General features: G+C 37.1%; 1 protein-coding gene and 1 long non-coding RNA gene across 3 annotated transcripts in view; one reads left to right on the top strand and one right to left on the bottom strand.

Moving 5' to 3' along the window:
- Positions 1-24,922: 24,922 nt before the first annotated feature.
- Positions 24,923-52,171, bottom strand: LOC135623323 (uncharacterized). Of its 2 annotated transcripts, XR_010491338.1 has the most exons (3): positions 51,840-52,158; positions 36,840-37,381; positions 24,923-25,935 (listed from the first exon to the last, which is right to left on the bottom strand). It is a non-coding gene; the product is annotated as an uncharacterized LOC135623323 (long non-coding RNA). The 2 variants fall into 2 exon arrangements; XR_010491339.1 differs by lacking the exons at positions 24,923-25,935; positions 36,840-37,381 and adding an exon at positions 42,914-43,216 and having other exon boundaries at positions 51,840-52,171.
- Positions 52,172-58,553: 6,382 nt separating this feature from the next.
- Positions 58,554-72,089, top strand: part of LOC135623285 (uncharacterized) — a 14,180-nt gene continuing 644 nt past the window's right edge. Inside the window, exons 1-2 of the mRNA XM_065126075.1 lie at positions 58,554-59,129; positions 60,296-60,444. Of these exons, the coding sequence (XP_064982147.1) occupies positions 58,944-59,129; positions 60,296-60,444 (335 nt within the window). The 5' untranslated portion in view covers positions 58,554-58,943. The remainder of the gene's footprint in view (positions 59,130-60,295; positions 60,445-72,089) is intronic.

The raw sequence follows: 72,089 nt of genomic DNA, 5'->3' as shown, positions 1-72,089 counted from the left end.
ATCATGCGTTAAGATATCAAGAACTTGTATCGTAATTTTACGCATTGATATCTTACCATGTGATGAACTGCTATAATTGATAAACACTTGAAATGTTTGCATTATGATATCAAAAGCTTACATCGTAATTTTTTCATGTTGATATTTGATATTAGCAAACTTGCATGATGATAAAACTTGATATTATGATTTTCATGCAATGAGTTGAACCAATATCACAAACACTTGTTTGTAGTACTTCTCCTTTTTGTTGATGACAAAGGGGGAGAAGTATGTTGATGACATGACATGTGATGCATAAGTTTATGCATAAGTTCATGTTGACGTGTTGCAAGTATTCATGATGAATATTGCAATGACTTGAATTCAGTTTGAATTCAAGGTTCTATCAATATGGCATATTGATAGGGGGAGTTTGTTTAAACTCCGGGAGTTAAGTTTAACTCCGTCATCAAGTGGTTGTCATCATCAAAAAGGGGGAGATTGTTGAATCTCGTATTTTGATGATGAAACTACTTGATATATGTTTATGATTTAATCTGCGTTTTGAGTGACGCAGGATGCTTCGATCAGGATGAGACAATTAAAGCAGGAAAATCATGTTGTGCCGAAGGAACATGTCAGAAGATTGGACGTCGGGCCGGTGGATCGGTCGACGTATCGACAGAAGGCTTCGGGCCGTGAACTCGGGCATCGGGCCAAGAAGAGCGGGTATTGTGCCAAGGATATCGGAGTTGCGGAGTCAACTGGCCGATTGGGCAATAGGCTGCAGGAGAGGACGATGCGCCGAAGAATCGGACGAAGCGTCGAGGGACCAATGACATGTCGGACAACTTGGTTAATTGCTTAGGATTAATTGTCTCGATCGAAGTTTTGTTTTGTTGTGCAGGATTAACTATGATAACGATGAAGACATAAAGCGAAACAAAGTGTCGGAGTGAAGCGCGAAGGATTTGTTGCGAGTTCGAGAGTTCGACGGAAGTCCGAAGGTTCGTCGGGAATGCTACCGGAACTAGCCGAGAATGAGTTGGGAGCTTGCCGAAGGGTTTTTCGGAAGCTCGCCGGAAGGTTCGTTGGAAGTTCACGGAGCTCGCCGAGAAAGAGCAGAGCTTGCCGACGAAGCTCGTTGGAACTCGCTAAGATCAAATCGTGAAGTCTAGGAGCTTGCCGGGAGTCCGCAGAATGGTTTCCGAGAGTTCATCGGAAGACCGCCGGAAGTTTGCCGGAAGCTCGCTAGAAGAAGTCTTGACTTGCGGACTTTGTAATAGCTTAGAAAATGTCTTTAAATTCATAGTTAGCACGTTAATTAGGGTTAGGATTAGGTGTTAATCCTATAACCCAAGTAGGGGCCAATTAGGCCCAAGTTCGGGCTGGTTTGGACCAAGTTTGGAGCCAAACCAAGTGAGCTGGAATAGTGAAGAGGTGCCACCGCCAGGGTTGGAGGTAGCACCGCCCAGGCTATGTCTTGCTGTGAGGTTGGGAGGTGCAACCGCCCCAGCCAGGAGGTGCAACCGCCCCAGCTAGGAGGTGCAACCGCCAGGGCTGCGAGGCTGGGAGGTGCAACCGCCCCAGCCAAGAGGTGCAACCGCCCAGAGCTCAGTCTTCGAGCTAGACTGGGCGGTGCAACCTCCTCTGCCAAGAGGTAGCACCGCCAGAGCTCAAGTTTCGAGCTCTGCCAGGCGATGCAACCACCGAGCTCAGTCTTCGAGCTCTGGCAGAGAGGTGCATCAGCCTGAGCTCAGTCTCGAGCTCTGCCAGGTGATGCAATCACCGAGCTCAGTCTTCGAGCTCTGGCAGAGAGGTGCATCAGCCTGAGCTCAGTTTCGAGCTCTGGCAGGTGATGCAACCACCGAGCTCAGATTTCGAGCTCTGCCAGGTGATGCAACCACCAAGCTCAGTCTTCGAGCTCTGCCAGGTGATGCAACCATCGAGCTCAGTCGTCGAGCTCTGGCAGAGAGGAGCAATCGCCTGAGCTCAGTCTTCGAGCTCTGCCAGGCGGTGCCACCTCTCTAGTCAAGAGGTGCAACCGCCTGATCCCAGAATTCTGGGATTTGATCGATTTGATCGTTTTGAGCTCGAATTTTGAATTGGGTTGAGGCCTATAAATACCCCACCCATTCAGCACTGAAAAGATACAGACCTACACCGAAATCTTGATCTTTTCTGTGATTCTAAGAGCTCAAAAGTGTTGTAAATCCTTTAAGTCTCCTCCTTCTGTTCTTCAAGTTTTCAGTTGTAAAGTGAGGAGAGAAAGGTCTGTAAAGGTTGTCTCCTGAGCCTGTCAAAAGGAGAGAAATTGTAAAAGGGCAGTTTGGCCTTCGCCTATTGAAGGAAGGCCCCTAGTTGACGTCGGCAACCTCGTCGGTGGAGGAAGCCAAAAGTGGAGTAGGTCAAGGCTGACCGAACCACTCTAAATCTCTGGTTTGCGTTTATTTTCGAGCACCTTATCATTACTGCAAACCTCCTTCATTACTACTGCTCTCTGCGCTTTCACGAACAAGTTCTAAGTGCTGTTCTTCCGAATCTGCATTCAGACGTAAATTTGTATTTTCATACATTACAGTTTACGTTTACGTTTGATTCTGCAGAACTGTCTTCCGTGCTTTTACGAACGAGCTTCTTTGCAGTTTACACTTACATTTTGATCCTATTGATAACTACAATCTGTCCTCTACAATTTTACGAATGAGTTTCAACATTTAGACGTAAAACTGCATTCAGACGTAAATCGGCTTTCCTCGCTCAATCATCAGATCTCAGTTCACGTTTACGTCTTGATTTCAACTGCATACTGCCTTCTGCGAGTATACAAACAAGTTTCAAAGTTTAGACGTAAATCTGCGTCTAGACGTAAAACTGCGTTTAGACGTAAATCTGCGTTTAGACGTAAATCTGAGTTTAAGACGTAAATCTGAGTTTAGACGTAAATCTGCGTTTAGACGTAAAACTGCGTTTAGACGTAAATCTGCGTTTAGACGTAACTCTGCGTTTAGACGTAAATCTGCGTTTAGACGTAAAACTGCGTTTAGACGTAAATCTGAGTTTAGACGTAAACTGCGCTTAGACGCAAAACTGCGCTTAGACGCAATCTGCGCTTAGACGCAAACTGCACTTAGATACAAACTGAGAATTTGCTTTTGCATCATAATAGTTTTTGAACGAATGCAGTTTTTGGTTTTTAATCGCTGTAAGATTTCCGCTGCACTAATTCACCCCCCCCCCCCTCTTAGTGCTCTCGATCCTAACAAAATTAATTTTGGTTCCTAAAGGAACCATGATAAACTCTATGCAACATGATAAACAATATAGATCAGTTTTTTAGGCACCCAAAAGTAAATGGGTACCTAAAAATTATCCTTTCTTGTAGAGACATACACCATCACAAGCTAGGAGCAAGAGATGGTACCTTGATAGTGGATGCTCAAGGCATATGACCGGAGATCCATCTCAATTCTCTAAGCTCACTAGCATAAACGAAGGCTATGTCACCTTCGAAGACAACAACAAGGGTAAAATCATTGGCAAAGGAACCATAGGTAACAAATCTAACTTTTTTATTAAAGATGTTTTATTAGTTGATGGTTTAAAACATAACCTCTTGAGCATTAGTCAATTATGTGATAAAGGATATATTGTCAAATTCGAATCTAATGCTTGCATCATTGAAAAACCACACAAAAACACATCTATGATTGCATTAAAACAAAATAACATATACATCATTGACATCAATGATCTGTGTAATGAAATGTGTTTCTCGGTTTTAAATGAGGATGCTTGGCTATGGCATAGAAGATTAGGTCATGCTAGCATGAAACTAATCACTCAAATATCATCCAAAGAACTTGTAAGAGGAATTCCTCATATCAAGTTCATTAAAGATAATGTATGTGATGCTTGTCAATTAGGTAAACAAATTAAGGGTAGTTTCAAATCTAAGAATCAAATAAGCACCTCTAGACCCTTGCAATTGATCCATATGGGCCTGTTCGGACCAATCTCTACATCAAGCCTAGGAGGTAGCAAATACGTTTTCGTCATTGTAGATGACTATAGCAGATACACATGGACTTACTTCTTAAAACACAAAAATGAATGCTTTAGATATGTTAACAAGTTTTGTAAACTTGTTCAAAATGAAAAGGGTTCTATGATTTCATCAATTAGAAGTGATCACGGTGGTGAATTTCAAAACCGTGATTTTCAAGAATTTTGTGAACTTAATGGATACAACCACAACTTCTCTACTCCAAGAAATCCTCAATAAAATGGAGTAGTAGAAAGAAAAAATAGAAACTTACAAGAAATGGCAAGAACCATGTTGAATGAACATAGCCTACCCAAATATTTTTTGGTCGAAGCCGTAAACACTGCATGCTATATTTTGAATAGAGTTCTAGTAAGACCCCTACTCACCAAAACTCCCTATGAGTTGTGGAATAACAAAAAACCCAATGTTTCATATTTTAAAGTTTTTGAGTGTAAGTGTCTTTTTTTTTATAAGTAAAAATTATTTTTTGATAAGTTTGGGTGTAAGTGTTTCATCTTGAATGAAAAAGATGCCTTAGGAAAATTTGATGCTAAATTCGATGAAGGAATTTTTCTTGGTTATTCTTCAATTTCTAAAGCTTTTCGTATCTTCAATAAAAGAACTTTAATTATTGAAGAATCCATTCATGTTGTTTTCAATGAGATTTCCGAAATCAAGAAAAACGATTTTGATGATGATGTTAACTTCGATTCTTTAAATTTAAATGAAACCCCTTCTCCAACTAGCAACTTGGATGTATCCATTTCCGAAAAATCCTTACCCAAGGATTGGAAGTATGTATATGCTCATCCTAAGGAGCTAATCTTAGGAGACACATCAAAGGGGGTTTAGACACGTTCTTCTCTGAAAAAGTTTTGTGCCAACGTCGCTTTTTTCTCCCAAATTGAACCTAAATGTATTGACGAAGCCATGAAAGATGATTCATGGATTATTGCAATGCAAGATGAATTAAATCAATTTGAGAGAAATGAGGTATGGAAGCTTGTTCCTAGGCCAAATGACCATTTAGTTATTGGTACTAATTGGGTCTTTAGAAACAAGCAAGATGAATATGGTATCGTGGTTAGAAACAAGGCTAGATTAGTGGCCAAAGGTTTCAACCAAGAAGAAGGTATCGATTATGAAGAAACCTTCGCTCCTGTGGCTCGATTAGAAGCCATAAGGATGCTCCTTGCCTATGCTAGTAGTAATAATTTTAAGTTGTTTCAAATGGATGTTAAAAGCACTTTTCTTAACAGCTTTATTTCCGAAGAAGTTTATGTTGAATAACCTCCTGGATTTGAAAATAATAGCCTCCCTAATCATGTGTTTAAATTAACTAAAGCTCTCTATGGTTTAAAACAAGCCCCTAGGGCTTGGTATGAGAGACTTAGTTCTTTTCTTATTGAAAATAATTTTATAAAAGGCAAGGTTGATACTACATTATTTATCAAGAATTTTGAAATTAATTTTCTCATTGTTCAAATTTATGTTGATGATATTATCTTTGGTTCTACGAATGAATCTCTTTGTGAATCCTTTGCTAAAACCATGAGTCTCGAATTTGAAATGAGTTTGATGGGAGAATTAACATTTTTCTTAGGCTTACAAATTAAGCAACTAAGCAATGACATCTTTATTAGTCAAACTAAATATGCTTTAGATCTATTGAAAATATTTAATATGGATAGCTCAAAAGCTATTAACACCCCTATGAGCACCTCCACTAAGTTAGAAGTTGATGAGAGTGGAGAAAACTTCGATCAAAAAACTTATAGGGGTATGATAGGAAGTTTACTTTACCTCACTGTAACTAGACCAGATATCATGTTCAGTGTAGGACTTTGTGCTAGGTTTCAATCGAACCCTAAGATATCTCATCTCAAAGCGGTTAAAAGAATACTTAGATATCTTAAAGGTACCATAAATCTAAGATTATGGTATCCAAAATCCAAAAATTTTGAGTTAATTGCTTATGCTGATGCAGATTTTATTGGGTGTAGACTAGATAGAAAAAGCACATCAGGAACATGTCAATTTTTGGGACATTCCCTTGTTTCCTGGTCATCTAAGAAACAAAACTCGGTTGCACTATCAACAACCGAAGTAGAATATATTGTAGCTAGTGCATGCTGTGCATAAGTTGTGTGGATGAAAAACACCTTAGAAGATTATAAAGTCTATCTTAAAAACATTCTCATTAAATGTGATAACACAAGTGCAATATGTTTAACAAAGAATCTCATTCAACACTCAAGAACAAAACATATTGATATTAGACATCACTTTATACGAGATCATGTTACTAATCATGATGTAATCATAGAGTTCATAGATACTAAGCATCAACTAGCTAATATTTTTACAAAACCTCTAAGTGAAGAATAATTTGATTTCATAAAAAGAGAATTAGGAATGTTGATGTGTCCGAATGCATAAACGTGTTAAAATTATTATTAGGACTTTATTGATTGAATGATCAAATCACTTAATTGTCATTACATGCCTAAAATAATATGTTGGAAATTAATACAAAAATTTCCATAACAATGAGCATGTCTTCATGATTATATAGTCTTGTCCGATTGCATGAAAGTGTTAAATTAAATTTTCAGTTCCAATTGGATTTCATGAATACATTATTCTCTTTCGGACTTAATAAACATATGTCACATATAGTTTGATTCACATCATTAATTTTTGACAAATAGAATCATCTAGCAAATGCATATCTTTTAGACTTATCATGTGAAAAATATTCTCTTTGAGAAATAGATTCGATGATTCCTTCTTATAAAAGGAAGATATTTTTATGTGTAGGGATTTGATTCACATAAATATCCTAATCCTTGTAAAGCATGCCTTAATATCCTATCGATTTGAACTACACAAATAGCTTTCCTCCTTCATGCAAAAAGATAATAACAAATAAAAATGAAGAAGTTTTCACTCTATAATCTTCATGTCATGTTTTTCTTAAGATGCTTGTATAATTTATATCCTATCACTCTATATAGATAAATGACATGAACCTACTTATCGCATCACACGTATATTTAAAAGTTGTTTATATCGTTCTCCTTTTTGTTGATGACAAAGGGGGAGAAATATATGAATTGATGTTATAAATGCCATATTATGTTGAAAAAAGCAGACATATGAATTGATGCTATGATTATGCCATACTTGCATCATCGAAAATATATGAATTAATGATAACTATGATTCCCATATTAGCAATATGCCATGTTTGCATCATGTTATGATATCAAGAACTTGCATCGTAGTCCTACGTGTTGATATCTTACCATGTGATGAAATGCTATAATTGTTAAAATACTTAAAATGTGTGCATCATGTTAAGATATCAAAATCTTACTTCGAAATTTTACATGTTGATATCTTACCATATGATGAATTGATATCATTACCATCATTCACATTTGAAATTTGAAAATGGATGTCAAGCCTTGACATTAAACATCATTTTCAGAGAGATACATCATGATGGGAATCATGATGGGAGTATTGATAAGGTTAAATGATTTTAACTTATCAATATGTCTCTTGAATTCAAAGGCTTTGAATTCAAGAATGACTTATCTCAATTATGGCAGATAGATAGGGGGAGTTAAGGTTAACTCTGTTATCAATTGATTGTCATCATAAAAAAGGGGGAGATTGTTGAATCTCGGATTTTGATGATAACGTCAATTGTCATTTGTTATCTAATCCATATGTTGAGATAAGTGTGCAGGATTAACTATAATAAAAGTAAGACATGCAGTAGTAGTTGCGCCGGAGTCAAGACTATGATCACGTTGGGGGTTCGAGAATTCAACGGAAGTTCGGACGGTCGTCGGAGGTTCTATGGGAATAAATCTGAGAAGTCTAGGAGCTTGCCAAAGAAGCTCGTCGGAACTCGTCAAGTGGATCGTCGCAAGTCCAGGAGTTTGCCGGAAGTCCGCAGGAGCATCACCGAGGGTTCATCGGATGATCAACGAAAGTTCGTCGGAAGCTCGCCGGAAGAAGCGATTGACGCACCGAAACAAGTTACAATAAATGTCTTAAGAAATGTCATAGTTAGCATGTAGATTAAGTTAGGAATGGGAGGTGATCCCATTAACTTAATCTGGGGGCCCTTGACAGACCCTAATTGAGCCAAATGGATCAACCCATTCGGACTAAAATTCCTGTCAAGCGGTGGCACCGCTAGGGTCAGCGGTAGCACCGCCAAGGAAAGGGTCTTCCAGGAAAGCTGGGCGGTGCAACCGCCCCAGGCAAGCGGTGGCAACGCCTGGGCTCAGTCTCTGAGCGAGACTGGGCGGTGCAACCGCCCCTGACAAGCGGTGGCACCGCCAAGGCTTAGTCTCCGAGCGAGACTGGGCGGTGCAACCGCCCTGTCAAGCAATGGCACCGCCCAGAGGCTTAGTCTCCGAGCTCTGCCAAGTGGTGCAACCGCCCCTAACAAGCGGCGGCACCGCCTAGAGGCTCAGTCTCCGAGCTCTGCTAAGCGGTGCAACCGCCCCAGTCAAGCTGTGCAACCGCCCCAGTCAGGCGGTGCAACCGTCAGACCCCGAAATTCCAGGAATTGACAGTTTTGAGCTCGGAATTCAAACTGGGTTGGGGCTTATAAATACCCCACCCTTTCAGCAATGAAATAACAACCAAAAACCACCGAAATCCTGATCTTACTCTGTGATTTTTAGAGCTTAAAAGTGTTGTATGAGTTAAAAGTTCTCCTTCCTCTTTTCTTCCAAGTTTTGATCTGTCAAGAGAGGAAAGAAAAGTTTGTAAGGGTTGTCTCCTAAGCCCGTCAAAAGGAGTGAAACTGTAAAAGGGTGGTTGGCCTTCGCCTTTTGAAGGAAGGCCTCTAGTGGACGTCGGTGACCTCGTCGGTGGAGAAAGCCAGAAGTGGATGTAGGTCAAGATTGACCGAACCACTCTAAAATTACAGTGCTCTCTGGTTTGCATTTACTTTGAGCATATTATCTTTACTGCAAACCTCCTCAATAGCTTACTACCTTCTGCACATTTACGATCATGTTTCATAGTTCAGTATTTTCCGAATCGGTGTTTAGACGTAAATCAGTTTTATTGTACGAACATCATATTTCAGTTTATGCTTACATTCTAATTTTCATCATAACTGCAAACTGCCTTCATAGACTTGCTTTAACTACTTTTTGCTTGATCACAAGTTAAAGTGATTTACGAATCGGCTTTTCTACCGAAATCGCTCTTAGTGCTCTTGATCCTAACATGAAGGTCTTCAAGAGCCAACTCTTCAAACTGATCTAGCATACTTTGATGGGGATATAAATAGGAATAACCTTTGTATATGAACAAATACTAGAAGGCCATGATATGCAGCAGAATTAAATGAAATCACAATCAAATATAACACCAAGATATACATGGAAAACCCCTCCAATGTGAAGGGTAAAAACCACGGGGCAAACTAGAGGTAATCCACTATGAGAATAATGAATATACAAATCTCAATCTCTTGCCCTAAACCCAAGCAATAATCACAAAAGAACAATTGGGATACAAGGATCATGTCACTGTCCACGATATCTAAAACCTCCCCAAGTAATCATAGCAAGAGTCTATTGTAGATTTAATCTAACCTGAGATAGAACACTGCTAGATGATTGAGAACAGCCTCTCTGCGTTGTCCTTGTCTTCTTCCCTTTTTTTTCTTCCTTTTCTACCTTGTTTTCCTCCTTTTCTTTGGAATCTCATGGCTCATTTATTCTCCCATGTTGCTGCCCTATTTATGCCTTTTTTTGCCTCCAAAATGCAGCCACCACACCCCTCCTAATTTTAATTAGGGTTAGGTTAAGAGGGGGTGAGCTGTGGGTTGCCTAAGCCCACTATGGGCTGAATTTGTGGGATGTCAGCCCAACAACCTCCCCCTTCAGCCCATAAGGGAGGTTGTCCCATGACTCCTCAATGTGAAGCCATGCCGACTAGCTGTCGGCATATCTCTTGTCTTTATTTTGGTAAAGTTTTTGTCAACATGTCTGCTCAGTTGTCATCTATGTCAATTTTCTGAAGCTGCAACTGCTTCTCTTCAAATACATTTCGAATGCAGTGGTATCTGACATCTATATGCTTTGACTTGGAATGAAACATTGGGTTCTTACACAAATGGATGGCACTCTGGCTGTCACAATACACAACATAATTTTTCTGTTTTAGCCTCAATTCTTATAATATTCATTCATCAATAACATTTCTTTGCATACCTCTGTAGCATCAATATATTCTGCTTCTATGGTGGAGAGAGCAATACACCTTTGTAACCTAGATTGCCATGACACAGCTCCCCTTGCAAAAGTAAGTACATAGCTTGAAGTAGACTTTCTCGTATCTATATCTCTTGCCATATCTGCATCTGTATAACCTGTCAACACATGTGGTCCACCTCCAAAGCTTAAACAAACCTTAGAGCTCCCTCTGAGATATCTAAAAATCCACTTCACTATTGCCTAGTGCTCTTTGCCTGGATTTGCAAGAAATCTGCTAGTAACACCAACTACATATGCAATGTCTGGTCTCATACATACCATTGCATACATTAAACTTCTAACCGCTGAAGCATAAGAAACCTTTTGCATTTTCTCCTTCTCCTCATCACTTGACAGACTCTGTTCTGAGCACAACTTGAAGTGACCTGCAAGAGGAGAACCAACTGGTTTTGCATTGCTCATACTGAATCTTTCCAATATCTTCTCAATGTATTTCTCCTGTGACAACCAAATCTTCTTATTTTTCCTGTCACGGGAAATCTGCATACCTAGTATTTGCTTTGCTGGCCCCATGTCCTTTATTGCAAAAGACTCACTTAGCTCCTTCTTCAATCTGTCAATTTTAGACATATCTTTCCTAAGAATAAGCATGTCATCAACATAAAGTAAGAGAATAATAAAATCCTCACCAAACCATTTGATGTACACATAATGATCTGAAGCCGTTCTTTTGTATTCATTTTCTATCATAAATGAATCAAACTTTTATGTACCACTATCTTGGAGCTTGCTTTAGCCCATACAAGCTCTTCTTCAATTTGTAAACAAAGTTCTCTTTACCTTTAACTTTAAAGCCTTCTGGTTGCTTCATATAAATTTTCTCCTCCAAATCCCCATGAAGGAAAGTTGTCTTCACATCTAACTGCTCAACTTCCAAGTCCTGGCTAGCAACAATACTAAGAGCAACACGAATAGAAGACATTTTAACAATAGGAGAAAAAATCTCTTCAAAGTCAATATTTTTCTTTTGACCAAAGCCTTTCACAACCAATCTAGCTTTGTACTTTGGTTTAGAACAATATTCTTGAGTCTTCAACCTAAAAACCCACTTGTTCTTCAAGGCCTTTATTCCATTTGGTAGTAACACCAAATCATAAGTGTGGTTCTTCTGAAGAGCATCCATCTCTTCCTGCATAGCAACTAACAACTTCTCTTTCTGCTTACTTTCAACTACTTCCTAGTAACTCTCTGGTTTACCTCCATCAGTAAGCATCATATACTTATCTGTAGAGTATCTTTTGGAAGGTTGACGTTGTCTAGAAGATCTTCTCAATTGAGGTTCTGCTGGAACTTGCTCTCCTACTTCTTCTTGCTCAACATGTCCTGCAAGTAGATCAACATCAGGCTCTACACCATCTTCCTGCACATCTCCCCCATCACCCTGATATACTGGAGGAATAACTGGGTCACAATCTGTTAATTCTTCTACAGAAGTATTGGCTGGTGCCTTCTTCTTCAAATCTTCAAAAGTTTGATCCTCAAAGAAGACTACATCTCTGCTTCTAAACACCTTCTGCTTTTCTGGATCCCAAAGACTATAACCAAAATGATCATGTGAGTAGCCAAGAAAAATACATTGTTTAGACTTACCATCTAGCTTGGACCTCTCATTATCTGGAATATGTGCAAATGCACGACAACCAAACACTCTCAAATGCTTGTAGGAAACATCTTTCCCTAACCATACATACTTTACAACATCACCATCTAGGGTTGTACATGGTGATAAGTTGATCACATCAACTGTAGTCCTCAAAGCCTCGTCCCAAAATCTTTTGGGTAGCTTGGCCTGTGAAAGCATACATCTGATCTTTTCCATGATGGTGCAGTTCATCCTCTCTGCAATTGCATTATGCTGAGGTGTACTAGGAACTGTCATCTCATATTGGATCCCATGTGACCTGCAATAGTCATTAAACAATCTTGTATACTCAACACCATTATCTGATCTTATGCATTTCAATTTCCTTTCTTTCTCCCTTTCAACCCTAGCATTAAACTCTTTGAAGACATTAATTACCTGATCTTTAGTCTTCAAAGCATAGGCACAAACTTTCCTGAAAAAATCATCTATAAAAGTGACAAAATAAAGTGCACCACTTATACCAAGAACATCAACAAATCCATCATTAGTTTTTGTCATCAAAGGACCACATACATTTGTATAAACACAGTCTAAGGCATGCATTTTTCTAGACAAAGCAGGACTAGCAAATGAAACTCTATGTTGTTTACCTGCCAAACAATCAATACAAGGGTTCATATGTATACCTCTAAGGTCTAGTAATACCTCTCTCTTGGAAAGAGCTTGCAGCCCCTTCTCGCTTATATGTCCTAGTCGCCTATACCACAACTCCATGCTGAAGTCTTTTTCTGTAGCATTTAACTGCTAACCATAAGCTTTACCCTGCAACCTGTACAAAGTATGACATTTCTTTCCATTAGCTATAACAAGAGAACCCTTACTGAGTTTCCATTGCCCTCTGTGAAACCTGCTATCATAGTCTTCATCATCTAGCCTTCCAACTGAAATTAAATTCAGTCTTAAGTCAACCACATGCCTCACATCCTTAAGCACCAACTTGCAGCCAAGGTTGGTCTTTAAATGGATATCGCCCATGCCTATGATGTCTGTTGTGCCATAGTTGCCCATCTTAACAACACCAAAATTTTCAGACCTGTATGTAGCAAAAAACTCCCTCCGTGGTGTAGCATGATAAGAAGCACCTGTGTCAATCACCCACTCAAGATCCTGACACACACAAGAAAAAATATTATTAGAAGGAGATAAAATCAAAAAATCACCACCCTGCATTGTAGCTGTGATATTATCTTTTGACTCTATAGACTCCACTTCTTTTTCCGTTTTCTTGCTCTTCTTAGGTTGCTTACATTGGTTCTTGTAATGTCCTTTCTCACCACAATTATAGCAAACAATATCTTTTCTTGATCTTGACTTGCTTCTACCCATACATGAACTGCTTCTAGACTTTGACCTTCCTCTGTTCTCTGAGAGAAGTGCTTGTGAATCATTCTGAGATGTTGCTGAACTCTTTCTTCTCAACTCCTCATTCAATAAACTACTTGTTACTTGACTTATAGTGACAACATCATCTGGCGCAGAATTACTAAGAGAAACCACCAGTGTCTCCTAACTTTCTAGTAATGAACTGAGAAGTAACAATGCCTGCAATTTATCATCAAGAGACATTTTCATAGAGGATAACTAGTTAGTAATACTTTGCATTTCATTCAAATGTTCAGCAATAGAAGCACCTTCTCTATATTTTAGGTTCACAAGTTTTATGATCAAAAAAGCTTTATTGCTAGTTGTTTTTCTTTCATAGAGACTTTCCAACTTTTTCCAAAGAGAATATGTAGAAATTTCAATAGAAACATGGTGAAAGACACTATCATCAAGTCACTGTCGAATAAATCCAATTGTTTTTCGATCTAACCTCTTCCACTCATCATCTGTCATAGTTGTGGGTTTTGCACTATCCTCATATAAAGGTCCATACAAATCTTTGCAATACAAGAGATCTTCCATTCTTGGTTTCCATATCATCCAATTGTTTCCATTTAAACTAATCATGCGAGAAACATTACTGGCCTCCATATTCAAATACAAAATTTAAATCACCAAAACCCTTGCTCTGATACCCGTTGATGGGGATATAAACAGGAATAACCTTTGCATATGAACAAATACTAGAAGGCCATAATATGTAGTGGAATTAAATAAAATCACAATCAAATAGAACACCAAGATATACGTGGAAAACCCCTCCAATGTGAAGGGTAAAAATCACGGGGCAAACTAGAGATAATCCACTATGAGAATAATGAATATATAAATCTCAATCTCTTGCCCTAAACCCTAGCAACAATTACAAGAGAACAATTGAGATACAAGGATCATGTCACTGTCCACGATATCTAAAACCTCCCCTAGTAATCACAACAAGAGTCTACTGTAGATTTAATCTAACTTGAGATAGAACACTGCTAGATGATTGAGAACAACCTCTCTGCATTGTCCTTGTCTTCTTCCCTTTCTTTATCTTCCTTTTTCTGCATGTTTTCCTCCTTTTCTTTGGAATCTCGTGACTCTTTTATTCTCCCACGTTTTTGCCCAATTTATGCATTTTTCTGCCTCCAAAACGTAGTCACCACACCCCCTAATGTTAATTAGGATTAGATTAAGAGAGGGGGTGAGCTGTGGGCTGCCCAAGCCTACTATGGGCTAAATTTGTGGGTTGTAAGCCCAACATACTTTTCACTTCTTATGGAATCTCCTTGACTCTCTCTTGATCATCTCCCATAGCCACCAATATATAGGCAACATTCTCTTCCTTGTAACTACTCAAACTCCTTTTAAATCATCAAACTATCTAAAATTTTATATTGTATAGTGGTAGGAGCTTTTTTTAATAACGGCAAAAGAAACTTCACCCCATCTCTAATTAAAGAATAAGGGTTCTTTCTCCTATCATGGTGAGCATTTTGATTAAATTGTCATGGCCTATCAAGTAGTAGCAAGTGACATGCATCGATAGGAAGTATATCAAAATAAAATTCATCTTTGTACTTCCTAATAGAATATTTGATCTTGCATCTTTGAGATGCTAAGATCTCTCCACCCTTCTTGAAGCATGAAATATTATATTGCTTCAAATGACTCACCGATGCAAGCTTTAGTTTATCCGCTATAAGCTTTAAAATCATGTTCTTTACACTACATAAATCAATCATTGGAAGACATTTCTTTCCATAAGATAAGTAATATATCCTAAAAATATTATTTCTAAGCCATTCATCATCTTCTTCAATTGTCATGATATGTTGAATAATAAGATTTTCACCCTCATTTGACTTGTAGCTTCCTTCTTGAATGATAGCTTCAAGTTCCTCATCGTAGATGGGCTCATTACCTTCTCCATTAGGCTCCTCTTCCATAAGATTAACTTTAGCTTTCCTTCTATGACACTCATAAAAATGATGATGAGTTTTACCACATTTAAAACACTTGGTACTTGAGGAAAAACCATCCTTTGCTGATTTTTATTTCCTCCTTCAAAATGTGGGTTTGGTTGTTCATGTTGTACCATTCTTTTCTTGAAATATCATTTTCTCATTTGTAGTTCTAGAGTTTTCAACCTTCTTCAACAGTCCCCATTTACTATTATTTTCAGCCTTAAGTGTCATTTGATAAGCCTCAACGAGAGAGGAAATGAATAATTGTCTAATTCGACTCATTTACTCATTATAATTAACAACAGATTGATCAATCTTCTGATGTAATTAGTAAAATTTACGATAAAGAGTTTGAGGATAATTCAAAGAGAAAAATTTCTTATCTAACTTTAGTTTTATTTTAACCGATGTGTTAACCCGTAGAACACCTCTTCGCTCACGTCCACATTGATATTTTTGCCACCAAATTAAAACATACCGTTTTAATTTTATTGCCATAAACTGTACATTTTGTGGCAATAAAATTCCAAAGAGACACTCCAATCACAATATTCCTTGGGATTGACCCTATAAACTCCACCACAATAACTTGAATACTCCTATTTGTTCCTTCAAGAGCTCTCATCAATTGATTCATGGCCTAATGATCGGAGCCACAAAATTTACTGTAGAATTGGAAGAATTAATCACATCATTATCATACTCACTTGTCCTATTGAATTACTCAATTGGCCTTGAGTAGGATTAGCAAAAGTTCTTTGGACGTGATCAATCATCTACTATAGAGTTTCATGAGATCGACTTATCTCAAACATCTCTTCTTATAAATTAATTTCATCATCGTCGACGAGCCATTGATAGAGGATTAAGGATCCAAAAATTAAATCATGACAACTTGATAGACACCCAATAATTTAATAATAACTTTCAGTACAGAACTCAAAATCACACATTGTTGTTTTTGTTAGATAATAGACAGACAAAGCTTCCCAATGATATATGACATACCTCTAGACTCCTTGCCAATAGAGGCAGTTTAATCTATAAAGTTCAAAACAACAAAGTGTAACATACTATAGAACCAATTTGACATCGACCAGTGCCTATGAATTTAGACAAAATATAGACACTTCGACTAAGTAGGATATGTTCCTGGATGTTGCTCAATTGGGGGCGACGAATGTCACTCGACATCACTAATCGCGAATGCCACTCAACGCTATAAGTTAAATAGCTTCATAAGAAGATTCAATTCAAATGAAACTTGCTAAGAATGAAATGTAGATTCTTAGAGAAACAAAACCAAAATTGTCTTCCTTAATTGCCGTATAAATTTCACAAAGGAGACCTTTGAGTTTCTACAATAATGACAAACACATCCCAATAAGAAAAATCCATATTCCCAAGTAATCAACGCACTACTTACTAAAAAAGCTCTTAATAAAAGCAATAAAGTGACCAAAAAAATGAAAAAACACATAACAACAAGACTCTAAAACATAATTAATTAACAGTAATCTAAAATTAGAGTGTGTTCCTGCATCTCAAGCCTCCCAATCTCACCTCAGAAGACCGAAGACCCATCAGTATTCAACTTTGCCCATCCAATAATCGGTTTTTGCCAAGCAACTATAACATGATATGATTAAGACTGCATTCCCACTGATTTACCATAAAGTGAACTAACTGAGGTGATAATTTTATATAATATTTAAAAGGGAGAGACGGCTATTAAAGGCATTCTGATAAGATATAAAGAGAAATAAATTTTTATATATAAATAAATACTAGGATCATAACACGCAACAGAATTAAATAGAATCACAATCAAATAAAATACCAAGATATACGTGGAAAACCCCTCCAATGTGAAGGGTAAAAATTGATGGGATATAAAAAGAAATAACTTTTGTATATGAACAAATACTAGCAGGCCATAACACACAACAGAATTAAATGGAACCACAATCAAATAGAATACCAAGATATACATAGAAAACCCCTTCAATGTGAAGGGTAAAAATCACAGGGCAAACTAGAGATAATCCACTATATTAATAATAAATATACAAATCTCTATTTCTTGCCCAAAACCCTAACAACAATCACAAGAGAATAATTGGGATATAAGGATTATGTCATTATTCACAATATCTAAATCTTTCCTAATTCTCCCCAAATAATCATAATAAGAATTTAATGTAAATCTGATCTAACCTGAGATGAAAGCACTATTGGATGATTAAGAACAATCTCTCTGTGTTGTCATTGTCTTCTTCCTTTTCTACCTTGTTCTCCTCATTTTCTTTGGAATCTCATGGCTACCAAACACTACCTTGTTGTTGCCTTTTTCTGTCTCTTTTTATAGCCACCACACCCCTCCTTAATATAAATTAGGGTTAGATTAAGAGGGGCGAGCTATGGGCTGATAAAGCTTACCTTGGGCTAAATATAGGTTGTTAGCCTAACAACCTCCCCCTTTAGCCCATAAGGGAGGCTATCCTATGACTCCTCAATGTGAAGTCATGCCGACCAGCTATTGGCATATATCCTGTCTTTCTTTTGGTAAGGTCTTTGTCAATATGTCTACTATATTGTCATCTATGGGAATTTTCTAAAGCTACAACTGCTTCTTTTTCTGCTCACTTTCAACTACTTTCTGGTAACTCTCTAGTTCACCAGCATCAGTAAGCATCACATACTCATTGTAGATTAGTAAGCATCACATACTCATTGTAGAGTATCTTCTAAAAGGTTGACGTTATCTAGAAGATCTTCTCAATTGAGGTTCTATAGGAAGTTGCTCTCCAACTTCTTCTTGCTCAATATGTCCTGCAGGTAGATCAACATCAGGCTCTACACCATCTTTCTGCACATCTCCCTTATCACCTTAATATACTAGAGGAGTAACTGGGTCACAATCTGCTAATCCTTCTACAGAAGTCTTGACTTATGTCTTCTTCTTCAAATCCTTAAAGGTTTGATCCTCAAAGAAGACTACATCTTTGCTTCTGAACACCTTCTGCTTTTCTGGATCCCAAAGTCTGTAACCAAATTGATCATGTGAGTAACTAAGAAAAATAAATTCTTTAGTCTTACCATCCAGCTTAGACCTCTCATTGTTTGGAACATGTGTAAATGCATAACAACTAAATACTCTTAAATGCCTATAGGAAACATCTTTCCCTGACCATACATGCTCTGCAACATCACCATCTAGGGCTGTACATGGTGATAAGTTGATCACATCAATTGTAGTCCTCAAAGACTTATCCCAAAACCTTTTGGATGGCTTGGCTTATGGAAGCATACATCTGATCTTTTCTATGATGGTGCGGTTCATCCTCTCTACAATTGCATTATGCTAAGGTGTACCAAGAACTGTTATCTCATGTTGGATCCCATGTGACCTGCGATAATTATCAAATAATCCTGTGTACTCACCACCATTATATGATCTTATGCATTTCAATTGCCTTTTTGTCTCTCTTTCAACCTTGGTATGAAACTCTTTGAAGATATTAATCACCTGATCTTTAATCTTCAAAGCATAAGCCCAAACTTTCTTGGAAAAATCATCTATAAAAGTGACAAAATAAAGTGCACCACTTATATCAGGAACATTAACAGATCCACCATGAGTTTTTGTTCTCAAAGGACCACATACATGTTAGGATTGGAGCGGCACTAAGAGGGGGGGGGTGAATTAGTGCAGCGGATTAAAACTTTGGTTTTAATAAATCTTTTGTACGATAAGAACGGAACATGAAAAGTTTAACTTAGACGCATGTTCGTAGAGAAGTGCAACAAGATTATAAAGTACGTAAGTAAGTTTGCAGTAAGATAAATTGCGATAAGTAAACGCAAACCAGAGATTACTCCAATTTTAGAGTGGTTCGGTCAAATGACCTACATCCACTTGCGAGGCCCCTCTTCGATGAGGCTCCCACCTTCCACTAGCAAATCTCTTGAAATGGAAGGGCAAATACACCTCTTACAACCTTTTACAAACAGTTCAATCTCTTACAAATTTTCAGCAAGAAAGGAGGAGAACTTTCTAGCAAATTGAAAACTAGACTTGTTAAGACTTTCTAAAACTTTTCTCTCAATCAAATGTTGCTCAAAAGGTTGTAATCTCAGCTAAGATTTGAGGGGTATTTATAGGCCTCAAGAGGATTCAAATTTGGGCTCCAAAATTTGGGCTCCAAAATTTGAATTCTCTTTGGGTTCCCGATGTTGGCGGTGCCACCGCCCAGGGCTCGGGTGCTGGACGGTGCAACCGCCCTGCCCAGGAGGTGTCACCGCCCAGCTCTTGGGCATTGGGTGGTGCCACCGCCCAGCCCAGGCGGTGCCACCGCCTACAGTGTTTTCAGCCCACTAGTTTGGCTTCAATCTTACCCCAAACTAGTCCGAACTCGGGCCCAATTAGCCCCTACTTGGGTTATAAGATTAATACCTAATCCTAACCCTAATTAACATGCTAGCTATGAATTTAAAGACATTTTATAAGCTATTACAAAGTCCATAAGTCAAGACTTCTTCCGGCGAGCTTCCGGCGAACTTTCGGCGGTCTTCCGATAAACTCTCGGAAACCATTCTGCGGACTCCCGGCAAGCTCTTAAACTTTACGATTTGATCTTGGCAAGTTCCAACGAGCTTCTTCGGCAAGCTCCGATCTCTCTCGGCGAGCTCCGCAAACTTCCCACGAACCTTTCGGTGAGCTTCCAAAAAACCCTTCGGCAAGCTCCCTACTCATTCTCGGCTAGTTCCGGCAGCATTCCCGACGAACCTTCGGACTTCCGTCGAACTCTTGAACTCCCAATGAATCCTTCGTGCTTGACTCCGCACTTTGTTTCACTTTATGTCTTTCTCATTATCATAGTTATTCCTGCACACACAAACTAAAACTCTACTCCGATCTAGACAATTGTTACAACGCGAATCGACATTCCGTTGCCCGACACGTTATTGGTTGGCGCTTCGTCCAATTCTTCAGCGCATCGTCCTCTCTTGTGGCTTGTTGCCCAATCGGCGGTTGACCTCCGCAACCCCGATATCCTTGGCGCAATTCCGCTCTCCTTGGCCCGAAGCCCGACGTCCGAAGCCTTCTGCCATCTAATATCCTAACGTGATCTCCTCCGGCGCAACGTCAATTCCTCCTGTATTAACTGTCTAATCCTGATCGAGTAGACCTGCATCGCTCAAAATGTAGTTTAAATCATAAACATATATCAAGTGGTTTCATCATCAAAATACGAGATTCAACAATCTCCCCCTTTTTGATGATGACAACCACTTGATGACGGAGTTAACCTTAACTCCCGGAGTTTAAACAAACTCCCCCTATCAATATGCCATATTGATAGAACCTTGAATTCAAACTGAATTCAAGTCATTGCAATATTCATCATGAATACTTGCAACACATCATCATGAACATATACATAAACTTATGCATATCATGTCATTAACATACTTCTCCCCCTTTGTCATCAACAAAAAGGAGAAGTACAACTATTCTTTCTGTTGGTAATATAAGTTCAACTCATTGCATGAAAAACATAATATTAAGTTTTATCATCATGCAGTTTTGAAGCTATAAAATTTAGCAAGTAATGCATCATGCTTAGGACATTCAAGCTATCAAGTTTTAGATATGCAAGTTTTACAGCATACAAGATAGCACTTTTGGTAATGTTTAAGATAGTAAGTTCTACATCATGCAAGCTAGCAATATTGAGATGTTCAAGAAAGCAACTCTTGCTTCTTGAAATATGCAAATTTGTCAAGTTTTGCTAGATGTGCAAGTTAGCATTTTTGCCTCTTAAGATAGGCAAGATAGCACATTTGCTTCTTTTGAGATAGCAACTTTTTGCTTCTCTTTAGACTACAAGCTAACAATTTTTACGATATGTAAGTTTCACAATATACAAGCTAGCAAAAGTTTCGAAAGCAAATGTAAGATAGCTTTCTTGTGTAAGCTCATAATTCTTGCTTCCTATTGCAATGTGCAAGTTGCAAGTTTTGCTTCTTGAGATTGGTAAGATAGCACTTTTGCAATTTTTGTTTCTTAAGATAGGCAAGCTTGTGATGTTCAAAATAATAAGCTCTTTCTTCTAAAAGTGTCATTTTTGCTTTCTTTGCAAAGTGTAAGCTAGCAAAATGTTTGAAAAAGTGATCAAGTTTTGCAACATACAAGCTAGCAAAAATGCCAAACTAGCAAGAGATAAATTCTACATGAGGCAAGCAAACAATTTGGCAAATGTTACATTTGCATCTTCTCTTTTGAGAAGTGCAATTTTTGCTTTCATCTTGAATTGTGCAAGCTAGTTAGTTTGCCTCTTTTCATGATGTCCACGCTAGAAATTCTTGCTCCCCCTTTGTCATTGTCAAAAAGAAGGAAAGACCCTTATATCAATTTTCATATTATGACAAAGGTAAGTATCATTCTTATTTGTGTATCATTATATATTCAAATTAAAACATACACAATTTCAATAACCTTATTTTTGATGCACGATACCGAAAAATAAATCAATCATCATTAATAAGCATATCATACATGTTGATCATGATACCAAACACTCATCATTTAAAGCATTCATGATACACATCATATGCAATAAATACATCATGTACATCATTATCATAAGTATTGCATACATCATTTTAACTTTATGAATATTTCATCATTGCATGAATTATACCAAAACATTTCAAGCCATGCAAGCCATAAATACAAAGAAATCATGTCATGAAGGATAAAATCATTTGAATACCAAATGACATGATTGATATAGTAAATATCTTTTTTAAATAAAATATCAAGAAAAATCATAGGAGTACAAAGAAGAGATCTTGTTTTAAAAGAAAAATCAAGTAATAACTCCAAGAACTCAAAAAGAAAAATCATGATTTATTTAGAAAATCTCCTCTCAAGAGAACATCAAGTAAAATCGTAGAAGATCAATTAATGAGAAATTTTGATTTATAATAAAATCTCATGTATCGAATGTCGAGAAATCAAAATGATGATTTATATAAAAAATATCACAAGTTATATTCAAGAGAAAAATCATCATTCACTTTCAACTTATTCAATTTGTCACATCAATATTTCTTAGATATGCATGATACCAAAATATGGTTTTAAATCTTTAACATACACCATGCATAAATTGAAAGGAGAAGGGAAGAATTCAAATGCACAAAGATTTCAACCATCTCATAAACAAATGTAAGACCAAGTCATGAATCCAAAATTCCATGAATCAAAATGATCATCAAAGGTAATCTCATGTTATTCCAAGAAATCAATATCATGATTTTGATAAAACTCATTTCAAATTTAAATCATCAAAATCATCAAAATATCCACATTACTTTCAAGAGATTCAAAATGGTATACATAGATTTATCATAATAAACATCAAGATCAATAAGATAGAGAAAAATAATTTTTCAAGGAAAAAATATTTTCCTCTTTTTAGTTGTTTCAATTCATATGATTTTATTTCACTTATACCAAATAAAAACATGTATAATGTTTAAAACCGAAAGTGTAAGATTTATTACAACAAAGATTAATAAGGCACTTTCATTATGGTAAAAATCAATAATCCATAAATCACAAGATTCAAAATCAATAATGCATAATTTTGAAATTTATTAAGCATGATCATTATGCATGACACTAAAACATGGTTTCAAAATGTTTAATATTTTCATTACATCATTATGCAATGGTTTCATTGAACATAATTTTGAATGATTCTTATAGATAACTAAAACTTCTTTAGTTTTAATTTATGTGATTAACTTTATATTAGCATGCTCAAGTTTTGTTCTAATGTCAAAAACATACATCATGTTTGAAAACCAAATACAAGGTTTAAAAAAAATATCATCAAGCCTTCCATATAAAAACCATGCATCATCATTGAAAGTTAATATGGAAATCATCAAAATACACATTCTTGCTTCTCAAGCACATATATATGATTATTTAAATCTAACATTTTATTCTATTAACATAAAACATACAATTTTCAAGAAAAATAATTATTCAAAAGAAAAGAGAAAATACATCATGGAAAACATCAAGTAATTTCAAAATAATTCAAGAGAGTTGAGTTACTTATCTTGTAGTCGAAGCCCGTCAAAGCCCAATTCTCCGTTTCACCTTTGGAAGTTCTTGATTCATCCTTGGTTGCCTTCCTCTTCTTTGGCCTCTCCCTCCGTTCAAGTTCATTGTTTATTTTAGATTTTTGTTTAATAAACTTATTAAGATTTAGTGTTCGAAGTTCCAAGTTCATCATTGTCCTCATCACTTGAGTCATTGCTCAAGTGGTATTCATTTGTCCGGGGTTCCAAATCCTTCCTGTTCTTTGGAAGGTGATTTTGTTCATCATGTGCATTGTGCACCATTTCATATGTCATCAACAAACCAATTAGTTCTTCAAGTGGAAAAATATTTAAATCTTTTGTTTCTTGTATTGCGGTTATTTTAGAATCCCATCTTTTTGGAAGGGAACTTAAGATCTTGCTTACGAGATCAAAATTCGAAAAAGATTTACCAAGAACTCTTAGATTATTGACGACATCCGTGAAACGGGTGTACATGTCGCCTATAGTCTCGCTTGGTTGCATTTGAAAAAGCTCAAAATCATACAATAAAATGTTAACTTTCGAGTCTTTGACTCTACTAGTTCCCTCGTGCGTGATTTCAAGTGTTCGCCAAATATCGAAAGCCGTTTTGCACGTAGAAATCCGATTGAACTCATTTTTGTCCAAAGCGCAAAATAAGGCATTCATAGCCTTTGCTTTTAAAGAAAAATATTTCTTCTCCAAATCCGACCATTCATTCATCGGTTTAGAGGGAAGTTGAAAACCATTTTCAAAAATATTCCATACATCCAAATTCATAGAAATCAAGAAAACTCTCATTCGAGTTTTCCAATAAGTGTAGTCCAATCCGTTAAACAACGGTAGACGAACAACCGAAAAGCCCTCTTGAAAGCCATGAAGAGCCATTTCTCTCGGGTGTAAATCCGAAATAAGAAAAACCGAGCTCTGATACCAATTGTTAGGATCGGAGCGACACTAAGAGGGGGGGTGAATTAGTGCAGCGGATTAAAACTTCGGTTTTAATAAATATTTTGTACGATAAGAACGGAAATTGAAAAGTTTAACTTAGACGCATGTTCGTAGAGAAGTGCAGGAAGATTATAAAGTACGTAAGTAAGTTTGCAGTAAGATAAATTGCGATAAGTAAACGCAAACCAGAGATTACTCCAATTTTAGAGTGGTTCGGTCAAATGACCTACATCCACTTGCGAGGCCCCTCTTCGATGAGGCTCCCACCTTCCACTAGCAAATCTCTTGAAATGGAAGGGCAAATACCCCTCTTACAACCTTTTACAAACAGTTCAACCTCTTACAAATTTTCAGCAAGAAAGGAGGAGAACTTTCTAGCAAATTGAAAATTAGACTTGCTAAGACTTTCTAAGACTTTTCTCTCAACAAATGCTGCTCAAAAGGTTGTAATCTCAGCTAAGATTTGAGGGGTATTTATAGGCCTCAAGAGGATTCAAATTTGGGCTCCAAAATTTAAATTCTCTTTGGGTTCCCGATGCTGGCGATGGCACCGCCCAGCCAAGCGGTGCCACCGCCCAGCGCTCGGGTGCTGGACGGTGCAACCGCCCAGCCCAGGAGGTGTCACCGCCCAGCTCTCGGGCACTGGGTGGTGCCACCGCCCAGCCCAGGCAGTGCCACCGCCTACAGTGTTTTCAGCCCACTAGTTTAGCTTCAATCTTGCCCCAAACTAGTCCGAACTCGGGCCCAATTGGCCCCTACTTGGGTTATAAGATTAATACCTAATCCTAACCCTAATTAACATGCTAACTATGAATTTAAAGACATTTTATAAGCTATTACAAAGTCCATAAGTCAAGACTTCTTCCGGCGAGCTTCCGGCGAACTTTCGGCGGTCTTCCGATAAACTCTCGGAAACCATTCTGCGGACTCTCGGCAAGCTCTTAAACTTCACGATTTGATCTTGGCGAGTTCCAACGAGCTTCTTCGGCAAGCTCCGATCTCTCTCAGCGAGCTCCGCGAACTTCCCACGAACCTTTCGGTGAGCTTCCAAAAAACCTTTCGGCAAGCTCCCTACTCATTCTCGGCTAGTTCCGGCAGCATTCCCGACGAACCTTCGGACTTCCGTCGAACTCTTGAACTCCCAATGAATCCTTCGTGCTTGACTCTGCACTTTGTTTCGCTTTATGTCTTTCTCATTATCATAGTTATTCCTGCACACACAAACTAAAACTCTACTCCGATCTAGACAATTGTTACAACGCGAATCGACATTCCGTTGCCCGGCACGTCATTAGTTGGCGCTTCGTCCGATTCTTCAGCGCATCGTCCTCTCTTGCGGCTTGTTGCCCAATCGGCGGTTGACCTCCGCAACCCCAATATCCTTGGCGCAATTCCGCTCTCCTTGGCCCGCTGCCCGACGTCCGAAGCCTTCTGTCGTCCAATATCCTGACGTGATCTCCTCCGGCGCAACGTCAATTCCTCCTGCGTTAACTGTCTAATCCTGATCGAGTAGACCTGCATCGCTCAAAATGCAGTTTAAATCATAAACATATATCAAGTGGTTTCATCATCAAAATACGAGATTCAACAATACATTTGTATAAACACGGTCTAAGGCATACATTTTTCTAGATAAAGCAGGACTAGCAAATGAAACTCTGTGTTGTTTACCAGTCAAAGAATTGATACAAGGGTTTAAATATGTACCTCTGAGGTCTGACAATACCTCTCTCTTGGAAAGAGCTTACAGCCCCTTCTTGCTCATATGTCCCAATCGCCTATGCTACAACTCCATACTGAAGCCTTTCTCTATAGCATTTAACTACTTACCACATGCTTTGACTTGCAACCTATATAAGGTATTAGATTTCTTTTCATTAGCTATAACAAGAGAACCCTTACTGAGTTTCCATTGTCCTTTGTAAAATCTATTATCATAGTCTTCATCATCTAGTCTTCCAATTGAAATTAAATTCACCCTCAAGTCAACCACATGCCTCACATCCTTAAGCACCAACTTGCAGCCAATGTTGGTCTTTAAATGGATATCACTCATGCCAATGATGTCTGTTGTACCATAGTTGCCCATCTTGACAACACCAAAATTTCCAGACTTGTATGTAGCAAAAACCTCCCTCCGTAGTGTAGCATGATAAGAAACACATGTGTCAATCACCCACTCAATATCTTAACACACACAAGAAAAAATATTATCAGAAGGAGATAAAATCAAATAATCACCACCCTGTTGTGATATTATCTTTTAACTCTATAGACTCCACTTTTTTTCCATTTTTCTTGCTCTTCTTAGGTTGCTTACATTGGTTCTTGTAATGTCCTTTCTCACCATAATTATAGCAAACAATATCTTTTCTTAATCTTGACTTTCTTCTACCCATACGTAAAGTGCTTCTAGACTTTGACCTTCCTCTGTTCTATGAGATAAGTGCTTGTGAATCATTTTGAGATATTGCTAAATTCTTTCTTCTCAACTCCTCATTCAACAAACTGCTTGTTACTTAACTCATGGTGACAACACCATCTGGCGCATAATTACTGAGGGAAACTACTAGTGTCTCCCAACTTTTTGGTAATGAACTAAGAAGTAACAATGCTTGCAACTCATCATCAAAAGATATTTTCATAGAGGATAACTAGTTAGTAATATTTTGTATTTCATTAAAATGTTCAGCAATAGAAGCACCCTTTTTATATTTTAGGTTTACAAGTTTTCTGATCAAAAAAGCTTCGTTGTCAGTTGTTTTTCTTTCATAGAGACCTTCAAATTTTTTCCAATGAGAATATAGAGAACTTTCAGTAGAAACATGGTGAAAGACACTTCATCAGGCCATTGTTAAATAAACTCAACTATTTTTCGATCTAACCTCTTCCACTCATCATCTGTCATAGTTGTTGGGTTTGCACTATCCCCCTGCAATGGCTCATATAAATCTTTACAATATAAGAGATCTTCCATTCTTAGTTTCCATATCATCCAATTGTTTCTATTTAAACAAATCATGCGAGAAATATTATTGGCCTCCATGTTCAAATACAAAATTAAATCACTACAACCCTACTCTGATATCCATTGATGGGATATAAAGAGAAATAACTTTTGTATATGAATAAATACTAGTAGGCCATAACACACAGTAGAATTAAATGGAACCACAATTAAATAGAATACCAAGATATACGTGGAAAACTCCTTCAATGTGAAGGGTAAAAACCACAGGGCAAACTAGAGATAATCCACTATAATAATAATGAATATACAAATCTCAATCTCTTGCCCGAAACCCTAGCAACAATCACAAGAGAATAACTGGGATACAAGGATCACGTCACTATACATAATATCTAAATCCTCCCTAATTCTCCCCAAGTAATCACAGTAAGAACCTACTATAGATCTGATCTAACCTAAGATGAAAGGACTGTTAGATGATTAAGAACAGTCTCTCTGTATTGTCCTTGTCTTCTTCCCTTTCTTTCTCTTCCTTTTCTGCCTTGTTCTCCTCCTTTTCTTTGGAATCTCGTGGCTGCCAAAAACTACCTTGTTGCTGCTTTTTTCTACCTCTTTTTATAGTCACCACACCCCCTCCTAATATAAATTATGGTTAGGTTAAGAGGGAGTGAGCTGTGGGTTGATAAAGCCCACCTTGGGCTGAATATAGGCTGTCAACCCAATAAAAACCTCGGAGCAAACTAGAGATAATTTACTATAAGAATAATGAATATATAAATCTCAATCTCTTGCCCAAAATCTTAGCAACAATCATAAGAGAATAATTGGGATACAAGGATCACATCACTGTGCACAAAATTCTAAATCCTTCCTAATTCTCCCCAAGTAATCATAGTAAGAATCTACTATAGATTTGATCTAACCTGAGATGAGAACACTGTTGGATGATTGAGAACAGTCTCTCTGCGTTATCCTTATTTTTTTTCTCTTTCTTTCTTCTTGGATTTCTGTCTTTTTCTTATCCTTTTTGCTACTACAAAGATCTCATCTGCTGCCCTCATTGATACCATATTTATGCACTAAAAAATGCAGCCCCTACACCCCTTTAACTTTGATATAGGATTAGGTCAAAGGGGTGGGCTGTGGGCTAATAAAGTGCACCTTAGGCTGAACAAATGGGCTGTCAGTCCAACAACCTCTCCCTTCAGCCCATAAGGGAGACTGTCCCAAGACTCCTCAATGAGAAGCCATACCGACCAACTGTCAGCATATCTTCTATCTTTCTTTTGGCAAGGTTTTTATCAATATGTCTGCTCCATTGTTATCTGTGTGAATTTTCTAAAGTTGCAACTGCTTTTCTTTAAATACATTTCGAATCCAGTGGTATCTGACATTTATATTCTTTGACTTGGAATGAAACATTGGAATCTTATACAAATGGATGACACTTTGACTATCACAATGCACCATATAGTTTTCCTGTTTCAGCCCCAATTTTTGTAAGAATTCTTTCATCCATAATATTTCTTTGCAAACCTCTATAGCAGCAATATATTATGCCTCTATGGCCGAGAGAGCAATACACCTTTGCAATCTGGATTGCCATGACATAGCTCCCCCTACAAAAATAAGTATATAACCATATGTGGACTTACCTTGTATCTATATCTCTTGTCATATCTGCATCTGTGTAACCTGTCAACATAGGTGGTCTACCTCCAAAGCTTAAACAAACCTTAGAGCTCCCTCTGAGATATCTAAAAATTCACTTCACTACTGCCCAGTGCTCTTTGCCTAGATTTGCAGGAAATCTGCTAGTAACACCATGATACCGGGGAGGGTAAAAATGCAGAATGGCTTTCGAAAGAACACCAATAGAATAGTTGTACAGATAGAAAATATCACAGAAGGCAATGAACGAACTCTTGAAGAAACTTCGGTAAAACGAAAAATAGCTCACCACCAAGTTTAAAATCAAAATGGATACAGAAAGATCACCACCCTAATGACAATAAACAAAGATACAGAACTGAAAGCAAAAGACTCACCACTCATTGATACATCCAAGAGATACATATTTCAAAAGAGCACTCCAAGAGAGCTTCTGCCAATATCCTCAGTTTTCTAAAGTCTTTTCTAAGTCCTAAACCCCAAAATAAATAATAGTGCATGAAACAACCCTTCATGCATAGGAAATTTCGAAATTAAGTGCTTTACAGCTGCCAACCAACTCAATTAATATATTCCTTAGCCATGAAAAAAAGCACCATGATACAGCTTTACAACTGCCAACCAACTCCATTAATGTATTCCTTTGTGCAGGGAATATGCTGATGAGCTGTCTTATCTAAGTAGGTTGGAAGATTATGTGATAATATTATTGGCTGAAGAAAAATATCATATTATTAGCATGGTCCATATGAATAGATTGTAGCAAATTAGACACTCCCGTGTCAATCTCCCCTAGTTGAAAAAGACTTATCCTCAAGTCCGTGTTTGTTTCGTCATCATGATTATAAAAAGGACTTAAATCAGTCACATTAAATGTTGGGGATACTCCGTAGTCTTTAGGTAGCTCAATCTCATAAGCATTTTTGCCAATTTTCTTAAGCACCTTGAATGGACCATCAGCCTTTGGTTTCAGTTTTCCAAATTTGCCCGGCGGAAACCTCTCATTCCTTAGATGAATCCAAACCAAATCACCTGCATTAAACTCCACAAGTTTTCTGTGTTTGTTAGCAGCTTGCATGTACCTCTCATTTTGTTTCTCAATGGTTGCTTTCACACCCTCATGCAGCTTCTTTATCTGCTTAGCTCTTTCATCAGCATCTCTACTAAATTGCTTTGTTGTAGAATGAGAGATTAAGTCCAAAGGACTAGCAGGATTAGTACCATAAACTACCTCAAAAGGACTCTTATCAATACTATGATGCATAGAACGATTATAGGCAAACTCAATTTGTGGAAGAATGACATCCCACTGCTTAATATTCTTGCCAACATAGTTTCTAAGCAAATTTCCCAAGCTTCTATTTGTTACCTTAGTTTGCCCATCGGTTTGTGGATGATGCGAGCTGTTGAAATTCAAAGAAGTACCCAGCTTCCTCCAAAGAGTTCTCCAAAAATGACTAACAAATTTTGAATCTCTATCAGACACCATAGTTCTTGGAATACCATGTAATTTAATAATCTCCTTAAAATAGAAATCAGCAATATGAGATGCATCATTTGATTTATTGCATGGAACAAAGTGAGACATTTTTGAAAATCTGTCAACAATAACCATGATAGAATCCTTGTTCCTTTGAGTTCTTGCTAGTCCCAAAACGAAATCAAGACTCACATCCTCCCATGGAGCATTTGGCACTGGCAATGGAGTGTACAAACCAGAATTTTGACTTCTTGTTTTTGCCAAGTGACACAATCGGCATTGCTTCACATGTCTATCCACATCTCTAAACATTTTAGGCCAGTAGAAATTTGATTGAACAAGAGCTAGAGTCTTGTCCCTATCGAAATGTCCTCCCAAAACACCACCATGAGCTTCAGCTAGAATTACATATCTCAAAGAACAAGATGGAACACACAAAGCATTAGCTCGAAAAATAAAATCATCAAAGATAAAAAATTGTTGAAAGGAACCTGATTTACAATTCTGCCATATCGAGCCAAAATCCACATCATTCTCATATAGATCTTTGAATGTTTCAAATCCAACCACTTTGACTTCCATTGCTGATAATAAAGAATGCTTTCTGCTCAATGCATCAGCAACTACATTTTGAACACCAGATTTGTGCTTGATTGTAAAGTTGTAAGATTATAAAAACTCCACCCAAGCTGCATGCCTCTTGTTTAGCTTGTGCTGGTGATTAATGAACGTTAATGCCTCATGATCAGAATATAGAACAAATGGCTTGGCAAGAAGGTATTGACTCCAATGAGACAAAGCTCGATAAATTATAAAAAACTCCTTATCATAAGTAGAGTATTTCTTTCTCGTATCATTCAGCTTTTCACTAAAAAATGCAATGGGCTTTCCGTCTTGGCTCAAAACAGCACCAATTCTCACATTAGATGCATCACATTCAACTTCAAACACATTATCAAAATTTGGTAGAACTAATATAGGAGCTTCGGTCACCTTTCTTTTCAAAAGCTCAAAAGTATCATTAGCTTCACTAGTCCATTTGAATTTATCACATTTCAGACATTCGGTGATTGGAGCAACAATAGAGCTGAAACCCTTGATAAATCTTCTGTAAAACGAAGTTAAGCCATGGAAACTCCTCACTTCATGCAATGAAGTAGGTGTTGGCCAACTGAGAATAACCTCTACCTTACTTTGATCCATCATGATTCCATCTTTTGAAACAACATACCCTAGAAACACTACACTAGTAGTAAAGAAATCACACTTCTTTAGATTAGCATAAAGTTTTGATGCCTCAAAATAAGAAAGATCTCTTTCAGATGATTCATATGCTCCTCTTCACTCTTGCTATATACCAATATATCGTCAAAATAAACTACAACAAATATCCCAATGCATGGCTTAAGTATGTGATTCATAAATCTCATGAAGGTGCTAGAAGCATTAGATAGCCCAAATGGCATAACCAACCATTCATATAAACCTTCTCTAGTTTTAAATGTTGTTTTCCACTCATCTTCGGGCCTCATTCTTATTTGTTGATAGCCACTCCTCAAATCAATTTTTGAGAAAATACAAGCACCACATAATTGATCAAGTAAATTATCTAACCTTGGAATAGGAAAGCGATAGTCCACTGTGATTTTGTTGATGGTGCGACTGTCCACGCACATTCTCCAAGAACCATCTTTCTTAGGTACTAACAAGGTTGGAACCGCACAAGGACTCATGCTCTCCCGGATTAACCCTTTTTTCACCAATTCATCAACTTGCCTTTGAATTTCTTCATGCTCCTTGGGACTCATTCTATATGCTGCCTTATTAGGTAGAATAGCCCCCGGAATAAGATCAATGTGATGCTGGATATCTCTCAAGGGTGGAAAGCCATGTGGAATCTCTTCTGGTATAACATCTTCAAACTCTTCCAAGATTTGTTTCATGATTTCTGGTGTCTCCTTGTGTTGTTCATTTTCTTCTACTACTAGTAGAGCCATAACATGACCACCCTTGTCTAATTCATCTTTGCATTCACCATAGGACATAAAAGCGCTAACTTTCTTTTTTGGTGCACTGGTTTCGGATGGTTGTAATGGAGCTAAAATAATCTTCTTTTCATTCACCTTAAAAGAATAAGTATGTTTGTAGCCGTCATACAACACCCTTCTATCATAATGCCAAGGTCTTCCCAACAGCAAATGACAAGCATCCATAGGAGCAACATCACACCATACTTCATCTTTATAATACTTGCCAATAGAAAATGAAACTAAACATCATTTAGTTACATTGATGTCATTTCCTTTTTGCAGCCAACATAACTGGTATGGATGTGGATGAGGGATGGTATCCAACTTTAGCTTCTGCACCATCTCCAAAGATACCACATTCTCAAAGCTGCCGCTGTCGATGATCACCAAGCACACTTTGCCAAGAGAAGTGCATTTAATGTGAAACACATTTTTTCTCACCCAACTTTCATCGTCGGCCACATATGACACTTGTAAACTACGTTGCAATACAATAGACAAACCATGATCAGCATAAGTAATCTCTTCCTCATCATCATCGTATTTTGGTTCATCGTCAGCTTCATCTTCTCCTCCATCACTATGATCTTCAACCAAAGTTACAATCCTCCTATTTGGACAATCCGAAGCAATATGCCCAAAACCATGACATTTGAAGCATTTTCGGCCAGTTGGGGTAGAAGAATTAGTTGTTTTTTTACTACCAGCAGATTATTCACCCTTTTCTTGCACCTTCGATATCACCTTGCTTTGGACAGTAGGCTTGAAACTTCCTCCTTTTGTGTAGCCTTCTTTTGAGCCATACCGAAAACTCTTTTCAAACTTCTGTTGCTTTTCAACTTTTAATGCCAGCTTGCTCACATCATTTAAAGACTAATATGGATGTAGCTAAAAAACTTTAGCAATCTCATACTTCAGACCTCCCAAGTATCTTGCAATTGTTTGCTCTTCCGGTTCCACAAGTTCTCCTTTTAACATCAAATTATCAAATTCTGCAATATACTCCTCCACACTAAGATCTTTTTGCTTGAAATCATGTATTTTGAGAAAGATCTCTTGCCTATAATTATGAGGTAAATATTTTCTCTTTAGCTCCCTTTTCATTTTCTCCCATGTAACGATCTTACTCTTCCCCTCACGTTCTCTTTGTTTCTTCAGATTTTCCCACCAAAAAGATGCATTCCGCCTGAGTTTGAGTGCCACAAGTTTGACCTTCTTTTGTTCTGGTGGTCCATGAAAATCAAAAATTCTTTCTACTATGTTAAGCCAATCAATAAAGTCATCAACATCTATTTTACCTTCAAATTCTGGAATATCTAATATGGGGTTATATTTATTCTGCCACTCATCTTGGGCTCCATTTCTTCTCCGACATCTTCTCGACTCCCTTGGAAGAGGTATATCATCATCAGAAGTAAACTCTCGAGCTTCATTTTCATGTTGGTTATGTCTACTTTGAAGTTCGTCGATTATCTCATTTTTTCTCTTGTAAGCTACGTAGCAATTTTCATAGCTACAGCCTCAATGACTCAGCGTCATCTTCGTGGTCTCTACCTTCACCAACTACATCTTTTTCATTCTGCCTTGCCATGATCTCTAGCCTTTAGCTCTGATACCAAACTGATACCGGGGAGGGTAAAAATGCAGAATGAATTTTGAAAGAACACCAATAAAATAGTTGTATAGATAGAAAATATCACAGAAGGCAATGAACGAACTCTTAAAGAACCTTCGGTAAAACGAAAAATAGCTCACCACCAAGTTTAAAATCAAAAGGGATACAGAAAAATCACCACCCTAATGACAATAAACAAGGATACAGAACTAAAAGCAAAAGACTCACCACTCAAGGACACATCCAAGAGATACAGAGTTCAAAAAAGCACTCCAAGAGAGCTTCCGCCAATATCCTCAGTTTTCTAAAGTCTTTTCTAAGCCCTAAACCCCAAAATAAATACTAGTGCATGAAACAACCCTTCATGCATAGGAAATTTCAAAATTAAGTGCTTTACAACTGCCAACCAACTTAATTAATATATTCCTTAGCCATGAAGAAAAATACCATGATACAGCTTTACAACTGCCAACCAACTCCATTAATGTATTCCTTTGTGCAGGAAATATGCTGATGAGCTGTCTTATCTAAGTAGGCTGAAAGATTATATGGCAATATTATTGGCTGAAAAAAATATCATATTATTAGCATGGTCCATATGAACAGATTGTCGCAAATTAGACACTCCCGTGTCAGACCAACTACATATATGATGTCCGGCTTCGTACATACCAGCTGCTAGTAACAAACCTTTTGCATTTTCTCCTTCTCCTCATCACTTGACGGATTCTATTCTGAGCACAACTTGAAGTGACTTGCAAGTGAAGAACCAACTGGTTTTGCATTACTCATACTGAATCTTTCCAATATCTTCTCGATATATTTCTCCTATGACAACCAAATCTTCTTATTTTTTCTATCACGAAAAATCTGCATACCTAGTATTTGCTTTGTTGGCCCCATGTCCTTTATTACAAAAGACTCACTCAATTCCTTCTTCAACCTGTCAATTGAAGACATATCTTTTCCAAGAATAAGCATGTCATCAACATAAAGTAAGAGAATAATAAAATTCTCACCAAACTATTTGATATACACACGATGATCTGAAGCCATTCTTTTATATCTATTTTCTGTCATAAATGAATTAAACTTTCTGTACCACTATCTTGAAGCTTGCTTTAGCCCATACAAGCTTTTCTTCAACTTACAGATAAATTTCTCTTTACCTTTGACTTTGAAGCTTTCTAGTATAAATTTTCTCCTCCAAATCACTATGAAGGAAAGTTGTCTTCACATCTAACTGCTCAACCTCCAAGTCCTAGCTAGCAGCAATACCAAGAGCAACACAAATAGAAGACATTTTAATAATAGGAGAAATTTTTTTTTCAAAGTTAATACATTTCTTTTGACCAAAGCCTTTCACAACCAATCTAGCTCTGTTCTTTGGTTGAGAACAATATTCTTGAGTCTTCAACTTAAAAACTCACTTGTTCTTCAAGGTCTTCATTCCATTTGGTAGTAGTACCAAATCATAAGTATGGTTCTTCTGAAGAGCTTTCATCTCTTCCTACATAGCAACTAACCACTTCTCTTTCTGCTCACTTTCAACTGTTTCTTGGTAACTCTCTGATTCACCTGCATTAGTAAGCATCACATACTCATCTGTAGAGTATCTTTTGGAAGGTTGACATTGTGTAGAAGATCTTCTCAATTGAGGTTCTACGGGAAGTTGCTCTCCAACTTCTTCTTGCTCAACATATCCTGCAAGTAGATCAACATCAGGCTCTACACTATCTTCCTGCACATCTCCCCCATCACCCTAATATATTGGAGGAGTAATTGGGTCACAATCTGCTAATCCTTTTGCAAAAGTCTTAGCTGGTGCCTTCTTCTTCAAATCCTCAAAGGTTTGATCCTCAAATAATACTACATTTCTGCTTCTAAATACCTTCTATTTTTCTGGATCTCAAAGCCTATAACCAAAATGATTATGTAAGTAGCTAAAAAAAATACATTCTTTAGTCTTACCATCCAGCTTAGACTTCTCATTATCTGGAATATGTGCAAATGCATGACAACCAAACACTCTTAAATGCTTGTAGGAAACATCATTCCCTGACCATACATGCTCTATAACATCACCATCTAGGGTTGTACATGATGACAAGTTGATCACATCAATTGCAGTCCTCAAAGCCTCATCCCAAAACTTTTTAGGTAGCTTGGCCTATGAAAACATATATCTGATCTTTTCCATAATGGTATGGTTCATCCTCTCTACAATAGCATTATGCTAAGGTGTACTAGGAACTGTTATCTTATGTTGGATATCATGTGACCTGCAATAATCATTAAACAATCCTGTGTACTCACCACCATTATCTAATCTTATATATTTCAATTGTCTTTCTGTCTCCCTTTCAACTCTAGCATGAAACTCTTTGAAGACATTAATAACCTAATTTTTGGTCTTCAAAGTATAGACCCAAATTTTCATGGAAAAATCATCTATAAAAATGACAAAATAAAGTGCACCACTAATACTAGGAACATCAACAGATCCACTAGGAGTTTTTGTCCTCAAAGGATCACATACATCTGTATAAACACGATCTAAGGCATACATTTTTCTAGACAAAGTAAGACTAGCAAATGAAACTCTATGTTGTTTACTAGCCAAATAATCAATACAAGGGTTTAGATGTGTACCTCTGAGGTCTGGCAATACTTCTCTTGGAAAGAGCTTGCAGCCCCTTCTCGCTCATGTGTGTCACACCCTTCAAAAATATCGATAATATTAAAATTTTCATCATAAACTAATACAGGATCCAAACTAACATTTGAGGACACTGAAAAACATTCTATCAAATTCATATCTATAAAACATGTGCAGTTTATAATCATATATCACATCACTCGATAATTCATATTTATGGCAACCCAGCCAACTTAACAAACATGAACAACATTTATAAATCCACAAGCTATGTAATTTATACAATAATAACTCCAACCATTTCCACAAGTCTATATCATCGTAAACTAGACTTAACATTCCAAAATTCCAAATAAAAGAGATCTTTTAACACTTTTACAAGGTATATCAGTTTCGGTTCATCGACAACATTTCATTACATACAAAATATACTTATAAAACAATAACATAATAACCAACAAGACTTGCCCATAATTCTGAATAGCTATCCATTGCCTCAGCCTAATTCAAACATCTCAAAGAGTGATAAGCTGACCTGAAAGATTTTATATAACAACGAAGTGAGCTAAAAATAGCTCAACAAGTGACAAAGCATATTCAGAACAAAAGGAATGATTTCAAACAAGTAAGATATCATAATGCAAGGCAGAATACAAGAATTTTTAAGATACCATATCATTAGATACAAAATCATATGTGTCATGTAATTCAAAACCTATTTGGTTCATAACAGATTGAGCATAGAGTAATTGGAGCATATCAATAGCGTATGAAATGTTTCGGAGCATATCAACTACATATGGAACATTTCGAAGCATAACAATAGCAAATAAAATATTTCAGAGCATATCAAAGGCATATGAAATGTTTCGGAGCATATCAATAATAAATGAAACATTTCAGAACATATCAATGGCGTATGGACCATTTCGGAGCATTTCAAAGAATAAATACGAAACAAAAGATCAAACGTCGAATTAACATTGCATTCATTTCATTCTTATCCAAAGCATGCATAGAAACACATAATCAAAGCTCTGGATACCATATCAAACATACAAAAGGTAAAGTTGGACCATATTATAATATGGTACATCTATTTCTAAATGACCACCAAACATAAGTCTCCCACGTCTGGGAGCTCCATCCACTCACGTCTGAGTGAAGTCATAAGGGCCGGCAGAGCATCACAGGCTCTATGCATAACTCCCTTCACCATTTCTAGCAAAGGTTCACAATATCCCACAAACACCAGAGTACAAAGGGACAATATGAACAATAAATAGCACATATTGGAAGCACACGTGGAACAACAAAACGTACATGTGCCTTTACGAGTTAATACGAAGTAAGCAATAATCTTTCACAATTGTATTCAGATTTGAAAGGAAATGAAAGTAAGAGCATTAAAGGATTCCAAGCAATCACATATAACTCAATTCAAATAAGAAGGTTAGATGAATTCAATATCCAAAGGAATGAAACTGGAATAGGCACATATCGAAAGCAAATGCGGAACAATGGGATATACATGTGCCTATATGAGTCAATACGATATAGCATAAACGTTACACAATAGTTTTCAAGAATGTAAATAATTTTAAGGACAAGAGCATACAAGAATTCAAAGCAGTAATATAAAGCTTAATTAAATAAGAAAGCCAAAGGATATCAATTTTCAAAGGAATGAAACCAGAATATGCGAAATCAACCAAAACTCGATTTCTAGCAGAATTCAAGAGGCACATTGAACAAATGATTCAAACTATCAATCGTGCTCCAATTTACTCAGAAATATACCATTGAAAAGATATTTAAATCTTCTTTTAGATAAAACAAGTTTCATATGAATTGAACTATCCAACAGAGAGTTACAAATAATTTGGTAAACAAGGGTCGGAGAACAAAATATCTGTTTGGCAAAATTCAACAGATAACTGGGTAGGTGTTTGGACTCAAAATCTTTCAATCCATATATCAAAAGAAAGATCTACGAGTCTAGTTTATAATGAAATTAGTTTTGAACAAATCAGAGTTTCCAACATCGACTTATAGGCAGCTCGGTATCAAAAGGTTAGAAATTACAATCCCTGTTTTGCAGAATCTGTAGGCTCATTTGAAACAGAAGTTTGGGCAGACAAACTTACTCTGAATTCTTAAAATAAGCTATTAAAAGAGATATTTATGAGTATATATTCTGATCAAATAAGTTTTGTCTAAATCAGAGGTCAATACATGAAGTTATAACCATAACAAGGTAGAAAGATCATAATCTCAAAAGTTGCATAAATTCGAATCGTTACGTCTAAATAGAAGATATATCAAATGCAAGGCTAGAACAATTTAAAGTTCCTCATATTCAAAGCAAATATAGAGATAAAATTATAGTAAGGAAAGATCAGGACGCTTGCAATAGGAAAGATTAGAAAGCTTGCAATAGGAAGGATCGGAACACTTGTCTTTCAAAGATTTTGATCCGAAGATCCAAAGAAGGTGTCAGCCCAAATCCTTCTACTTTTCCTCTGTATCCTCTTCCTATTTCGTTTTCTACATATTTATCTTTTTCCTCCACAACTGCAGCTCATGTAGAACATAGAGGCATAGTCACCTGCTCTCTCTTACTCTCAATCCTTCGTTTTCTTTTTCAAACATAGCTGTCGCAGCCATCGTCGCTGCCACTACCACAGTCGTAGCCACAATCGCAGCTGCTGTCACAACCGCAGCCCCTTCCACTGCACTGCTTCCTTCCTCCCTTCTCTCATTCCTACTTTTTCTTTCCCAAACACAGCTGCCACAGACGCAGCCGCCACCACCGCAACCGCAATCACGGCCACAGCTCCCTTTTTTTTTTCCACTTTGCTTTCTTTCTCTTTCCCAAAAGTAGCTGCTGCAGCCACCACCGTTGCCGCAGCTACCACAGCCAACATCGCAACCGCAGCCGCAGTCGTAGCCACGACCGTAGCCTCTTCTTCCTCCCCTGCTCTATTTCCTTTCCTTCTCTTCTAGTTGCAGCTGCCACTGCCGCAGTTGCCTCCCCTTCTCCTCTTCCTCTCTTCTTCCCTTTTCCTTTCTCTTCTTCTCCCTTTCCTTCTCTTCTTTCCCAGCTTCACTGCTACAGTCGCAGCCTCAGCCATAGCCGCAGCCTCTTCTTCCTCCCCTACTCATCTTCCTCTCCTTCTTCTCTTCCAACTGCAGCTGCCATCGCCGCAGCCGCAGCCCCTTCTTCCCCTTCTCTTCTTCCTCTCCTTACCTTCCTCCTTCCTCTTCGTCTTTCCCTACCATAGCTGCAGCTGCCACAGCTACTTCTTTCCCTTCTCATCTTCCTTCTCCTTCCTTTCTTCTTCTTCTCTTCTTCTCCTTCCTCCCCTTCTTCTCCCCGACGAACAGCACCTCCTCTCCTCTGTTTCCTCCTGCAGGAAACAGAGGTGCCGCCTCTTCACCCGCTTCTACTTCTTCTCTTCCTCTTCTTCTTCTTCTTCTTCTTCTCCTTCTTCTTCTCCACTTCTTCCCTTCTCCTACCCGACACCCCACACCTTCTCATTGCAGCCCATGCCGTAATCATCGTTCTTTTTTTTCTTTTTCTCTTCTTCTTTTTCCTCTTCTTCTTCTTCTCCTCCCCAACACCCCACACCTCGTCTCCTCTTTTTCCGCTTGTAGGAAACAGAGGTGCTGCAGCCCTAGCTGCTGCCACCTCTTGCTCCTCTCCCACTTCCCTCTCTTTTTCTTCTTCTTCTGTTCTTCTCTTCTCCCTCTTCTTCCTCCTCTCTTCTTTCCCTCTTCTTCTTCTTTTATTCTTCTCCTCTTCTTCCTTTCTCCTCCCCAACGCCCCACAGCTCCTCGCTACAGCCCTTGCCGCACCCACCTCTTCTTCTTCTACTTCTCTTCTCCTCCCCGACGTCCCACACATGAACTCCTATGTTTCCTCCTACACGAAACAGAGGTGCTATAGCCCTAACTGCTAGGGCTCTCTCTCTTTCCTCTCCCTCTTCCCTCTCTTCTTCTTCTTTTCTTTTCTTCTCTTCTCCCTCTTCTTCCTCTCTTCTTCTCCCCACGCCCCATCGCTCCTCTCTCTGTTTCTCGAGAAATAGAGAGCATGGGAGGCAGTGGGATAAAACCGAAATTTTTTGTTTTTGATTTTTTTGCAACTTAACAGTTTAATTCTTGAAATTTCTATATTTACATATAGGTCCTCTGATTTATAAATATTTTTTTATTAATAATTTTCAAAAGTGAGGGATATTACACTCTCCCCCCTTAAAAGAAAATTTAATCCTCTAAATTGTTCATAGCTCAATCGATGAAAAGATGAGGATTATGATTTCTTTATTTCCTCCTCCTACTCTCAAATAATTTCATCAATACAATACAATTACACAATTATCCAAGAGTGACCGAAATATTCTCCTCCTTGATCATCAATAGATGATAACCCGACCTTTAATCAATTTTTGAAAATACTTGTGCACCCTGTAGTTAATCAAACAAGTCGTTACTTTAGAAAATACTTGTTTCTGATGGTCACCTAATTCAATTGTCTAAAATTAATGTAAAATCTCAATGTTCCATCCATCTTTTTAACTAACACCAGAACACCCCATGATGAAATATTAAGCCAAGTAAAATCCTTATTTAATAGTCCTTGTAGTTGCTTTTTCAATTCCACTTACACAAATGATATCATTCTGTAGAGAGGCTTAGATATTGGGATTGTCCCAATGACCAAATTAAAAGCAAAGTCACGTTTGAAGGTAATCCAAGCAAGTCATCTTGGGATACATTAGGCAAAGAGATAAATCATGTCCAATACTCTCAAAATAAAAGATCGACTGATCAAATATGCAAAAAGTGATCATTTGTTATATACCAATCCATACTGGTATGATAGGAAGATAGCCAATCCATACCAAGTATAATATCAAAACTCCAAATCTCTAGGAGAACTAAATCAGCAAAAAGTTCAAGTTCTCCAATAAGAATCAGACAAGAGGACTAGATTCAAGTTCGTTATCAAAGAATCTCCAATGATTGTATTTACATATAACACATAATGCAGTGGTCTAGGTTGAATACCGAAGAGATAAGCAAAATATTATGAATCAAATCATAGATGGGACCCATGGTCAAACAAATATTTACATTCTTTCATAAACATGCATAAAACCTTCGACTACTAATTCAAAAGTTTTAGAATCATATTCAGTGATAGCATGTACTCTAACATGAGCTGATGATTTAGGCGGCAGTGACTCTTTCTTCTTGTTTAAAGGGCAGTCTTTTATTTTATGATCCAACTTTCCACAAGCAAAATAGACTCCAGTCACCCGAAAACACAAATTTGTTTCATAATTTAACTTGTAATTCACACATGATTGAGTTTTTTGTGGTGACTTCCCATTTCAAATCCAAATGTCTTGACACTCTTGTTATTACTTTCTTATTCATTTCCAATCATATTTTTATTGGTAAACTTGTCCTTATCATTCTTGTCACTGATCTCCAAAAATTCTTTTCATTGTTGTCATTAATGATCAACCTCTACTTCCAATATAAGGTGGCAAAAGAAATCTTTTGATCATCAGAACAATTTTGTACATCAAATATCTTCTCTGTTTGCATCATCCATTTTTCTACTACCAATGAAATTAGGTTCACCATGCTTTCATTGCGCTACTCTGATTTAGTATCCACGATCAACCCTTTCATCACACTTAATTAATCAAAAGTAGATGAAGTAGAAGGACTAAATGTCCTCGTCATCCTAGATTCCTAAAATGCATCAAAGAAAATTTTCACCGATCATTATAGTTCACTAGACCTCAATATATTTTGCACGTCAACATATCAAATATTTCAGTAATCCTCAAACCATGCTCTGATACCACCTCTATCACGCCCTTCAAAAATATCGATAATATTAAAATTTTCATCACAAACTAATCCAGGATCCAAACTAACATTTGAGGATACTGAAAAATATTCTATCAAATTCATATCTATAAAACCTGTATAGTTTATAATCATATATCACATCACTCAATAATTCATATTTATGGCAACCCAAGCCAACTTAACAAACATTAACAACATTTATAAATCAACAAGCTATGTAATTTATACAATCATAACTCCAACAATTTACCACAAGTCCATATCATCGTAAACTAGACTTAACATTCCGAAATTCTAAATAAAAGAGATCTTCTAACACATTTACAAGGTATATCAATTTTGGTTCATCGACAACATTTCATTACATACAAAATATACTTATACAACAATAATATAATAACCAACCATACTTGCCTATAATTCTGAATAGCTCTCCGTTGCCTCAGCCCAATTCAAACATCTCAAAGAGTGACAAGCTAACCTGAAAGATTTTATATAACAACGGAGTGAGCTAAAAATAGCTCAACAAGTGACAAAGCATATTCAGAACAAAAAGAATGATTTCAAATAAGTAAGATATCATAATGCAAGGCAGAATATAAGAATTTTCAAGATACCATATCATTAGATACAAAATCATATGTGTCATGTCATTCAAAACCTATTTGGTTCATAACAGATTGAGCATAGAGTAATTGGAGCATATCAATAGCGTATGAAATGTTCCGGAGCATATTAACTACATATGGAACATTTCGAAGCATAACAATAGCAAATGAAACATTTCGGAGTATATCAAAGGCGTATGAAATGTTTCAGAGCATATCAATTATAAATGAAATATTTTGGAACAAATCAATGGCGTATGGACCATTTCGGAGCATTTCAAAGAATGAATATGAAACAGAAGCTCAAACGTTGAATTGACGTTGCATTCATTTCATTCTTATCCAAAGCATGTATAGAAACACATAACCAAAGCTCTGGATACCATATAAACTATACAGAAGGTGAAATGGGACCAAAACATAATATAGTACATCAATTTTTGAATGACCACCAAACATAAGTCTCCCACGTCTGGGAGCTCCATCCACCCACGTCTGAGTGAAGTCATAAGGGCCGACAGAGCATCACAGGCTCTATGCATAACTCCCTTCTCTATTTCTGGCAAAGGTTCACAATATCCCACAAATACTAGAGTACAAAGGGACAGTATGAACAATAAATAGCACATATCGGAAGCACACGCGGAACAACAAAACGTACATATGTCTTTATGAGTCAATACGAAGTAAGCAATAATCTTTCACAATTGTATTCAGATTCGAAAGGAAATGAAAGCAAGAGCATTCAAGGATTCCAAGCAATCATATATAACTCAATTCAAATAAGAAGGCTAGATGAATTCAATGTCCAAAGGAATGAAACTGGAATAGGCACATATCGAAAGCAAATGCAGAACAATGGGATATACATGTGCCTATATGAGTCAATACGATATAGTATAAACGTTACACAATAGTTTTCAAGAATGCAAATAATTTTAAGGACAAGAGCATACAAGAATTCAAAGCAGTAATATAAAGCTCAATTGAATAAGAAAGCCAAAGGATATCAATTTCCAAAGGAATGAAACCAGAATATCCGAAATCGACCAAAGCTCGATTTCTAGCAGAATTCAAGAGGCACATTGAACAAATGATTCAAACTATCAATCGTGCTCTAATTTACTCAGAAATATATCATTGGAAAGATATTTAAATCTACTTTCAGATAAAATAAGCTACATATGAATTGAACTGTCCAACAGAGAGTTACAAATAATTTAGTAAACAAGGGTCGGAGAACAAAATCTCTGTTTGGCAGAATTCAATAGATAATTGGGCAGGTGTTTGGACTCCAAATATTTTAATCCATATATCAAAAGAAAGATCTACGAGTGTAGTTTCTACTAAAATTAGTTTTGAACAAATCGGAGTTTCCAACATCGACTTATAGGCAGCTCGGTATCAAAAGGTCAGAAATTATGATCCCTATTTTACAGAATATGTAGGCTCATTTGAAACAGAAGTTTGGGTAGACAAACTTGCTCCGAATTCATAAAATAAGCTATCAAAAGAAAGATTTATGAGTCTATATTCTGATCAAATAAGTTTTGTCTAAATCAGAGGTCAATAAATGAAGTTGTAACCATAACACGGTAGAAAGATCATAATCTCAGAAGTTGCACAGATTTGAATCGTTACGTCTAAACAGGAGATATATCAAATACAAGGCTAGAACAATTCAAAGTTCCTCATATTCAAAGCAAATATAGAGAAAAAATTATAGTAAGGAAAGATTAGAACACTTGCAATAGGAAAGATTAGAAAGCTTGAAATAGGAAGGATCGGAACACTTGCCTTTCAAAGATTTTGATCCGAAGATCCAAAGAAGGTGTCAGCCCAAATCCTTCTACTTTTCCTCCATGTCCTCTTTTTGTTTCGTTTTCTACATATTTCTCTTTTTCCTTCACAACTGCAGCTCATGCAGAACATATAGACATAGTCACCTGCTCTCTCTTACTCTCATTCCTTCGTTTTCTTTTTCAAACATAGCTGTCGCAGCCATCGCCGCTGCCACTACCACAGTCGTAGCCACAACCGCAGCTGCTGTCACAACCGCAGCCCCTTCCACTGCACTACTTCCTTCCTCCCTTCTCTCGTTCATACTTTTTCTTTCCCAAACACAGCTGCCGCAGACGCAACCGCCACCACCGCAACCGCAACCGCCACCACCACAACCGCAATCATGGCCACAGTCCCTTTTTTTTTTTTTCCTTTCCTTTCTTTCTCTTTCCCATAAGCAGCTGTTGTAGCCACCACCGCTACCGTAGCCAACATCGCAGCCGCAGACGCAGCCACGATCGTAGCCTCTTCTTCCTCCCCTGCTATGTTTCCTCTCCTTCTCTTCCAGCTGCAGCTGCCACTGCCGCAGCTACCTCCCCTTCTCCTCTTCCTCTCTTCTTCCCTTTTCCTTTCTCTTCTTCTTCCTTTCCTTCTCTTCTTTCCTAGCTGCACTGCTGCAATCGCAGCCTCAGCCACGGCCGCAACCTCTTCTTCCTCTCCTGCTCATCTTCCTCTCCTTCTTCTCTTCCAACTGCAGCTGCCATCGCTGTAGCCGCAGCCCCTTCTTCCCCTTCTCTTCTTCCTCTCCTTCCCTTCTTCCTTCCTCTTCCTCTTTCCCTGCCACAGCTGCAGCTACCACAGCCGCAGCCGCAGCTACTTCTTTCCCTTCTCCTCTTCCTTCTCCTTCCTTTCTTCTTCTTCTTCTCTTCTTCTCCTTCCTCCCCTTTTCTCCCCGACGAATAGCACCTCCTCTCCTCTGTTTCCTCCTGTAGGAAACAGAGGTGCCAACTCTTCACCAGCTTCTACTTCTTCTCTTCCTCTTCTTCTTCTTCTCCTTCTCCTTCTTCTTCTCCTCTTCTTCCCTTCTCCTACCCGACACCCCACACCTTCTCACTGCAGCCCATGCCGTAGCCATCCTTTTTTTTCTTTTTCTCTTCTTCTTTTTCCTCTTCTTCTTCTTCTCCTCCCTAACTCCCCACACCTCGTCTCCTCTGTTTCCGCCTGTCTCCTCTGTTTCCGCCTGCAGGAAACAGAGGTGATGCAGCCCTAGCTGCTGCCACCTCTTGCTCCTCTCCCACTTCCCTCTCTTTTTCTTCTTCTTCTATTCTTCTCTTCTCCCTCTTCTTCCTCCTCTCTTCTTTCCCTCTTCTTCTTCTTTTCTTCTTCTCCTCTTCTTCCTTTCTCCTCCCCAATGCCCCACAGCTCCTCGCTGCAGCCCTTGCTGCAGCCACCTCTTCTTCTTCTTATGCTTCTCTTCTTCTCCTCTTCTTCCCTTCTCCTCCCGGACGCCCCACACATGAACTCATATGTTTCCTCCTACACGAAACAGAGGTGCTGTAGCCCTAGCTGCTGCAGCTCTCTCTCTCTCTTTCCTCTCCCTCTTCCTTCTCTTCTTCTTCTTTTCTTCTCTTCTCCCTCTTCTTCCTCTCTTCTTCTCCCCACGCCCCACTGCTCCTCTCTCTGTTTCTCGAGAAATAGAGAGCGTGGGAGGCGGTGGGATAAAACTGAAATTTTAGGTTTTTTTTTTAACTTAATAGTTTAGTCCTTGAAATTTCTATTTTTACATATAAGTCCTCCGATTTATAAATAAATCTTTATTAATAATTTTTAAAAGTGAGGGATATTACAATATGTCCCAATCGCCTATGCCACAACTCAATGCTGAAGTGTTTCTCTATAGCATTTAATCGTTCACCACAAGCTTTGGCCTATAACTTATACAAAGTATGACATTTCTTTCCACTAGCCAGTATAAGAGAACCCTTACCGAGCTTCTATTACTCTCTATAAAATTTGTTATCATAGTCTTCATCATCTAGCCTTCCAACTGAAATTAAATTTAGTCTCAAGTCAACCACATGCCTCACTTCCTTAAGCATCAACTTGCAGCTAAAATTGGTCTTTAAATGGATATCACACATGCCAATGATATCTGCCGTGTCATAGTTGCCCATCTTGATAATACTAAAATTTTCAGACCTGTAAGTAGTAAAAAACTCATTCCATGGTGTAGCATGATAAGAAGCACCTATGTCAATCACCCACTCGAGATCCTGACACACACAAGAAAAAATATCATCAAAAATAGACAAAATCAAATAATCATCACCCTGCACTATAGTTGTGATATTATCTTTTGACTCTGTAGACTCCACTTTTTTTTTCCTTTTTCTTGTTCTTCTTAAGTTACTTACATTGATTCTTGTAATGTACTTTCTCACCACAATTATAGTAAACAATATCTTTTCTTGATCTTGACTTGCTTCTACCCATGCGTGAATTGCTTCTAGACTTTGACCTTCCTCTATTCTCTAAGATAAGTGTTTGTGAATCATTCTGAGATGTTGCTGAATTTTTTCTTCTTAACTCCTCATTCAACAAACTACTTATTGCTTGACTCATAGTCATAACACAATCTGGTACATAATTACTAAGGGAAACCACTAGTGTCTCCCAACTTTTTGGTAATGAACTGAAAAGTAGCAATGCCTGTAACTCATCATCAAGAGACATTTTCATAGAGAATAACGAGTTAGTGATACTTTGCATTTCATTCAAATGCTCAACAATAGAAGCACCCTCTCTATATTTTAGGTTCACAAGTTTTCTGATAAAAAAAGCTTTGTTGCTAGCTGTTTTTCTTTCATAGAGACTTTCCAATTTTTTCCAAAGAGAATTTATAGAAATTTCAATAGAAACATGGTGAAAGACACTATCATCAAGCCATTGTCGAATAAACCCAATTGTTTTTCGATTTAACCTCTTTCACTTATCATCTGTCATAGTTGTGGGTTTTGCACTATCCTCATGCAAAGGTCCATACAAATCTTTGCAATATAAGATATCTTCCATTCTTGATTTCCATATCATCCAATTATTTCCATTCAAACTAATCATGCGAGAAACACTACTAGCCTCCATGTTCAAATACAAAAATTAAATCACCACAACTCTGCTCTGATACCAGTTGATAGGATATAAATAGAAATAAACTTTTGTATATGAACAAATACTAGCAGACCATAACACGCAATGAAATTAAATGGAATCATAATCAAATAAAACACCAAGATATACGTGAAAAATCCCTCCAATGTGAAGGGTAAAAATCAGGGGGCAAACTAGAGATAATCTACTATAAAAATAATGAATATACAAATCACATTCTCTTGCCTAAAACTCTAGCAATAATCACAAGAGAATAACTGGGATACAAAGATCATGTCACTATGTACAAAATTCTAAATCATCCCTAATTCTCTCCAAGTAATCACAGTAAGAATCTACTGTAGATTTGATCTAACTTGAGATGAGAACACTGTTGAATGATTGAGAACAGTCTCTTTGCGTTGTCCTTATTTTTTTCCTTTCTTTCTCCTTGGATTTTTATCTTTATCTCCTCCTTTTTGCTACTACAAAGATCTCATCTATTGCCCTCGTTAATGCCCTATGCATTAAAAAATATAGCCCCCACACCCCTTTAACTTTGATCTAGGGTTAGGTCAAACGGGTAAGCTATGGGCTAATAAAGCCCACCTTGGGCTAAACAAATGGACTGTCAACCCAACATTCCAAACCAACCAGAAAGCACACATGATCATACCCCCGAGTGTCGTAGATCGCATTTTATCCAAACCCTTACCTTCGAGGAGCTACTTACCGGCATGCCATAAGTTTGAAAATTGAAAAGAAACATCAAGTTTACGACTAAGAATTGCAAAGACACATTCAATAAAAGCATAGTTAAATAATATGTGATGTACACTATCGGATCGTTGATGGCAAAGAAAGCAAGTTTTAGCCTCCAAAATACCAAATTGTATGATATAATTAGTAGGAAGAGGTTGATGCAGAAATTTTCAACAAAAACAAGTAATCCGGGGAATACAATCAGACTTCCACAAGCTAAACCAGTTAATTTCAGTAACAAGTGAGGATGCATACTTTTGAGATAAATACATGTAAGCACTTTCTGATGGTTTAGTTGTAAGCTTTCATTTCCATTTATCATCAAAGGGATTAAGTGACATATCTATCAAAAGAAATTACACCAGTAGAAACCTCCCCAAACAAGGAGCGCAACAAATCATTAGTTCCAAGAACCATTCATTAGTAATCAGATCAGAAACAGAAGAAATTCCATAAAAAGCATCCATATACAGAAAAGTTGGTTTGAGATTCATTGGAACATCAAAAAACCAATCATCATTCCAAACATCAATAGACAAACCATCTTCAATCGACAACGAGAAACCAAATTTAAATGCATCCAAAGCTTTAAGAAATAAGCACCCAAACCATATCATATTATGTTGAAAAACAACCTTCCTACGATGAGTAAAGCCATACTAAGCCACATCACGAAACCAAATATTATCGGTTCTAGAAAGATAAGACAACTGTTTTGGTCTGAAGAGCCAACTAAGAAAGGTCGATGTTAGGAATACCCAGACCTCCAAGATGCCTAGGAATAATAACACCTTAGTTCCAACAAATGAGATGTAGGAGAGGCAAGTGAAATAGACTTAATTAGTGATTGTGACATCCAAGTTATAGATAAATTTATGAATAGGAGAGGCAAGTGAAATAGAGTTAATTAGTGTGACTACCTGCCGGGGAAAGATGAGTGGACTGCCACCCGTCAAGCTTATGCTGAATAGAAGTGATGTGGGAATCAAAGTTGGAAGCAGGTAAGGGCCAAAGGAGATCCACGTGCCTAAGTATTTAAACGGAAAGTAGTAACATGAGTAATGTTAAAGAAATTGCAAACATCACGTTTGTTTGATCTGAGCACGAATCGAATAAACCAAGGAAAGGAAATATTAGATTTAGTAAGGTTAATCTTTTGATTGGTAAGACCATTCATATCATTCAAAAATATAACTAATGGAAGCATAGGGTATTTGATTTGGCTTTAAAACACATAAAGATGTCCGTATCCATCAAATGAGACAAATACAATTCGTGTTTAAAACAAAAAGAGAGTAAGTCGAGAATCATGAAAGAGAGAAGCTGAGCCACAACAATGTCAAGATAGGGAGAGAAGGTCACCCTTATTGGCAAAATGCTCACCGTTGATCACACAAACATATTAAAAAATGCAGTTAAAAAAAAAGATTAAGAAAGTTAAAACACATGAAGAGCGTTGATGATAGTAGACCAAGAGTGATGGGGTCATAAGTCTTCTCGAGGTCAATCTTGATAATAACATATAGATTTTTGTTTCTTTCTTAAGACCTAAACAAAAAATATGCAACCTCTTGTGCCACTTAAGAAAGGCTAATCAATCGGTCAATTAAAAATCAACTGAGTTGAGGCAGCAGACATTCATGCGGTTGGTCAAATGTTTAGAAAGGATTTGGTAATTCAGGAATGACCGACTGGTTGGAACATTTAGAAATAAAGATGATAAAAGTTTTGTGTAGGATAGAAGGGAAGAACCCATGATAAAATTCGACCGTGAGATCTGAGGCTCCTCTCATGACCCAAATGACGAATAGATTGCCAATCTCAAAATGATCAAAGGGAGGAACCAAGGAGCCATGAGCAGAATCATCAATAATACCAGGCATCGAAGGTCACCACTCCAAGGAGCAAAAATCAGAGATACAAGGTTGAGTCCAGAACTCTGTATGCAAGTTAACTAAGATAGATCTATAAAGATAGCAGACCCAACTCAAAGAGAGTGGATAAAGTTTTGCCTACATCTACAAGTAAAGTAATCAGATTATAGTAATAATTGAGTGTTGCGATCACCATAATCGATCGAATTAGTTTTGGCTTAAAGGCCATCACTTTTAAATTGATTTGCCTAAGGATGGATAATATCAAACTGGTTGTACAAACAGGAGAGCTGAGAAGCTTCACTATCATCAAGCCCAACAAGGAGCATCTTTAGACTCCAAATTAGAAATTAAAATTTGAACATCAGCAACCCGTTGGTCCAAGTGACTAAACTGCTGCCAATTCCAACAAGATCTTAACAAGATTAGAGGGATGGATACAAGTGGGGTGATTATGAGTCAACCAGTTGGCTCTAATGTCATCATGGAATCCTTGATTCTCAATTCAAAAATTCTGAAAATAAAACAACTATTTCCTAATCCATTGACCACCCGAGACGATCGAGAATAACACAGGACATTGGTTAAATGCCTAACGGAACACGGTCTGAATAGGTTAAGCCAACAAGAAAACACCATCTAATCTAACACTGACACGGGTCAGGCCTCGTTAGTCCAAGTGAAGTTAGGCCCAATAAAACCAAGATCAATCATAGCACAATCAACAGTTAACAAAACGGGAATCGCCCCATTTGTCTGTCACAAGGGATGAGAATACATTTAAAATCACCATGCACGACGGAATCTAATGTAAATCAATTGAAGCGAGCGAGTCCCAAACCAAATTATGACAAACCAAGCAAACACTAGCATGTATGCATCGAGGATGGAGGGATGGTCCATCTACTGTAGCGGTGAAAGAATTCCATACAAGGAGAAGGCCTCCCCAGCATGTTGATTGGGGGGTTTTGGAGGCAGCAGATTCCTCATATCGAAGTCGAACATCAACGATCTCATCGCCAACGGAATCGGGCTCTAAGCCACGCAGCATAGGGCCATGATAGGTGGCCGAGGAGCAAAGGCCCATTGCAAAGCCATCGCCACAGGATGGAGAGGATGAGACCGAGGCCTGAGGGGAGGTGGAGAGCTTAGCCCAGGAATGAATGGCTTCTGGAGCTATTGGGGGGAGCCGCAGGCAACATCGAGGGAGTTGTAGCTGGCAGCTGGGTCAGAAGCTGGATTGGCGATCAAATATTCTCTTGCAGTTCCCAAGTCCACACGCAACTCGGATTGGACCGAAGACTCAGATTGACCGCTGTTGGCTAGCCCAGTAGCCGTGGATGGCATGGGCTGAGTCATCGGCGGTGAGAAATTTGACACCGATGCAGGTGTGAGAGCAGTCTCGCCCGGGGAAGGATGAGTCATAAGCTGGGTGACCCGAAGACCCAAGACTCACGGTTGGCCAACTCGGCAGACGTGGATGGCTTAGATGCATCCACAAGGTCCGACGCATAAGAAAGCGGCGGCAGTTGAACGACCCAGTAGTTAGATCCAAATCGGCAGTCGTTCTAAGCACCGGAACCAGTCGAAGGGCCGTCGGTTAGAACGCGTCCAACGTGTTCCTCTGACGAAAAGCGAAAGAGAAAGTAACCTCGGGCCAGATCGAGGATCAAAGGGGGGAGAGGAACAACTCCAAAGCTTCGAAACCGAGGACTTGAAAAAATCCAACAGAGGGGGCGAAAGTGTTTTTCTTACCAATCGTGGATTTCCATGACTTAATACAATCTGATTGGCTCCGGACTCCGGTTCTAAGGGGGCTTGCTGGCTGTTCCTACTCATTGCTTCAATCAAAGCATAGTTGATCTACTAAGTACTGCTTATACCTAAGAGATTTATACTCTGCTTATGTAACTTATGCTCGATCGTGTGGCGATGAAGGGAGGTGATGGCGAAGGGTGTACGGAGAGTTTGATGGGGATATATTGAGGAATAATTTTTGTATATGAACAAATACTAGAAGATCATAATACACAGCGGAATAAAATAGAAACACAATCAAACAGAACACCAAGATATACGTGGAAAACCCCTTCAATGTGAAGGGTAAAAATCACGGGGTAAACTAGAGATAATCCACTATGAGAATAATGAATATACAAATCTCAATCTCTTGCCGAAAACCCTAGCAACAACCACAAGAGAATAACTGGGATACAAGGATCACGTCACTGCCCACAATATCTAAAACCTCCCCAAGTAATCACAGCAAGAGTCTACTGTAGATTTGATCTAACTTGAGATGAGAATACTGCTAGATGATTGAGAACAGTCTCTCTGCGTTGTCCTTGTCTTCTTCCCTTTCTTTCTCTTCCTTTTCTTCCTTGTTCTCCTTCTTCTCTTTGGAATCTCGTGGCTCTAAAGATCTGCCTCGTTGTTGCCTTTTTATAGTATTTTTCTACTTCTAAAACGCAGCCACCACATCCTCCTAATCTTAATTAGGGTTAGGTTAAGAGAGGGTGTGGGCTGTGGGCTGTGGGCTGCCCTAGCCCACATGGGCTGAATATGGGCTATCAGCCCAACAACCTCCCCCTTCAACCCATAAGGGAGGTTGTCCCATGACTCCTCAATGTGAAGTCATGTCGATCAGCTGTCGGCATATCTCCTGTCTTTCTTTTGGTAAGGTCTTCATCAATATGTCTGCTCCGTTGTCATCTGTATGAATTTTCTGAAGCTGCAACTACTTCTTTTCAAATACATTTCGAATCCAATGGTATCTAACATCTATATGCTTTGACTTGGAATGAAACATTGGGTTCTTACACAAATTGATGGCACTCTAGCTGTCACAATGCACCACATAATTTTCCTGTTTCAGCCCCAATTCTTGTAAGAATTTTTTCATCCATAACATTTCTTTGCATACCTCTATAGCAGCAATATATTCTGCTTCTGTGGTAGAGAGAGCAATACACATTTGTAACCTGGATTGCCATGACACAGCTCCCCCTACAAAAGTAAGTACATAACCTGAAGTGGACTTCCTCGTATCTATATCTCTTGCCATATCTGCATTTGTGTAACCTGTCAACATAGGTGGTCCACCTCCAAAGCTTAAACAAACCTTAGAACTCCCTCTGAGATATCTAAAAATTCACTTCACTGCTGCCCAATGCTCTTTGCTTGGATTTGCAAGAAATCTGCTAGTAACACCCACTACATATGCGATGTCTGGCCTCGTACATACCATTGCATACATTAAACTTCCAACTACTGAAGCATAAGGAACCTTTTGCATTTTCTCCTTCTCCTCATCACTTGACGGACTCTGTTCTGAGCACAACTTGATGTGACCTGCAAGAGGAGAACCAACTGGTTTTACGTTGCTCATACTAAATCTTTCAAATACCTTCTCGATGTATTTCTCCTGTGACAACCAAATCTTCTTATTTTTTCTGTCACGGAAAATCTGCATGCCTAGTATTTGCTTTGCTGGCCCCATGTCCTTCATTGCAAAAGACTCACTCAATTCCTTCTTCAACCTATCAATTTTAGACATATCTTTTCCAAGAATAAGCATGTCATCAACATAAAGTAAGAGAATAATAAAATCCTCACCAAACCATTTGATGTACACACAATGATCTAAAGCCGTTCTTTTGTATCCATTTTCTATCATAAATGAATCAAACTTTCTGTACCATTGTCTTGGAGCTTGCTTTAGCCCATACAAGCTCTTCTTCAACTTATAGAAAAAATTATTTTTACCTTTGACTTTGAAGCCTTCTGGTTGCTCCATATAAATTTCCTCCTCCAAATCACTATGAAGGAAAGCTATCTTCACATCTAACTGCTCAACCTCCAAGTCCTGGCTAGCAGCAATACCAAGAGCAACACGAATAGAAGACATTTTAACAACAGGAGAAAATATCTCTTCAAAGTCAATACATTTCTTTTGACCAAAGCCTTTCACAACCAATTTAGCTTTGTACTTTGGTTGAGAACAATATTCTTGAGTCTTCAACCTAAAAACCCACTTGTTCTTCAAGGCCTTCATTCCATTTGGTAGCAGCACCAAATCATAAGTGTGGTTCTTCTGAAGAGCATCCATCTCTTCTTGCATAGCAACTAACCACTTCTCTTTTTGCTCACTCTCAACTGCTTCTTGGTAACTCTCTGGTTCACCTGCATCAGTAAGCATCACATACTCATCTGTAGAGTATCTTCTGGAAGGTTGACATTGTCTAGAAGATCTTCTCAACTGAGGTTCTGCGGGAACTTGCTCTCCTACTTCTTTTTGCTCAACATATCCTGCAGGTAAATCAACATCAGGCTCTACACTATTTTCCTGCACATCTCCCCCATCACCCTGATATACTGGAGGAATAACTGGGTCACAATCTGCTAATCCTTCTACAGAAGTCTTGCCTTGTGCCTTCTTCTTCAAATCCTCAAAGGTTTGATCCTCAAAGAAGACCACATCTCTGCTCCTGAACACCTTTTGCTTTTCTGGATCCCAAAGCTTGTAACCAAAATGATCATGTGAGTAACCAAGAAAAATACATTCTTTAGACTTACCATCCAGCTTGGACTTCTCATTGTTTGGAATATGTGCAAATGCACGACAACCAAACACTCTCAAATGCTTGTAGGAAACATCTTTCCCTGACCATACATGCTCTGCAACATCACCATCTAAGGCTGTACATGGTGATAAGTTGATCACATCAACTACAGTCCTCAAAGCCTCATCCCAAAACCTTTTGGGTAGCTTGGCCTGTGAAAGCATACATTTGATCTTTTCCATGATGGTGCGGTTCATCCTCTCTACAATTGCATTATGTTGAGGTGTACCAGGAACTGTCATCTCATGTTGGATCCCATGTGACCTGCAATAGTCATTAAGTAATCCCGTATACTCACCACCATTATTTGATCTTATGCATTTCAATTTCCTTTCTGTCTCCCTTTCAACCCTAGCATGAAACTCTTTGAAGACATTAATAACCTGATCTTTGGTCTTCAAAGCATAAGCCCAAACTTTCCTGAAAAAATCATCTATAAAAGTGACAAAATAAAGTGCATCACTTATACCAAGAACATCAACAGATCCACCAAGAGTTTTTGTCCTCAAAAGACCACATACATCATGCATTTTTCTAGATAAAGCAGCACTAGCAAATGAAACTCTATGTTGTTTACCAGTCAAATAATCAATACAATGGTTCAGATGTATACCTCTGAGATCTGGTAATACCTCTATCTTGGAAAGAGCTTACAGCCCCTTCTCGCTCATGTGTCCCAATCGCCTATGCCACAACTCCATACTGAAGTCTTTCTCTGTAGCATTTAACTGCTCACCATAAGCTTTAGCCTGCAACCTGTACAAAATATGACATTTCTTTCCACTAGCTATAACAAGAGAACCCTTACTGAGCTTCCATTGCCCTTTGTGAAATCTGCTTTCATACTCTTCATCATCTAGTCTTCCAATTGAAATTAAATTTAGCATCAAGTCAACCACATGCCTCACATCCTTAAGTACCAACTTGCAACCAAGGTTGATCTTTAAATGGATATCACCCATGCCAATGATGTCTGCTGTGCCATAGTTGCCCATCTTGACAACACCAAAGTTTTCAGACCTGTATGTAGCAAAAAACTCTTTCCGAGGTGTAGCATGATAAGAAGCACCTGTGTCAATCACCCACTCAAGATCCTAACATACACAAGAAAAAATATCATCAAAAGGAGACAAAATCAAATAATCACCACCCTGCACTGTAGCTGTAGTATTATCCTTTTACTCTGTAGACTCCACTTCTTTTCCCTTTTTCTTGTTCTTCTTAGGTTGCTTACATTGGTTCTTTTATGTCCTTTCTCACCACAGTTATAGCAAACAATATCTTTTCTTGATCTTGACTTACTCCTACCCATACGCGAACTGCTTCTAGACTTTGCCCTTCCTCTGTTCTCTGAGATAAGTGCTTGTGAATCATTCTGAGATGTTGCCGAACTCTTACTTCTCAACTCCTCATTCAACAAACTGCTTGTTACTTGACTCATAGTGACAATACCATCTGGCGCAGGGAAACCACCAGTGTCCCCCAACTTTCTGGTAATGAACTGAGAAGTAACAATGCCTGCAACTCATCATCAAGAGACATTTTCATAGAGGATAACTAGTTAGTAATACTCTGTATTTCATTCAAATGCTCAGCAATAGAAGCACCCTCTCTATATTTTAGGTTCACAAGTTTTCTGATCAAAAAAGCTTTGTTGCTAGCTGTTTTTCTTTCATAGAGACTTTCCAATTTTTTCCAAAGAGAATATGTAGAAATTTTAGTAGAAACATGGTGAAAGACACTATCATCAAGCCACTGTCTAATAAACCCAATTGTTTTTCGATCTAATCTCTTTCACTCATCATCTGTCATAGTTGTAGGTTTTGTACTATCCCCTTGCAAAGGTCCATACAAATCTTTGCAATACAAGAGATCTTCCATTCTTGGTTTCCATATCATCGAATTGTTTCCATTCAAACTAATCATGCGAGAAATATTACTTGCCTCCATGTTCAAATACAAAAATTTAATCACCAAAAATCCCGCTCTGATACCAGTTGATGGGGATATAAAGAGGAATAACCTTTGTATATGAACAAATACTAGAAGACCATAATATGCAGCGGAATAAAATAGAAACACAATCAAACAAAACACCAAGATATACGTGGAAAACCCCTTCAATGTGAAGGGTAAAAACCATGAGGCAAACTAGAGATAATCCACTATGAGAATAATGAATATACAAATCTCAATCTCTTGCCGAAAACCCTAGCAACAACTACAAGAGAATAACTGGGATACAAGGATCACGTCACTGCCCACAATATCTAAAACCTCCCCAAGTAATCACAGCAAGAGTCTACTGTAGATTTGATCTAACTTGAGATGAGAACACTCCTAGATGATTGAGAACAGTCTCTTTGCGTTGTCCTTGTCTTCTTTCCTTTCTTTCTCTTCCTTTTCTGCCTTGTTCTCCTTCTTCTCTTTGGAATCCCGTGGCTCTAAAAATCTGCCTCGTTGTTATATTTTTATAGTATTTTTCTGCTTCTAAAATGCAGCCACCATACCTCTCTAATCTTAATTAGGATTAGGTTAAGAGGGAGTGTGGGCTGTGGGCTGCCCTAACTCACATGGGCTGAATATGGGCTATCAGCCCAACAAAGTTAATAGCAATGCAAGGAGAAGCAGATAGAAAAGTGTAAATCAGATAAAAAGAAAAAAACAGGAAACATAGAAGAAAGAGCAGAACAGAGAAAAAAAATGAAACAATAAAGAGCAACGGAATCCGTGAAGGAGCATCACAAATCCATGACCCACCCAATTGTTCACAGATTTTGCATGGCGAGGTGGTGGAGTAACCGTGATTCCAAGGAAATAGAATAAAAAAAAAAATAGAAAAACATGAATTAAATACGTAAAATTCTTAAATTTGTTGGATTGGCGCTGTGCTTGCCTTCCATCGAAGGTGACGGAAGAGGGTTTCCTGGCGTGCCTCACTCAGGGAACTCGATTGCACCCCCCGTCCCCCCCCCCTCTCTTCGCAGACCACACACGCGGACGGGGCCTCACCGGCAGAGCTGGGGGCGTCAGGGAGACCGTCAGACGTCATGTGTGAAAAGGAACGGTGTTCCCTGCATCCCGAGAACCAGCTGAGCTTGCAGTCGAAGCTACTGCAAGTTTTGGATATTAACTTCCGACGACGTTTTCTTGTGCTTCCACTACAATCGTCGTAACTTAAGTCGCAGGAAAATCCGTCCCTATAATCTGTCTCTCTCTCTCTCTCTCTGACCTCTGTATCTCTTCGTTGAAACGCTATTCCCTACCTTATCCGAAACGTTCTCCTCTTGATTCCACCCCTTGGTTTGCAATTCTTCGATGGGCGACATCTCTTGAAGTATTCAAATCGCTCCAGTTTACTCGTTCGAACCCAATTCCCTGAGGTTAAGGGATCGAGGTAGCGGCTACGGTAGATGGCGAAGCTCTACGTGGAGGCGGTGCCGCCGGCGGATCTGAACAAGAACACGGAGTGGTTCATGTACCCTGGAGTTTGGACTACCTACATCCTTATCCTATTCTTCTCCTGGCTTCTCGTCCTCTCCGTCTTCGGCTGCAACCCCGGGACGGCGTGGACTGTCGTCAATCTTGTCCACTTTGCCGTATGACCTCTCTATCCTCGTTTCAGGAGTTAAATATATCTGGTGATCGTTGCTTGGCGACCAGGAGAACGGAAGTTGTGATTTTGATAATAATTTTGAATTAATTGTTGAGTCCTGTGTTTTAATTGGGTTTTGTGTTCCGAAAATTGAGCGTCTCCCTTGGACGTTGAATTTGGGTTTCTCGTCCTAGGTTTGGAATCGTCATTCGGAGAATCCAAGGATTTCTTTTTATGGTTTTATTCGTGTGATAATTGCGACTACAACCAGTGATTTCCCTATCGGAGCAGATTATGCAACACAAAAACTTCGGCTTTTTTGGGCTTTGGAAAGATTTACAAAGGGAAAAAATGCCTTATTTGATGCTTATCGGCTTTGCTTGAGATCCTCCCTTTTTTGCTAATCAATTTGGGAGCATAAGGATGATTATTAAAAGCTCAAAGCAATAGCTTTTGCACGATAGAGTTAGCTTTGATCTTATAAGTGTAAGAAGGAAAAGAAGTTCTAGGCCATCTGAGTTATACCTGGAGGAGTATTTGGCTTTCTAATTGAGCTGCTTGTGCATGATTAATTGGAAAAGTTATATAACTTTGCAAAACAAAGTAAATGGTGAAAAAGACAATGATTTTCAAGGATTACTAACACTAACTTTTCGTACTCTTGGTAACATTTTTATAAAGATGTGATTCTACTTCAGAGATTAAGCTCAAGGGCTTTTGTGTGAAATATCATTTGTGTTTCATTTTAAGTTTTTAATATTTTTTGTATATTACGGAATTGGCTTATTTTTTGGATTTTAACTGTCTTATTTGGTTTAATAATTACAGAGTGTTATACCATTTTTGTCTAGAATTAAATGATTATCTAAGATAATGTCAAATTTGATTATCTCATAGAGTCTTCTTCAGTATTATGCCTGATTCAGTTACAGATCTTCTCTTTTTTTGTGAGAAATGCAAGACTAAATACTATTCCACCTCACATTTCTATTAATGGCAGTCAATGGTTCGACATATTGATTGTTTTTTCTCTTATAAATCCTTAATATACTCCATCATTTGTTGTTTTTCAGATAACCTATCACTTCTTTCATTGTTAATGGTTCAACATATTGATTGGTTTTTCATCTCATAAATCCTTATTATGCTTCATGATTTGTTTTCTTTCAGATAACCTATCACTTCTTTCATTGGAAGAAGGGAACACCCTTTTCTGATGACCAAGGTATCTACAATAACTTGACTTGGTGGGAACAGATTGACAATGGCAAGCAACTCACACGTAATAGGAAGTTTTTGACTGTAGTCCCTGTGGTTTTGTAAGTATGCTGCTAATCATGCCCTCATTTGATTGCTAGTTTATGAAATGAATGATGATGAGGAATTATGCTTTACAATGGACTCATATAGTCGGTTGCACTTTTATACATTAGTAAGCAAACAACAACAAAAGCAAAGCTATAAAGTCCCAATGGCTACATAGGTTTTTTTGTCATCATTAAGATTTGTTTAGTTAAGTTAAGAATATTTAGATCATAATTTATAATTTCTATTAAGATCTTCTTATTAGGTCTTTTATACATTAGTAAGCACTTTTATACATTAGTAAGCAAACAACAACAAAAGAAAAGCTATAAAGTCCCAATGGCTACATAGGTGTTTTTGTCATCATTAAGATCTGTTTAGTTAAGTAAAGAGTATTTAGATCATAATTTATAATTTCTATTAAGGTCTTCTTATTAGGTCTTGCTCAATCTATCCTCATACTAATCATTTCACCTCTTTTAAGTGTGTAAGTCTCCTGAGTACATATTCATACTATCTTAAACTATTTTTCCTCATTATATCACCTATCAAAGCAATATCTAATTATTCACTAATGAATATTTTTTTCTATCTGATTTAATAACTCCACACATGCACCTCTACATTCTCATCTCAATAATATAAAATTTTTGTATATGTTGTGTTTTAATTATCCAATAGCCAAATTCATAAAACATAGCTAATCTAATAATTGTTTTATAATTTTTTTTAATCTCAACGGTATCTTATGAGTACATAAGATTCCTAATAATCCTTAATTTTTAATTATTTTTTACTCTATAAATAATATTTTTATTAATATATAAATAATATCTTCATTAATCTCTTCATTTTATTGTATAATTGATACATAATACCTCTTTCACTTAATGGAGCCTCTGCCCATCCAACCTCACTATATCTTGCTATCTATCTCATATATTTAGGTTTAGTCCTACAACAATAACAACAAAGTCATAAGTCCCAAATATTTAGGGTTAGCTGTATAGATCTTTTATCGCTATCGAGACCTATAAAAAATTATATATTATAAAGAAGTACTTAATTCTTTATTTAAAGTTTCTATTGAAACTATTTTAGGTCTTCCTCTATCTCTTCTCACACCATAAATATTAATTATTTCATCTCTTCTGACTATCGTATCCTAAAATCTTTTTAGCACATGCTGATACTATTTTAAACGATTTTCTCTCATTTTATCCTTTACCGAAGCAATACCTAGTTGTTCATAAATAAAATTATTTCTTTTCATATCTTTTCTAGCAACTTCGAATAGTTGTCGGGCGATGCGCTTAAATAAAGTGTTGCTTAGGCTCGCTCGAGTGCCTCAAATAGTTGTCGAGCAATGCATTTTAATGAAGTGTTGCCTAGGCATTCGTGTGAACCCAGCGTCGGGTGCCTTGGCCAACCGCACGATTGAAGATGAGCAATTGAACCAGATGGTCTACTCTATATCGGTTAAATAGTAACTTAGTTTATCCAATCAAAACAACTGAGCAAAACAGCAAACCCCCCTCTTGCGCGACCCTCGACCCATAAACCCTAAATATTCGCTTGCCTAACTCACCTCTAGTCCCGTTGCTGCCTTTGTGTGCAGTCGTTGCCTCCATCGCCGACGCACAAGTCCGACACTTCCTTTGTCGTTAACAGACATATTCAAAGGTCCCATTGTTGTAGCTTTCGTGCATAGTTTCTTTCGCAACCGTTGCTTCTATGTACAGCTTCTTCCACCGTAGAGTGATAGGACTATAACTTCCTCCACCATCGACGGACACATCTAAAGCTTCCTCCATCACTGCTGTCGTCGTCCGAAGGTTCCTCCATCATCGCCACTCTCTCCTTCCTCACGTTCCACCGTCGATGATTCCTCCCCCTCTACTATTATGACTGCCGTTGATAGTGGATTAAATACTGTTAATAGTGAATTATTATTCCTTAACTGATATTAAAACTATTGTTAAGTGTTAACTACTATTACTATGTAATAAACTAAAATTGATATTAATCCTTAAGAAGTTAGAACTATTGATTTATTTAAAACTAATTCCTATTTAGCATTGTTAATTGCTATTTAGAATTATTATTTCTTTATTTAGCATTGTTAATCTCTATTTATTTAGAACTATTATTAGGGTTTCAGGATTAATAGCAAGTGTACAAAGCAATTCAAAAAAATTCATAAAAAATTTAAGAAAGGATCCTGTTTGGAAATACAATTATCTAACGGATCCTAAAGATCTTAATGCAGTTACTTGCATCTTTTGTGATACGACTACTAGAGGCGACATATTCCGTACAAAACAATATCAAGTAGGGAACTTCAAGAATTCATCAGAATGTAAAAAATGTTCACTGTAAAAGAAGAGTTGGTAGCTTATATAACTAAAAAAGCACACAAAAGATCGAATCTTATAGGATTTTACTTGAGGATAATGTTCAACATATTAGAGATGAAGAAGAAGAAGAATATTTAGAAAGTGCTAATGCCAATGGAAAAAGAGTATATAACAAAAAAGGAAAAGAAGCTATGATTGTTAAGAAGGGTAAAAAGGGACCGATGAACTTATATATATATATATATATATATATATATATATATATATATAAGGATCATAGAAGCAACAAGGTTAAACAAGAGCAAACTTAAGACAAACAAATATAAGTGATGTTTTTGATAAGGAACTAAGGGGAAAAATAATTTAGTACATTGCTCGCTTCTTTTATCAAGTTTGACTTCCCCTTAATGCTCGTCGTTTGGATAGTTTTAAAGAGATGATTGATAGTTGGAAGATATGATGAGAGATTAAAACCATCAAGTTATTATAAGTTACTAGTTTTATTACTGAAGAAAAAGTTGGATTATACAAATAACTTATTGAAGGGCCATAAGGAAACATGGGTAAGGCATGGTTGCTTTATTTTGTTAGATGCTTAGACCGATAGGAGATATAGGAGTATAATTAATTTATGGTTAACTATTCTTTAAGAATCATGTTTGTGAAGTTAATAGATGCATCTTTTTTTATGAAATCTAAAGAAAAGATATGTGAGTTGCTTGACAAGTTTGTGGAAGAAATTGATGAACAGAATATCGTCGAAGTTATAATCGACAATAGAAGTAACTATGTGTTAGCTGGTAAGATTTATCTTTTAAATTTTTTAACATTTTAATTACTCTGTCTCCAATTTGAATGGAAGAACTATGTGACTCCTTAGTCTTATCAATTTTGTTATCCTTTGTCTTAGATAAATACTTGAAGCAAAAAAACAACACCTGTATTAAACTTCATGCATGGGACATTGTATTAATCTACTGTTGGAGGATATTGGAAATATTTTTGACATTAAAAAGACTTTAGAAATGACAATCTTTGTCGTTGGATTTCTCTATAATCATATTGAGGCTTTCAATATAATGAGAGAATTCACAGATAACAATGAATTGGTGAGATATGGTGTCATCTGATTTGCTATTTCCTTCTTGATATTATAGAGCATGCATCGTTAAAAATACAATCTAAGAAATATGTTTATCTCAAAGAAATGAGTGACAAGTAAATGGGCAAAAGAAGGGAAAGACAAGAGGGTTAATGATATTATATTAATGTCGTCTTTTTGGAATCTTATAGTTTATACATTAAAGGTAATGGGCCCTCTTTTTTAAGTCCTTCGGCTGGTAGATAATGAAAAGAAGTCTATAATGAGATATATTTATGAAGTTTCGGATAAAGCAAAGGAAACGATTCAAAAGTCTTTTGATGGAAAGATGAGATTTTCAACTTTATTGTTCATTACATACAACAGGATATTATTTAAACCTAGAATTCTTTTATAAGAACACCTCTATTGAGTTTGATGCAAAAGTTATACATAGGTTATACAAGTGTATTGCAAGATTGGTTCCAAGCTTAAGGCATAAGATAAGATCATATGTGAATTATCTTTATATATGAATGTCGATGGTCTTTTTGGAATTCCTATGGTAGTTCGATTTAGGACAACTACATCCCTAGGTATTTATAAATATATATAATTAATTTTATGTATAGTATGTTATTATTAATAATAAAGTTAAATTTTGTAGCTAAATTGTGGAGTCTATTTGAAAATTCTACCTCGAACTTGTAGCAATTGGTAATTAAAATTCTTAATTTGACTTATAATGCTATGAGTTATGAGCGAAACTGGAGTATTTTTTAGCATGTAAGAATCATAAAATATTTTGGTTTCAATTAATCTATTCTTTTTTAGACAGATGTATTGATATATTTTTAATTCATATGACTTAGCAAATTCACACAAAGAGAAAAAAATCAATTAGAGCATTAATAATTATATGATCTGGTTTATACAAAGTATAATCAAGTTTTGAAGGCTCATCATAATTTGCGAAATAATATTAATCTAATCTTATTACAAGATAATGATAATTCAAGTAAATAGTTGGTAGGAAAAATGGATGCAAACTTGCGAGATGCTAAAGATGAGCTTGTATTTGAAGATGACAGCTTGATATAGGGATTTGTGATGAGAGCCTAATGTGTTGAAGAATTCTAGACATATACAAGACAGATGATAAAGATAAAAATGAGTGCAAAAGCCTTAAGTTCATCTTCTGCTATTGTTGAAGAGGAGGAAACATATTTTGATAAAGATGGATAAGAGAAAGAGAAAGATATGATAAGTTTGAGAATGATAATGTTGATTATGATGATGATTGAATTTGATATAAAGCTTTATTGTTTTGAGTCTTTTGATATTTTTGTTATTAAAAGATGCATAATATGACTTGGTACTTTAGATCTTTTCCATTTAATGTTTTATTTTTATTTATATATCATATGTATCAATTGTATTACATATTTTTAATATTTTAATATTTCATAGCGTCTCGCTTCGCTTGGGCTGGCGACTAGGTGAGCGCCTAGCATCTTGGGTATTTTGGGACCTTGGTGCTTTTAGACGCCTATCACTTTTAAAAACACTAGTTGCTATACTAATAGTACTTTAATGTTAATGGAAGGACGATCCAGAACGGATCGAAATTGCGAACCTTGCACTCTCCTCAAAGCCCGAAAAAATATGTGGCACTATTCTTACCTAATTTACATTAGTTTTGTTAAAACTATACTAAATATATATTTATTTCTAACTTAAAAAATCATATCCTAACTTTTTTTCTATTTTCAGATATTTTTGGAGGGTTTTATGTCTATTTTAGGCATACAGTGTATCATACTGTACCGAGAAAATCTCAGTACAATGGTACTGTACGAGATTAAGAATCTTAGTTAAGCTACTAATCATATTGCCATCGTAAGCCAAATAATCTAAGTTCCAAGCTGCCTCCCTTTCCCTCCTATCCTTAAAAATTCTTGTATTATTATCTTTATATTTTCACCATTTAATCCTAGTAAATTTTTTTACTATATATTTTTTTCAACCATTTTCTACAACAAATGTCTAACACCATCAATCTATGTTGATTTGTCAAGCTTTCACCGACTATAACCTTACAATTCTTATATATAACTTTATATAACTTTCTAGTGTGAAAAAAAGTCAAATGAACTATAGTTATGACCACTTTTATAAGTAATCAAATATTATCTCTATTCTCGAATTAAATATTTGCAATTATGAGATTAAACAAATGAGCAAAAAAAAAAATCATACCACCCTCTTTATTTCTCTCCCATAAGGAAAGCCCCATGCATCCCTTAAAATTCACCATACATTTTTGATAACATGACCATTCAAATATCTTCCAATTATAAGTTTTTCAATTATAGGTGTTTCCTAAATGATATCATCTAAGTTTTCTAAAACTCATTTTAGTATAATCATCTAGTCTAACTTAAGGGCATAAGCACTTATAACATTAAGGCCTCTTCTCCCAAGACAAATTTTAGAACCATAATTCTATCTCTAAATTTTTTCACATCTACAATATTGTTCAGAAGATCCTTATGAACAATAATTCTTACACTATTTCTGTGCATAATGTTTTTTAGTATACCAAATTTTAAATCCAATATTGTCAATCTCTTTATTTTTCTCCTACCCACTTAGTCTCTTGTAAGCAAATAATATTTATTCTTCTTCTAATCATAGTGTTTACCAATTCTAGCCCTTTTCCTGATAGTATTCCTACATTTGAAGTTACTAACCTAATTCTCTATTTTTGGATTAACTTTTTTACTTGCATTGGTCTCAAACAATAAGATAATCTTTGTCTACTTTGCACCACATTTGCACATTCAAGTATCGATGTGATGGGCCACTTCTGAGCAACCTCCTTATCCACCTTTTACAATTCAGGACACTTTGGCGGTGAAGGTCCCTCGCATCACTTCTATTAATGACCTAGTTGTATACTGAAATTGGATTGGGATCAATGTTCATAATATCTTACACAGTAAATTATGTGCTATTTGTAAGTGACCTAATAGGCTAATACAACCCTCTATCTTTTCATTTGGGTTTGATACCAAAATTGGCAGTGTTATTAAAAATTGACCATGTATAGCTAGTCAATAAATATACTACCATCCATTGCTCATGTAAAAATTAACTATTTTGAGTTTTTCCTTTATTGTCCCAATATGAATTGCCTATATGGAGAAGTTTGCAATGTGACTAGTTATATCTATATGAAACTACTAGGATCTATTTTCTGGGGTAGGATGAATTGGCTTTAGGGAAGAGACAAGTGATACTATCTCCACACTGGGTCTCAATTGGCTTTTTGAAAATTATACCAACCTCATTGCAGTACCCAGACAAAGCTGATCAATGGATGGACCAATGCATGATAAGTCCGGTTTGATATTGCCACCTCTTCCATGATCCTTAGTATTTGACTGATGACTGGATTGATATTTCTGAAATTATTATCTTGAACTTGACTCCAGAAGTTGACATCAAAATTGAAGTTTTTGAAGGAAGAAATTATCGTACACCATAAATAATCAAGTTTCTCAATTTTCTTACAGATGAAATGCTCATTAAATTTAAGTTGAACCTTAGTTGTTGATCTGCCATTTGCACCATTGTTAAGGTATGGGACTTCAGTGTCCATGTTGTAATGTGAAATTGCTAATTTATAATATTCACATTTGATAGCTGTTAAGCTGATATGCTGAAGAACTCTGAGCTTAGCCTGTGACCTGATTGTCATATGGGCCTCTAACGAGTATTCTGAAGCTCAACCTGGTATGACTTTATTTTCCCACATGGAGTTGGCTATGGGACACTACTAAAACCAAGAAGACTCCATCAAACATATAACAAAATTCGGAATCTATTTTCTTTGATGTTAGTCCTCACAAATGGCACCTCTCCAAGTAACTTTTTTGAGTGGAACTTGCCTACTGCAATAACAAATGACATCAGTAGCAAGCCATTTTTCCCAAATAATGGGTCTAAAAAGGGAAAACCCAAAATGCCACTTAATGAGCAAAAGACCTCTATCGTCGTAGCTCAACCTCATGATTCATGAACCTTCAAAATTCCCTTTAGACTACAGGGAAAACAATAATCCTTGACATAGGGGGCAATACTCATAGAAAAGGCAAAAATAAGCTAATGAATGATTGTTTATTCCTTATCCTCATGTGTGACACACATGCACCAAGTAGAGTTATTCCAATTTCTTTAATATGCAGGACCTTCTCTTTGGCCTTGTTAGGGAAGGCTTGACTTGTCCTTAATAGAAGCATATGTTCAATGCTCTTGTAGTTAGGCAATTGTCATCCAATCAATGCTCTTGTAGTTAGGCAATTGTCATCCAAGTCCTTTTGTTAACATCTGGTTTTAAATGTTAGGATTTGCAGTTGCTATGGTGACTTCTCTATTGTTGATAATGTAGAGTATAACTTTCACTATATTGGAAAACTACGGCCATTAAGTAAATAATAGTTACCAATTATATTAAACAATTTAATTTAAATCTGCCAACTGCATATGTCATTTGTTTCATGGTGTTGTTGAACATCTTACACTCTTCCCGTAGGAATTATATGTTATAGTTTTTGGATTGGTATGACACGTACTCTCAGTAAAAGAGAATGGGAACAATGGAGGAATAAACTATTGATCGGTTGAGGTTGATTGATGAATCATAAATATATTAAAACCTATATGGAAGAATAACAGGTTTGATGATGTATTTGCCTGTTTTTATACAGAACCAATAATTTCCCTTAAGAAGAATGTGTTTTTGAATAAGCTTTCTAGTACCAAAGTTCATTCGTTCTACCAGAAGATGACTGAATACATTCAGTTGGGCCTTGGAAAGTATCATGCTTGAGAGGATTACAAGTAGTTGGTAATGAGGAATTATGAGGTCCCAAATGTTTGAAGTGAAGGATTCATGCTTGTTAAATATAAATCAGATTATGAAATATACCTTCGTTCTGACTCGTTCATGATTGGGGATTATCTAGATTCAATGTTTATGCAGATATGATGGCCAAGCTTGATATTGTATATCTATATATGTGTCTAATTTTTTCTTAATTTTCACACAAATTAGCTTTGATGGTAATATAGGTTATTACTTTTTCACTCACCAAACTGTTTGTGAAGATTTTATGACGCTGACAATTGAGATATCTACCCAAGATGCAGTCTGACCTGTTTGTTTAACTTTCGGGTCATCGTTTTTTTCACTGCATTATTCAATGATGAATACCAAGCTCACAAAAGGGCCAATAATCTTGCAACAATCAAACATTTAAATAATACATAGAATGGATGTTGCCATTATTGATGATTGTTACTGCTTGGTCTAATTTCTGTATATATTACAAAAGCTGTAAATAGTACCTGGACTCTGCTGAACCATCTCACCTTTTTAGTTTTAAAATGTGTTGGACGAGGGCTATTCTTTACTTTATAGTTTTCTTATTCTTATAAGGTAAGACTTTGTAGAATTTCATGCTTGTTAAAATAGTGAAAATTTTTGGTATCATGTAGGTGAAGGCAACAGATTAGTTGGTTTTCATTAGCTTTTACATGTTTGTTATGTAAATAAGAAGAAACTAATAGCCAGATCCTCACTAAAAAATAAAATACTTTTGTGCAGAGGTGAACATTATAATCGAACAGCTATGATTGTTAGCTGATATTTCCTTGGTAGTCATGATTCTCGTCATTCAGCCTTTCTTGAACTTTAATGTCTCATTAATTTTTTGATAAATTTTGTTGGTGGAACAAAATGTCTGTCATGAATCATAAATGCTTCTTGGTTCTGGAGAGCTAAAGATCAAGTTAGCACTTAAGGACGTATAAATTTTAAAATTGTAAGGAAGAGACAATTGGGTGCTCGTGGAATATAACATTTTAGTTTCATAATCATCTAGATGAATTACAAATCATAAGTTACTTCGATTCTGCTGCATGGATCGTTTTCCTTGCTGTTGAGGGCAATATCACTAGTTAGATTAAGAGCCATCATCTGTGTTCTGATACCAATTTTTAGGTGATCTACTGCCTCTTCTTACATCAATAATTATATTTGACTGACCATGCCTAGCTGGTGCTTCTATAATCCATGAGAAAGGCTCATCTAGATGAATTACAAATCATTAGTAAATTTGATTTGGCTGCATGGATCATTTTCCTTGCTGTTGAGGGCAATATCACTAGTTAAATTAAGAGCCATCATCTGCGTTCTGATACCAATTTTTAGGTGATCTACCACCTCTTCTCACATCGATAATCATATTTGACTGACCATGCCTAGTTGGTGCTTTTATAATCCGTGAGAAAGGCTCATGGTCTAGATTAGAAATAGGTGAGAATGGACATATCCTGAATGGTGGATTGAGAGAATCTATGCATTTAGCAGCATTTAGGAATCATATGGCAATAAACATCATGCTTCTCTAGAAAAGATATTATTTTGAGACAGATTGTGCTGAGAGGCTTCAAGCAGTGCTGGCATACATGTCTGACCAGAACAATGGACTGAGAAAATGACTCACTTTGTGTTCTTTTTTCATGTTGAGCTTTCCTGGTCTCTGATCAGAATCTGGCACAGTAAGAAATGCATGATACAAAATTAGGTCTGTGCCTAACCTGATGTTGCCTATATCGAATTCTTCTGATCCGTGATCATCATGTTGACTTGGTTTGGTTTCTTAAAGGAGTGTTGTGTGCCTATGCAAAGTTGTATTAAGGAAACTTTTGTGGCTGACCTTTATTTGTCTTACCAAATTGCCGTTCCCATGTATACCTTGTGCTATGGATGACTGATGAGACAAAAATGCCTTCTTACCCACTTCTTTTCCTGCCATTGAGAATGGGAGGCAATCAGAAAGGCAGTGTGGGTCCTCACTAGGAGGTTCCCTGTGGGACATACCGTTCTCAAATTGCTTCAAATCCTAATTTAGTTGGGGAAGTAATGGGCAGAAAAAAGTATTTCTTTTGGTGGAATAAGAGATAAAACATTGTGATTCGCATCACCACAAAAAGCCAAGCTTAAAAAAGTTTCCATCAAAAGAAAAAAAATACGATTCATGATAAAAATATAAATAATGATAACAATTAAATGAAAAAATAATGTAAAGAATATGGTTACTGATACATATCTGATTCATGAAAAAAATAAATTCAGAACTCCATAATCTTTTTATTAATTTCTCAGTGTAACCTTAAAAAAATCGAAATTGCCAATTTTTTCTCAGTTTTACTTTTATCAAATTTGAAACATAGTTTTCTGTTTCACTCAGACCGGTGCTGAGCGATCTGTATGCGTGTAAGGTGTCAAGCTTACCTGCATGTCTTTAGACCACAAAGAGACCCCTTGAGGTCTCCTTGGGGATGTAAAAGATTGCTGATAAGCCCTCTTTTCACTTCTATCTCTTTTTCCCTTCTCTCATGTCAACCCTCTTCCCAAATCTTCTCCCTCCCATTCAAATCTCTTATATATTCGAAACTTTATTAAAGTACAAGTTCTCAAGAACATTCAAATAGAATATACAGCAGTTAATCTCTTCAAAATCAGATAAATCTGAACCCTTATTTTTTATCTTAATAACTTAATATGGGGGCTTAAGCTAAGATTCATGTTTGGTTTACACCTAAACCAGATCTACAACAATCAAGCCCCAAACCATATGGGTCCCAGCCAGACCTGTAAGGATCAAGACAGGGAACAAATATTTAATAGGTTTTTTTTAAAGGTTTTTGGATGGCAGAAACCCTCGAAAGAAGAGTAGTAGATCATGTGTTGGTGTGTCGTGTATTAGTATGCCCGGCATTTACGAGACCCATATTGATACGGCCAAGGAGCATCATGGGTTTGGTATCTGAAACGTCAATCCATGATTTGAAATTTTGTATTTTTCATATTTTCCTTGAGAACCCTTTCTTCTATTTACTTAACCTTGAGATTTGCATTTTAGCTGAAACTCGTTCACACTTAGTAATATAGCATAGGTATCATCTAAAGACGTGATTAATTCAAAGTGCAATGTGTACAGATTCTAGGTCTTAAAATGTTCTATCCATAGTTTGTTATACTCAATAATACAAGTTATCTAGTAGATATACATGCTTTTGATGTCAAGTGTCAACTTATCGGCCACAATATACAAGTACAATATGACAAACTGGCAAACCATGATGGTGG

Source organism: Musa acuminata, chromosome BXJ2-9 (assembly GCF_036884655.1).
Source record: "Musa acuminata AAA Group cultivar baxijiao chromosome BXJ2-9, Cavendish_Baxijiao_AAA, whole genome shotgun sequence".
In the NCBI taxonomy this organism is placed as follows: Eukaryota; Viridiplantae; Streptophyta; class Magnoliopsida; order Zingiberales; family Musaceae; genus Musa; species Musa acuminata.
Note: the sequence above shows the minus strand (reverse complement) of the source record. Positions and strands in the feature narration are given on the sequence as shown.